Source organism: Chironomus tepperi, unplaced genomic scaffold, assembly GCF_022539635.2.
Source record: "Chironomus tepperi strain 1889 unplaced genomic scaffold, CSIRO-AGI_Ctep_v1 contig_217, whole genome shotgun sequence".
NCBI lineage: Eukaryota > Metazoa > Arthropoda > Insecta > Diptera > Chironomidae > Chironomus > Chironomus tepperi.
Window position 1 is genome coordinate 68,556 of NW_027226339.1, and position 72,089 is coordinate 140,644.

A 72,089-nucleotide genomic window follows, 5' to 3' on the forward strand; every position below is an offset into this window, starting at 1 on the left:
AATTTTGAAATTTTTGACAAATTTTGAAATTTTTGACAAATTTTGAAATTTTTGACAAATTTTGGAAATTTTGACAAATTTTGAAATTTTAAGGTACCATAGTGGTATTTTCGTACCATGAAAGCATTCAATTTGCCTGTTATGGTATGTGAAGTTGTCCACTAGAGGACATTTGGTTTCTGTCCATTTTATACGACGAAAATGTGGAATTTGGAGCATCTTGCTGCTCGGACATGTCTTTTATTTAATGCAGTAAGTTAGTAGGCTTTTAAATTAATTTATATAAATTTTATTAGAGAACTCGTGGTAGATCGAAGAACTCTTGAAAGGAAGCTGTCGATAGAGACAGCATTGCATTTAATATTAGCAATTGGCAGGCGGAAGCCGGCGATAGAACCAGTTATAGGCGACATCTGAGGGATACCATGAATCACAGTTGATCTGTACGTCCAGCGAAGTAAGGAAGAAGTAAATATAAATTTTATTAGAATTGTAAATGTTTTAAGTACTGGATTCTAAAGACTAGGTGTCATGTCATCAATCCTCATTGGAACAGTATCATAGTAGCCTTGGTGACAAGATTCATGGATATAATATGAAGAATCTCTAAAAAATTAAGGAATACCCCTAAAAAATCTTGCAAAATTCTTAAAAATTCTCAAGATCAGCCTTAGCATTTTAGCGATCTTTCCTTCCAATTCCTCCACATATCCACTCCTGTCTAAACAAATTTACATCCACAAACCCAAATAACAGTTCATTCATAAGGAAATCGTATTTCCTACTGAGAATGTTGAGTATTTCACATCGGCAACATTTAAAACTAAATATATATATATTTATATATATCTGCAGATTATTGTGCTACAGAATTTGTTTGTTGAGTAGAAGTCAAGTGTTGATGATGAAAGCTTGATTCAGTTGTAAACATACAGCCAGCCGTGCTAGTCGCTTAGAATCAAAACTTAAATAATTTTGATTTTTTTTTTCTTTTCTGTGCAAAATGATTTTTAGAATAATTTATTTAACTGGTAATAAATAAATTAAGTTTTTTAAAAAACGGAAGTAAATTAATTAAAGAATAATGTTGAACTTGAAATTTGAAGTTGTTGATGGACTGTTTGAATTTGAAAATAAGAGTTTTGAAAAGTGAAACATGGTTTAATTAGAAATTAAATTTGATTGAGAATAATTGGTGTCAATTTAAAAAAATTTAAATTAATTTTTGAATTTAAAAACAAATGTTTTAAAGATGATTTTGAAATAATCAAGTTTTCAAATAAAATTTCAAATTTTATAAAAATAATGAAAATTCAAATTTTATAAAAACAATAAAATTTAATTTCTAAAAATTTTAAATTTAAATTCTTTAAAAATTATAAATTTAAATTTAATTTCTTTAAAAATTTTAAAATTTAATTTAAAATTTAAATAAATCTTTAAAAATTTGAAAATTTAATCATTAAAAATTTTTGAAATTACCTCTAAAACTAATATTTTTTTCTTCAAAAATTATAAAATTTAAATTTTTTTTGAAATATAAATTTTTTAATTTTTCAAAAAATTGTAAAATTCAAATTTAAAAATAATGAAGTTACAATTTTATGAACAAAATAAAACAACAAAAGTTTTAAAAATTTAATAAAATTAAAGTTTTTTGAAAAATTTGAAAGTTTATAATCTAAAAAAATTTAAATTTTATGATTTTTGAAGAAAAAAAATTTATAATCATAATTTTAAAGATTTATAATTAAATTTTAATTTTTTTAAAGAAATTAAATTTGAAAAAAAGGCAGCAAAATTTAAACAAAAAAAATTCAAAATCAATTTTTAAAGTTTTCAGTTTAAAATAAAAAAAAAATAACTTTTTTTCATTCAATTAAAAAATGAAAAAAGTGTTAAATTTAAAATTGACAAATCTAAAACTTTTTAATAGAAAAAAATTAATATAAAATTTAAAAAATATTAAAAATTAAAATAAACAAATAATTCACAGTGTTCTTTGGCGCTACCGGTGCTGTATTCAATTTTAACAATTTTGACAGATTAAATGTCAAATTTTATCATGGGTATGTATTGTTAAGCAACTGTTAGTGAACATGTAGACCATTACAATGCGACAAATCTATATCAACTTATTTCACTAAAGTGAATTGCGAATTTACTTCAATTTAAGATTATCAACTTCCGGTTTCAACAGAATTTGAAGTCGTTTCAAATTTTGTGTTGAGTTCAGGAAGGTTTCCTCAAGTTTTGGTCTGGACAAATTCTCGAGATCGAGGCTGAGACCAAGACTAAGACCGAGACTGAGACTGAGCCTAGCCTGAGACTGTGACTGTGACTGTGACTGTGACTGTGACTGTGACTGTAACTGTGACTGTGACTGTGACTGTGACCGAGACTGAGACTGAGACCAAGAAAAAAACCAAGACCAAGACCAAGACCAAGACCAAGACCAAGACCAAAACCAAGACCAAGACCAAGACCAAGATCAAGACCAAGACCAAGACAAAGACCGAAACAGACTGAGACCGAGACTGAGACTGAGACTGAGACTGAGACTTCCCTGAAAGTCTCGGACCGAGAATTTCCGAGTAGTCTCAGTCTCAGTCATAGTCTCGGCATCGGGAACCCTTAGAGTTCGCCAGACTTGAATCGACTTCGAGTCCTGTTTAAAACTAACCTGGATAATCCGAACATGATGAGTTCTAAAATATATGACAAAAAATTAAAAAATTACTTAATTAAAAGATTTGTCTGCAAAATGTGCTTCACACTTATTAAAAATTAGTTGATACTTTAGTGTGATACAGTCCATCAAAGGTGATAAATAATTTCCAAAATTAAATTAAATTTTTCAGAACCGACTCAAGAATATTCACACAATATCACTTATCAAACATCACACAACTATTGACGAACAAATATTTCGATCATAGCCGTCCAACGACTTTATACATTTTTGGATGGCTACAAAATCCATTAGGAGATAGTACAAGGCAGTTGATAGATGCTTACGTGCAACGTGGAGATTACAACTTCTTAGTGCTTGATTGGAGTAACTATAATGTTGATTTATATACAATTGTGATGTTCAGGATGTCGAAAATGTCACGTGTAGTTGGTAGAAGTATGACAAAATTATTCAATAAAGGTTTGAGTACTCAAACGTTTCATTGTGTTGGACATAGTTTTGGTAAGTTTTGGAATTGAAATGATTTAATAGCTGAATGTCAATTTTTTGAGAGCAGAGCTTTAGGTTGACTCGGAATTTGTATGGAATGGTCGACTATAGTCGGCTAGTGTTCGTATAAAATTCGGGTCGACTTCGGATTGACTTCGAGTCGACTTTGGATCGACTTCAGGTTGACTTCGGGTCGACTTCAGGTTGACTTTGGGTCGACTTCAAGTTAACTTTGGGTTGACTTCAAGTTGACTTTGGGTCGACTTCAAGTTGACTTCTGGTCGACTTTTGATTGACTTCAAGACGACTTCAGGACGGCTCCGGGTTGACTTCGTGTTGACTTCGGGTTTACTCAAGGTTGACTTCGGGTCGACTCCAGGTTGACTTCGGGTTGACATCGGGTCGACATAAGGTCGACTTCAGGTCAACATCGGGTCGACTTCGGGTTGATTTCGGGTCGACTTCGGGTTGACTTCGGGTTCTGGTTGAAAGTTACTAATGAAATTATGTGCAGGTGCTCATTCGTGTGGAATTATTGGAAGAGAAGTACAAGAATCATCAAAAGGCAGATATAAGATGGCTAGGTATGTAGATTAAGGATGTTGGTGGTGTGCCTCGACCAAAACCGTATATTTTATATGGTTCATGGAAATTCAAAAAATTTTTTGGCGGCACTCAGGATGCCCACCATTGCTCAAGCTTATTACTAACATTTTTGCTTAATTTCTATTCCAGAATCACCGGCCTCGACCCAGCCAAATGGAAGTTCTTCCCAGCCGTCTACGAAAATCCACTCGGACGTAATGACGCAACATTTGTCGACACAATTCAAACAGACAATTTCTTCGTCGGTGCAATTGTTCCACTTGGTCATGCAAGTTTCTATCCAAATAATGCGGAAGTTCAGCCAGGATGTCCACCATTAAGGACAAATTCATTCTACAATTTTCTCAGCTGTAAGTAGCAAATTTAAATTATATACTTTTTTTTGCATGCCTGACCTATCCCAAGAAAGCACAAGCAAAGAGATTAAAACAAAGTAAATTGGCAATAACAGTGAGTAATTACTGTGGATTAATATTTCTCTTTCAATTAAGCACAAAACGATGAGTGAATATTTGAGTTATTACCGATGATGGTATTTTTTTTGTGAATCTGCAGACAGAATAATTTATTGGATATAATTCGATCTTCTTGAAAAGTTTAATTGTCGTGTTCTTGAAACTGTTAAATCCATCTAGTCTGTTTCCTTAAATGATCTTGCTGAAATGCAGGAAGCCTCTTAGCAAGCTCATTAACCCGTTTGGTAAAAATAATGGAAATAATTAGAAATTAATTTGATTTTTTTTGTTCAGATTTGGTTTGAACATTTGAATTAAGCACGTGCATGCGTGAATTGCCAATGCTGTTCCAAAATTAGAGATTTCTTGAAACTCACTCAAGTGCAGAAAATGCAAATGAAAGAATTATTGGCAATGCAATTTGGGGGCTGTTCACTTATTACGGAATAGGATTAGGAGGGAGGGTAGGGGGAGGGGTAAGGGTTGAGTTTTGTTAAGTTTCCAGCCTTAAACATCAAGGAATGAATTTTTGTTGTTACTAAGAAGAGTGTATGGGTGTCAAAAAATGAGAGGGATCCATTTTTGACGTTACTTAATAAGCGAACGGCCTAAAAGAAAAAGTGCATGCTTGAGCCTACGGTACCTAAAAGCGCTCTCATTGCCTGTTAGGAACGGCTCCTTATAAAAAAATACACTTTAAGCTATTCAGATCAAAAAGATCCAGACCTTCACATAACATGCATCTCGGGGCTAACGGCAGTTTAACGAATGAAGGCTCTCCAAGCCGTGCTGCACTTAAAACAGCCGAAAACTGAATTTTATTTTTCTTTATTTCCTAGAATCGCTTTAAATTGCGAATAGAATAGCTTTCATGATCACTGCTTTATATATATATATATTAACATCCAAATTATTCTTAGTTATATTATGAGGTCATTTGCATATAGAATAAGTGCTTGTACAGAATCGTAATCAGGAACAAATTTGAAATTGAATCCTTGAACACAGGTATAGTCAGGAATAACTCTGAACCCCATTTTGACCCCTCAAAAATGATTATTTATGACTATGACATTTTGGGGTCAAAAATGGCTAAACATATATTTTTGGGGATTCTCCCCTCCTTGGAGCTTCTTGACAATTTACTTAAATCCATTATTTGCAACCAGAAGTCAATAATTTCTGTTTAATGACTGAATTATTTGAGAATAATAAATTCCTTATATATTTATTTAAATTTCAATAAGATTCTAATTAGATGAAAAATAAAAACTTGAGAATCGCAATTTAAATATTTATAGTTAAGTCCATCAAATAAAAAAAATTTTTATGTCTAACTCATCAAAAAATAAACTTAAAATTAAAAGGCACATCTTAAATCAATATCAAATCACCAAAACTAACATATACAAAAAACTGGTTTTGTGGTGTAATGGTTAGCACTCTGGACTTTGAATCCAGCGATCCGAGTTCAAATCTCGGCAGAACCTTAAATTCTTTTTTGCTCTTTTTTTGAAGATATTTTAAGGTTTTCAAGGTCAGATTAAAAATTGCTGATTAAAATTGATAAAAAAAAATATTTTTATTTTGAGCTTACCGCTCAGTGCCAACAGACACGTTTCGTGATGATGCGTATTAAGATTTTCGTTTAAATATACAATCTCATACATAAACTTATCAAAAGAAAATGAAACTTTGTACTTAGTTTCTTACAAAGTATTTCATATACACTATGTGTGTAGTTTGTTTTACTTTGATGTTCCAAGACGGAAATACTAATCGTTCTATATCTTTAATTGCCACAATTGATGTGTTTCTTGTTATTTAAAAGAATAAAAAAAAGTAACAACAAAATTCAAGTCAACTATAAAATAAGTCAAATAAAATTAAGTTTTGTGGCATTTTTTACAAACCAATTTTTAATCAATGACAGTCACATGGGGAAGATCTAATAGTTCCACTTTTATTAATGTCCCAAAAGCATATAACCGTCTTAACTACAGACAAGTGATTGACAAACTTTCATTTTACGCGGCAAATTTTGGTGGTAAGCCTCGATAAAAACCATACACGTTATACGGTTCACGGCAATTCCAAAAATTTGTTTTGGTGAGACACTAGTTAGCCATGGAACACAACTTGCCCACCACCATTATAGACCTTAATTCAGTGTTTCCTAAAATATGCTCATCCACAAATTTATTAAATTTTCAAGCCGTGCAGATCAATTGTGATTCATGGTCTAACTCAGATGAAACCTTAAGATGGTTCTATCGCTTGCTTTCGTGTTCCAATTTCTAATACCATATACCTTTATCAACAGCCTCCTTTCAAGAGTTATTTGGCCATCGACCCGATATTTTGTCATTAAAAATAAGGCAATCCAAACTGTTTTGAGACATAGCACATTTAATCTAGGTATGCAAATTTTCAAGATAGATCTAAGCTTGTTCTGTGGCACGCTAGTAACACCAGAGCTCGATGTCGACTCTAATTTTGTGTGGATTCAAGTCGACTTGAGTTGATTTTTTCATACAAAATCCGAGTCGTCTTCAAGCTCTTAGTAAGACTACAGCTTAACTTACTCAAAATATTCATTAACAAGACCTTAAGACTTGATGTTTGTCAAGACTATGTATATGCCACTAGCATATCAACAATTTCTCAGTACTTGCATTAACAATGCTTTAAAGTATTTTAATATTTCTAAAGAATTAAATGCACCTAATCAGCAACGTCTTGAATACAATTAAATTTAATCTTGTCAACCTTCAAAAAAATATATTCTTTAATTGCAATTGAATTATAGTTAAAAGTCATGCAATAGACTAATTAGATAAGTGCAATTTGAATAATTTTTATTGCAATTTAAAACGGAGAAAAATATTAATTAAGCAACTAGTAAATGAGGGGTTGTTCAACTGTTGCATAATGTAGATGAATATGAGTTTTGAGAGCATTTTAGTTGCGGATAAAGCAGTGGTGGGCAACCTTTGATTTTTTGGGGCACACTTTAGTGGTCAGTCAGTAAGAACATGACATACATTCATGGCATTTCCAAAAAATTTTGGCTTCACTCTAGTGGGTCGCATCACATAAGTTGCTCACCACTGAGTTAAAGCATGAAATTTAATAGTTTGAACTACATTGCACCCAAGCATTCAAGATGTAGAGAGCAGCACGCGATGTAGAATAGGTGGAGAATCTTAGCTCAGACTGGTGTGACTGTAGAAGTAACTGGATTTTGAGGAATCTTCCCTGAATACAGAGTCACGCTTACCTGGAACTAAATGATTAGTCATTTCTAAGTTGGGTGCTATTTGGGCGAAGTCATGCGGTTTTTGGGCCTAAACTGTACAATTTGTAATGAGTTTTTAATACCCAAGTTCTAATCCTTTCAAAACAACCGCTCCAACTTCCTCATCGACATTCAAATCGGACCATTCTTTTGGTTGTGTTATTTTTTCGTGGTAAGCCTCGGTTTGGCCTCGATAAACCTTGGTGATAGGCTACGTCCAAAACCGTATCCAACATGCACCAGCGCAGTGATGGACAACCTGTGTTCCGCAGCACATTATTTTATTCCCAGAAATGCCCTAAAACTTCACTAATTTCAATTTACTTCCTTTTATCATTTTAGCATGGTGTAGTCACTTCAACGCCAACCGTTACTGGACCGAGTCATTAAAACGAAGCCATACATATCCAGCTGTTAAGTGTTCAAACTGGAAAGATTACAAAAATGGACAATGTAATCACAATCCAGTTAATTTTATGGGATTAGGTGCAAGTGCCAATATTACAGGAGTATTTTATATAGAATTAAAAACAAATACGATCTTTAATCATGACGAGTTCTATTACTATATATTAAGTAGAATTGGTGAAAGAGTTATTGATGTGATTGTAAATGAGCTTGGAATCAGGCTTTAAATGTTTTGTGAGTATTATTTATAAGATGTATAAAATGTATAAAAGTTTAGCCATTTAATTAGAGTTAAGCAGAGTTGCAAAACAGGCAACTGAAACAGACAAAAACCGTACAATTTCTTGATAATTTGTAAGGTTTTTCTTACAAAACCGGTTTTTGCCTGTCACAGGTGCCTGTTTTGCAACTCTGGAGTAAAGTAACGTTTAGTGGAAGTAGATTTTCATGACAAAATTGAGATATTTATAAAAAGCCATGGACGTTCGCTTATTTTGGTCACTTAATAGGCATTTTTGGTCCCTAATTGTAAATAAAATTAAATCAGATAATAAAAATAATTAAAATAAAATTATATTTTGGATTATGGAACGTCCGGAAATTACGGAACACAATGTAAAATTTGGTTATTATTAGACCAACTTGCAGAGGCGTAGCCATTGAAGGCACGGCCCTCTTTTTCGAGAATTTTAAAAAAATTTATTTAGTAACGGTTTTTTTTATTTTTGAATTTTTTGTTTACTTTTTAAAAAAATTCGAAAAAATCGAAAATTTGTTCCCTTGAGTAACCCCACATTTTCAGACGCACCCCTTCCTCCTTTATAACCGTTACGTAATTTCCAAACACTCCCTTACGTCAATAGTGTACAACTTCTGTGCCGCCACTGCTTTACATAAAAATAGATCAACAAGTTTTAAATTTAGTGACAAGTGCAGATTATTGATCTATACCTTGAATAAGTTGTAGTCAACCCTAACCATTAAACTTGTTTATTATGTAACAAAAAAAGACTAAAATTAAGAATCATGTTAAGAAACGGAACTAGGAAAAGGATATGAGTCCATATGACCTTTCTGACATGTAATTAAATTTTTTGTGCAGTTGAAGACTAGAAAATCGAGTCAAATTTAGGAACATTAGAATTTGTTTAAAGCTCTAGGCCTTCAGCCTTCTATGAATTTTAATGTACAGCCGATACAGCCAAGAACTGCTAGATCAGCGAATCTAAAATGTAGGAAATACTATGTTGCAATTTTGGCCGAACTCTAAATTTTATATAATGTTGAAAATTGCCATTCCCGACCGACACAAATGAACTAGGTTCAACAATGGTGCTTATAAGCTTATAAGGCTCCATTTGGCAGGCATAATGACGCTATTTTGCCTCCATATTGAGACTTCTTCCATTTAGTACTAATTACCTAGAACCAGAACTAAAATGTAAAATAAAAAAAAATTCTTGATTCAAATGAAAAAAAAAAAAAATAGTTAAACTAGTTTAATTAAGTAAAGGATCATAAAAAATTTGAGGAGCATAGGATTTAGCTGAGCCATTTGGACCCTTAACAAGAGATCAGACACTAAAAATTGCAATTTTTTACAATTTTTACATTATACATTTTACAATTTTAAAGATAGTTTGTTATCCAGTTGTGGACAACCTGTGTGCAGCGGTACACTCGGTACACTGAAAAACTTTTGCAAATCCCATGTTTACGGTACAGGCTTACCATCTAGTTGTGCTGCAAATAAACAAAAGGTTGTCCATCACTGATCTAACCAACCTGATACACACTTGATTAAACCTGATTATCTAAGAGCATTCGCACATTTATATCCCTAGTCTAACAAGTGTTTTAATTCTAAACAACTTGTTAACTTCCAAAATAAAATGCCAATGTCATGTAAAATTAAACCAGAAGCAGTCAAAACTAATAATAAGAACTATTAGATAAATATAATCAGGAAAACAGTAATGTGCTGCCTGCCTACTTCAGCAATTTATAAAAACATTAATTCGCTAGAAAAAAAACTACGAATTTAGAATAAGAAGAACTATAAAGCCTGTCTGGTCAAATTCAATTCACGTATAACATTTTAACACGCAAATTCAAAGTGCTTCCTTTAGTGATCATAAGCATAACATGATTACTCAATATGAATACCTCACAAATGTGTTTTTAAGTACGCAAATTAGATAATTAGCAATAATTCATGAAATAAAGAATAATTAATGCCGTTAAGTTCTTTTGTGTCAATCGTCAATTACAGTAACAAGAACAAGAATTCCATTCCTGATATACAGTTAGAATTAGGATTTGTAAGCAAATACCTCAAGGCTGCTCATTTTTAATTGTGGACTAATTATCGACAAAGAATTCTATCAAGTGCTTTAAGCCTCACAGCTGACTGTAATTATCCGTTATACAGCCTAAAAATTTTCGATTTCATTCATCCAAACAGCACATGACTTCATGGTTCTATACAAGAATTAAAAGTACGGCAAACTGATGTAAAGACAACAATACCTCAATATCGTGTCATTGAACTTGATTTTGAATGTTTTTTTGCTCTTTTGTTGAACTATACAAAAGCTAGTATGACGTATAACATGCAGAGATTTATGTTATGCTGGTCGAGGAAGCGAATGTGGAATGAAGCAAAAAGTAAAAGTGTTGTAAGCTGTTTTTATTTGCAATTATTTATGTCAATCATAAGGTTTAAGTGGATAATTGGTTGGATTTTGTTGTAAGTTTGGTCAATTCATCATTAAAAGCTGGTCATAACATTAAATGATGATTTTTAGGTTTCTTGCAGTGTATTTAAGTGGATTAGGTTATGTTATGGTTCAATTGGGTCCATCGACGATCAGAATCTAAGCGGTATGACTTTTGAATCATCTATCACATCTCTCATCGACTGGAATCCTATCCCGAGCGCTACATTGTGGCTAACCGAATTTTTTAACCACAGCTTTATGTCTTAACGTTAATTCGTAAACGTAGTGGTGCTCTAGCGAATACGATGTGCTGTACGGGTATCCTTTTATTATTTTGATGCCTGAATAGTACCTTGTAGTTGTTTTAACACTGCTACGTCGCTGTGCTGTCGATAATATTTGGATTAGACGCTAAAGTGTCCTAATGGAACCATAATGGTTGTTTTCGGCTCATTTTTATAGCGAAACTTGAAATTTGTCGCATTGTGCTGTTTGGAATGGAATACAAACTCTTCTGCTGACATGAATTGTTGCATTTGACCCCATGAGATCCTCAAAAATTCTAATTGAGACTCTAACTTGATCTAACATCAAAGATATACAATTCAGAGGTAAATTGAACAAATATCAGAATTCAGGCCGGTGTGACTCTGATCTGCTGCTTTAATCATTAGATTCTGTTGGATATTTGATCAATTCAGCGATTTGTGTCATTCGGGTTACTTACTTCGCTGGTCGTACCGAACTCAATTAATTTTAAAATATAAATTTACGTTACGAAGAAAAAGAAAAATAAAGGCCAAAAAAATTTGAAATTTAACGACAAAGAATCAGAATCAGAGTGTCAGAATCAAAGACACACTTTGATCCACACAAACCCCAAAACAATCTGTAAACGGTAAACATTGTGAAATAAATGGACCATATTTTGTTACACTTAACTATATTTAATTTATTATTAATTTAATTTACAGACATCAAGTAAATAATTTATTGAATTACATCGATTTTTAATATTATTTTGTATTAATTGATTTTCACATAATTATTATTTATTTATTTATTTTTCATTCCTTAAGTTCCTATAGCTTAACTCATTAATTTCACGTTTCCGTCGTCAACGCATCGATGACTTTGGAAGGGTGCTTTAAAGAGCCTCACATTTGTGATAAATGTGATGAGTTTTTGTTATTTCTTGGTTCTCTCTTCTTTTTTTGGTGTGCGGCTGTACGTTTAAATGCTTCTTGTGAAGTTCTGTAAGTAAATAAATAAATTAAAAATGTTATTCAAAGATTTTTGAGGGGATTAATTGAGTTTGAAGATTATTAAGCTATAAAAAATAACGTTTAGAAATATTAATCGGTCGATTGAGGATCGGCTAATCTTTGATATTGTAGATCAAATAGTTCCGACGGCTATTTTGTGGTAGAATTGACAATTGACATCATTTGAATGATACAAGGCGGTTAGTTGATATAAAATCGGACATTAGGCTGTTGTAGAGTTATGTCAGCTTAGAAACCGACCGTGGCTAACCGAATCCGACACCAAGTCAGGGTGTTGCTGGCTTGGTGTCAGAATTAGGATTAATTAACCGACTTATGCTATTCAGGAGCTGATTTCTAATGTGGTGGTATGAAACGATACAACTCAGTACTGTAAGGTAAATCACTGGTAGGATTGGGAACCCCACTAGTAGGGCATGGTCTCCCACTCGGTTCTGTACGGTACAACTCAGTACTGTGCGGTACACTATTGGTAGGATAGTGTACCCCACTGGGAGGGCTCGGTCTCCCACTCGGTACTGTACAATATCTCTCTGGTATGGCTCATTGGTACACCTGGTATGCCAAAGTGCTATACCTACCCCGGCATATTATTGAAATATCATCAAAATCTGATTTTTTGAGGATATTTAAGAGCATATAGCATAGAGTTTAGCATAGAGCATATTGCATTTTGTCATACATAGAATTTAGACCAGTAATGTCCAAACCCTACCCCACGGCACTCTAGTAAACCACCGAAATTTCTAGAAAATGCCATAAACCGTACACTGTTTGTGGTATTGATCATAGCTTCCCGCCAAGGTCCAAACCAGTTCCGACAACACTGTTTTAGACACAAAACAACAATATTTTTTGCCGGTAATTCAATTCGCAGACTTAAGTACAAATAATTAGCATTTACATTCACCCATCAACTTATTTTGATTGATTTTAAAGGATAAAAGTCAATGACTTATATAGCAAAACTATATTTGTTAATTAATTAATATTAATTTATACAGTTTGCTTCCTTAAAGGTTAGTTAACGGGAAATTAAGGCCTTAGTGATCACTCAAGTGTGGTTTAGTGCTGAAATATTCTTTAAAATTGTGCGAAAATCAACAGTCAAGACTGAACTTGATCCATATCTTATTTCAACATCTACTACCGACGACTATAACTGTCAATTTTATTAATTAAGTCTTGAGCGTTATTTTCATTCATTAAAATCCGCAAAAAAATAAATAAACAAGTTCAATTCAATGAACTCTAGATTCATGCCAGTCTAGAGTCTAGACCGAGAGTCTAATTTAAAAATTGAATAAATTAATTCAAGGATTAGTGTAATTTGTTGTCTATGAAATGCTCTTTTGAAATGCAATTTGGAATAAGAATCTTGGAGATCAGATTTCAGTTACAAAATTTAATTCTGTGGATTAATTTAAAAAGCGGACAATTTAAAAAATGTGAAATTTAATTGGAAATTTTCGGAACTCTTATTGGAAAAATTGAAATTTTAATTGAATTTTTTGAATGTTTTTTTTTTGTAATATACAATTCACGTGGGAATTTAAAACATATTTTGGAAAATAATTTTTTGTTCTTGAATTTTAAAAATACATTTATTTAATTTTGCAAATTTAAATCATTTTATTGCCGAATTTTAATTAAATTTGATAATTTTAATTAAAGTATTTAACTTTTTATGATTTTCAAAATCTTTTAAATTTTTAATATCTTTATCATTTTTGAAATTTTTAGGATTTTTAAAATTATTAGAATCTTTAAAATTTTTGAAATTTTTGGAATTTTTAAAATTATTAGAATTTTTAAAATTTTTAGAATTTTTAAAATTTTTTTAAATTTTCAAAACTTAATTTTAAATGTTTTAAATTTTTTGTTTGAAAATTTTAGCATTTTGAAGACTTTTTTTTACAAATTTAATTTAATTTCTAATTTTTTAAAACATTTCAAATTAAATTTCAACTGTTTTTATTTATTTTCAAGGATTTTTTAGAAGATTTTGACATTTAAAGATTTTTTACATTTTCTAAACTTTTTCTAAAGGATTTTTTGAAATTGAAAACATTTTAAAGTCTTTATTTACAATTTTAATTCAATTTCTGAATTTTTTAAAAAGAATCTAAATTTAAGTTCAACTGGTTTTGTTGTTTTTTCACAATTTTGGAATATTTAAGATTTTTTACAATTTCAATTGAATATTTAATATTTTTTATAACTTTTTCAAATTTAATTTGAATTGTTTTTATTATTTTTAAAGAATTATTTGAAATTGTTGTTATTTTAATTTTTTTTTATAATTTTTAAAATTTGATGATTTATAATTCTTTTAAAAAAATTGTTTTTTAAAATCTAAATAAAATTTTAATTTTTTAAATTTAATTAAAAATTTAAATATTTTTTTAAACTCTTTAAAAATTTTAAAAAAATCTTAAAAAATTCCAATTCCTTTATTTATTTCAAAAAATTTGTTTCTTTTTTTCAAATTCCAAAAATATTCCATTTTTCACCTTATTTCACTTATTCACAAAGAATCATCCACAATTCCAATGACTAATTCCACAAAACTTAATTAATTCAACAAAATAAAGGTAAAGGTAAATAAATCAACTTACATGACTTTCATGACGATGTAAATTTCTAGCACAACACCTTCTTGTACACTGATTTCTTCTTCTTAGCAACGATATAAGTGTCGCAATCAGTATGTCGACAAGTTCAGAATTTCCGACGGAATTATTCATGTTTTGTGTTTGCGGCGGTATATAAAATGCACGAGACATGATGAACTTTTTTTCTTTGTTTGATTTTTTCGGTTAGTTCCAATAACTTTTTTTAATAATTTTTTCACTTCTTCTTTTTTTGAAAGTTTTTCTTTGTGAGTCACAAAAAAATAATAATTTTTTTATTACACAATAATGTCGAGCGAGCGCAGTAAAAACGCTTCCTTCTTCTCCCTATCCTAACAAAGGAATGAAATGCTGATGTAAACATATAAATTCAATTCCGGTGTTACAAAATCGGAAAACAATGTTCCGAATGCTTCACGAAATTATGTCACTGCACTAATACATTAACAAGAATAAAGAGCGGGAAAAAGCAAGTTAAGGGAATATTGACTAGGGTAGCAATGCTATTAAGTATCTAGGAAATAGAAATGAAAATAATAAAAATAAGGGAAGGGTGATGCTTTACGTATTCAATTGAATAGTTGTGGATGTAGATGAAAAAAGGGCAAGGAACGCTGTTGCTGCAATGTTTTTGCTTCTTCTTCTTCTTTGTTATATCCAGTACAATTATTTAATAGAAAACAACAGTAATTAAGAGAAATTTTTCATAGGTAGGCAGCACTGCGGTGTGCTGGACAACAAAAAACAAAAATATTGACTTTTTTTACATGCTGTTCAGGAAATTAAATTTCAAATGTAAAATCTGGTGACTTTCTCTTCCTTAAAAATTATTAAAAATAAAAGTTCTAAAACTTCTGATCAACCTACTAATTAGCCTGTCACGACAGGGGTACGAAAATAATTTTTTTGCATAGTTTTTTGCGGTATATTCGTCAAATTCAAGTCACTTTGGGTCAGTCTAGATAGTTTATGGTAAATTATTGACTGAACAACACTAATGCATCAATAAGTCAAGGGGAAATGAAGAAAAGATGCATATCAGTATGAGTATTTGACATTTACTTAATCATCAGTAAGCGACAATCTAGGAAAGTATCTATAAATGCTTATAAATGCTGATAAATGCGGTTTATATGCTAATTGTAGGATAGACACTGATTGTAAGATGATTTCTTAGCAGACAAAGAGCATGTGCTGTCAAGAGCAGAGTAAGCTAAGGACAACGCTCACGATCATGCTCAGGTAGTATATCTAAGGTGAGCAATCTCTCGAGACCATGTTCTTTGTCTGTTACGGATTAACATATTATCAGGGGGTAGTTAGAAATTTAGCAAAAATTTAGAGAGATTTGAAGATTTTTTACTTCAAACACATAGAAAATTGAGGAATGATTTCAAAAGAAGGAATGGGGGTTGTTGATCCCCAAATCCTCTCTTCTAAACACGCTTCTTCTGGATCTTATTAAGCATTTTAGATAGTTTTTGGTGTTTCAAAAATGAGTAAAGGGTGGTAGTATGTAAGGATTAATGAAAATTTTGAATCAGTAAAGTGACAAGCATCATCAATTATTTTTGGATACGACTCTGACTGTGCCATTTTGATTAAGCTTGAGCAGTACATGAGACTGTTAGGCACTTAAATTCGTTTGACATCAACATTTGGGGTGTTAATTGATCAGAGATCTCGAAGAATTTCAAAGAATTTCTGGATTGGATATGTAGAAAATTGTACTAAAGTCCTTAACATTTCGAATTGGCGGAAGTCTTAAGGGATTAGAAGTTCTATTCGCTCGGCATTGGATGATATGTATTCCTTAGCCAAGAAAGTACATTCCTGCAAATAATCTCATTATTTCCTCCAAAATAGACCAAGAGGGCCGTAATTAGCACTGTTTTACTTAATCTAGAAGATTAACAGTCAAAGTTATGGTGCCTTTGTGGCTATGCCGTGGACTTTAAACATGTATTCCGTGGCGCACGCTGTAGAAACGTCAAAAATCTGCCTCAAGACAGCATTAAACTGTCTTCCCTCACTCATTAGATGAAATCCGACCTCATACAAGAGTCAAGTTGACTTTAGGCTAGATTTTTGGTCACTTTTATGACATGTGCTTTCGTTGCATGTTCAAAAAAAGGGACACAAACTTTTCACGATTGGCACAAATGAAGAAGACTCTGCAACAGAACTTTATAGGCATAGTTCATACTCTTTTAATAACACCAAATAGAAGCTGCATGAATCTGTCTGAACTTGTCGACATTCTGATTGCAACATTTATGTCATTCCTAAGAAGAACAAGGCTAAGAAGAAGATCACTTGAAGATGTGTGGATATGTGTGAAAATGTGTGGATATATGTGGATATTCACACATTTTCCACATATATCCACACATTTTTACATGTGACATATTTTTAAAACACACCAGATTCTGCTTTTAACAACCCTGTCGGCATCCATATGACTACCAAATTCCGGCAAAGAATCTCCTTGGAATCTCCTATACAACCATGAATATGAACTACTTATTAAAACTACCAAAATGCGCTCAAATCTTCCATCCTAATACTTATTTTCACCACAAATTTTCGCACTACCGCAAATTATCCATGTCCTAGGGCAACAAAACAAGTTTTCAACAATACTGACAGATTTTGATGAACTAAATTTTGTTTATAAACAATCCACAAAAACATAATAATTTGAATGATATTCATTAAAATAAATTAGAATAGAAAACCAGAATAAAAAAACATCGACAAGTGTTAGAACAGAACTAGATCCGATGGATTTATTAACGCCCTATTTTAAATTTTTATTATACACAAAAAAAATCTCATCTCGGAAAAGGTAAATAGGAATCAAAAGAACTGCCGACATTGAAATTAAAAATTTAATTTACACCGCGCTTAATTTGATGTTTGGAAAAGACACATTTCATGGGGAACATCCAGAAAAATGTTTAACGTCATTTTAATGATATGTTAAGCTACTTGAAAATTATTGGAATAAGAAGAAATAAATGCGTATCGAATTGGCTTTCAGTTTCGATTTCTTGTCTACGCTCGTCTCTTAATTTTTTGATGCCGACAAGTCAGTGGTGCACAACCTTTTGTTTTTTTGGGGCACACCTTGGTGGTTGGTCTGAATTGAAGCCATACATGGTGCACAAATGAAGGCATCTCCAGGAATTTTTGGTACCGCGACACACAGGTTGCACATCCTGAATTTAGAGTAAGTCTGGACCGACATCGCACATGAAACTAGGTTCATGACAGTTCCAAGAATTTTCTAGTGGACCGCGACACACAGGTTGCACACCCCTCCTGATTTTGAGTAAATTTGGATCGAAACCGCACATTGCTCACGATTCAAGGAAATTCCAAGAATTTTCTAATGGACCGCGACACAAAGGTTGTACACCCCTGATTTTAGAACCAAAAAATAACAGATTTTCAGGTTAATTTCAGTCTAATTTCTGAGATTTCTTTCTTAATATTCTTTAATTCCTTTTCTATTAGTATGCTGTTAATTTATTACATACTAGATATATATCGTGATGTAGGAAATAATGACGAATGACTTATGACTCTAATGAATATATTATTTATAGACATTTACTTTGTCTATTTTTTTCGGTCTTTTGATCATTTTCTTGTTATTTAATTAAATAAATTTTTAAATTAGTTTTTTTTATGCTGAATTAAACTGACTTTTGTGAATGACTTTTGATTACTTTTTAAAGTTTGACAAAATTAGTTCCTTAAATATCTTGATTTTCTGTCATTAAAGTCGTTTCATGGAGATTTTCAAGGAAAATTGAGACAAAAAAAGTTTGATTTAAATTGACTTGGAATTAACTAAAGTTATAGAAAGGCAAGTGGGAACTTAAGTCATGGCTTATGAGTTTGTTAGGATTTTGTTGCAATTTTACAGTCATTTTATGTCAATAAACTTTAATTTGTATTTAAATTATAGTAAAAAGTTTCGGAAAAAGGAACAAATTACTCAATAGGAGGAGTATATATGTAGATAGAATTAAGTTTTTCGCCCGGTGAAGATGAAATGGAACTGCAATCTGTTGTACAATCCATCATCTTCATTAAAATAATTCCAATATTCTTCCTACCTGGCAGAATGAAAATTATTTGGCGTACAACAGTAGAGAAGGAGGCAGAACAACAACAAAAGAAGTTAGCAGAAGGGCGGACTATATTTTTTTGGAAAATATTTTTTTGGCTCGGAATTTTTTGGAATTTATTTTTTTGGAACATAATTATTTGGAAAATAAAATTTTGGAATAGAATTATTTGGAAAATAATTTTTTGGATTTGTTATTTTTTGGAACGGATTTTTTTGGCATTATTTTTTTGGAAAAATTTTTTTTGGAAAAACCTTTTTTGGAAAATATTTTCTTGGAAATTTTTATTTGGAAAATATTTATTTGGAAAAATTTTTTTTGGAAGAGAAATTTTGGAAAGTTCAAATCTAATAAATTTTAGCTTGTATTTTAATTTGTGAATTATTTGTTCGGCGGATTTTTTGCAATTCAACAGTTCTAAATTAATGTATTACTAGATTTTGGTTTTGGATAGAGTATTTGACTGCGATATTACTGGATCTTTTGTATTAAGTTTGAAAATAACTCGGATTTAACTGGATGTTAATTTTTTGGTCTATAAGTGATCAGTATCTTACTGGATTTTGTTTTATGGTAGGAAAACTGATATATATTAATCAATTACGGATCGCTGGTTCAAAAATGTGCATAAGTCCCTCGATCGACGACTTTTGCAATTTTTACAAAAGTTTCATCTATAATAAAAATAGCCAAAAAGATATTATGTCTCGGTAGCGTATTTGTTATTCTGCTTGGTTGAAAACTCTTAAATTTCTGTGTTCAAACATAGGCATGAACCTAACTGACTTTTTATTTTCCAATCTTTATTGTTTTATCCTTTTTTAAATGATATAGATCGTCCTTAAACTTAAACACAAGATCTACTAAGTCACTTGTCAAATACTCTGCCAAAAACCAAATCCAGGAATGTATAAGTCACTATTGTTCTCTTGACTGAAAGTTAGAGAACTTTTTATATAAAATACATTAATTTAGTACTGTTGAATTGCAAAAAATCCGCCGAACAAATATTTCACAAATTAAAATACAAGCTAAAATTTATTAGATTTGAACTTTCCAAAAATTTCTCTTCCAAAAAAAGTTTTTCCAAATAAATATTTTCCAAATAAAAATTTCCAAGAAAATATTTTCCAAAAAAGGTTTTTCCAAAAAATTATTTTCCAAAAAAATAATGCCAAAAAAATCCGTTCCAAAAAATAACAAATCCAAAAAATTATTTTCCAAATAAATATATTCCAAAATTTTATGTTCCAAATAATTAAATTCCAAAAAAATATGTTCCAAAAAATTCCAAGCCAAAAAAATAGTTTCCAAAAAAATAAACTTCCCCTAGCAGAAGTAGCCGTTATAGCCCGGAACAGAGACCTGTTCAATCGCTTTATTAACACCCTACGATTTACAGTGGATCAATCACCATCAATATCACCATCAATATCCTTGACAAATTTGACAATGTCCATCTATGGATGCTTGAAGGATGCTTCCTTATATTCTTAATTCTGACAATATCATCTATGCATATTTTGTATCATTCACAATGACTGACCGTTGGACAAAATGTAGACCATGATTTTGGTTCAATTCATTCATTCGTTACATCCATTTATTGGCAACTTGTTGGCAACCTTACATAATGTCTAGTCATTATCTAGTCCTTGGCCAGACATTAGGTCTAGTTATTATATCAAATCGTCAAGTAGTCATGTCGTGTTCAAAAATATAGATAACGTCCACAATTTTACGTTTGTTTAACTAGCAGTTTACCCGAGTGACAAAAATACGTTATGACTAGTTAATGTCCAATTAATATCTAGTTCTAACTTATTTTTGCCCAATTGAGTTAGAAGCTGTTAAGCTTAAACCTGTCAATTTTAAAATTGATTTTTTCAAACAAATTCTGTCTGCAAATCTGCTTCAAACTCTATTGCATACCCAAATATAGCAAGCTAATAAGAAGTCAATCAGTAAGTACAATTTGCTAGCAGCAGACATGCTGCAATTTATTAACCAGTCCACTCGTGATGAATTTCAATTTGTCATATACTTAGTTTCAACTTCTAACTTACCATTACTATCTCAATCCTTAATATTTATTATGCTATAAACTTTACACAATAGCATGAAAAATAGATTCAACCGATTTCAGCGTGCATATGTTTCTTGCTAATTTTTCATACCTTTTGTGATCTAATCCGCAAAGTCACTGCTTAGTCTGGCTTGCAAAAAAATTTATTCATATCACTTTAAGGCAGGGATGGGCAACCTGTGTGCTGCGATCAGAGTTGGAAAACAGGCACCTGTGACAGGCAAAAACTGTACAAATTCTTGGTAATTTGTAAGGTTTTTTAGGGAGACATATAAATTATCAAGAATTTGTATGGTTTTAGTCTGCCAGAGGTGCCTGTTGTGCAGCTCTGGCTGCGATAATGACCCTAAAACTTAAAAATAGATGATTTTTTTGGAATTTTGATGAGATTTTGTAAGAAAATGTTCGAAATAGGAGTAAAATGTCAAGCCTATAGCTAAGGTGTGCCACAACACAATAAAGGTTGCCCACCACTGCCTTAAGCACTCACGTTTTATTTCTAATAAGGTTAATTCACATCCAGATGTTATCCATTAATGACTGATTTTTGTGTAACATGAACTATGCAAAAACTACAGAAATTAATGAAAAAAAAGTCAGAACAGACTAGCATGACTATTGAGAATTTTGCAAAGGAACTAACTAATGAATATTCATAACATTAATTTTTTATTTTCAATCCTTTCAATTTTTTCATACAAAAAAACTTCAAGTCATTCTAATCCTTTGTTGCAGTTTTTCTGGATATGATATATTAACCCTGGGTGTGCATCCTCTAATGATTGACATTTTTTCGTTCATTAAACTTCAATATATTATTTCTGAAAAATAACGATTGAACCTCAACGGTCACAAATTATTGGAAATTGAAGTCACTCTGACTTTTATCTTTGATCCATTAAAAAAATATGAACTAAGTTTAATATGTGCACACGCACACGTATGTGGACCAGTAAATAAACAAACAAAACCATAAAATCTCATATTTCCCAATTTAAAATAATATTAAAAAAATACATATCGGATTTATAGAAAGCCGGTGGTCGAGGACACACTTTTTTACTCGATTTTGATTGAATAAAAAAAATATTGAGAGGATTTCAATAATTGATTGGGAATTCCTTTGATGCACAATGTCAGATAAAAATTGAATGTTGACAGTTCTTGAGTTATTGATCGAGGGAATAAAGCGCATTTTTGTCTAGTGATCAGTATTTGGTTAGCATCAGAGCTTGATGTCGATACGATTGAAATCGACTTGAGTCAAGTTGATTCGACTTCGATCTCTGGGAGGCATAAAATTTACACAAAATCAGCAATGTGATTTACTGCAGTTCCAAATTACAGAGTTCACGTCGGAATCACCATGAAGCGACCGGAGTTCTCGACTAATTCTTGAAACCGAGACTTTCCTGCAATTCCTTTTCAAAGTGTGTATCCTTAGGGCTATCGATGCTGAGACCAATACCGAGTCCGATGTTCCAACCGAGACCTAGACCGAGACCACCTCTCCGAAGAGTGTGACCTAATACTTTCCGATGACGAGACCGAGTCCGATGACAAGATTGAAACTAATTCGGAGACTTCCAGGGTAATCTCGTTTTCGGTCTCGATCTCAGAATCGGACACCTTTAGGTCACACACTTCGGAAATTAATTGACATTGAAGAAAGTGTAGTAAATGGAATTTAATCACAAACTTTAGGAACTTCTCGATCGAATACGCACAAGGCAAGCAATTGATGACTTTTCCAAGAATTTTTGACGGAACCTTAGTGAACTGCGACACACAGGTTGTCCTTCACTGTTTTAGACGAAGTGATAAATCAGTAAATCTATAGTATTAAGTGTATGCTTCAAACTAGAGCTCTCGACGATGTCTGGTTGTTGAGATTTTGAGCCTCACCCAATCAGCCAGATAGCTAGTCAGTTAATCATATAGCCAGCCATTTTGCAAGCCAGCAAGCCAGCAAGCCAGCAAGCCAGCAAGCCAGCAAGCCAGCAAGCCAGCAAGCCAGCAAGCCAGCAAGCCAGCAAGCCAGCAAGCCAGCAAGCCAGCAAGCCAGCAAGCCAGCAAGCCAGCAAGCCAGCAAGCCAGCAAGCCAGCAAGCCAGCAAGCCAGCAAGCCAGCAAGCCAGCAAACCAGCAAACCAGCAAGCTAGCAAGCCAACAAGCCAGCAAGCCATCCAACTAGTCAGTCAGCTAGCAAATCAACCAAAGTGAATCAACAAGCGGCTTTCTTCCCAGAAAATTGCATTAAAAAATCATTTTTCAAGCAAATAAAATCAATAAAAAGGAATTTGCGAATTAAAAAATGTGTGTCGACACTTCAGGGCATTTTAAAAATCGAGAGTAGGTAGAAGGGTTGCTTCCACATCTCAACAAAAGCTAGAAATTGCCACAAATTCAGAGTACGTGACAACAATAGGACATAAAAGTACATTTTTCCAATCAATTCTATAGGAAAGGATGAAAGGGATAAATGTCTGCAGGATTTAATGGCAAATTTTTAGGAAAATTCAGCACTAAATGCGGTCAAAATTAGCAAAATCACAATAAAAAACCGCACAATCGTAAAATTCAATTTTCATATCCATTAAGTCTTGTCAATACATAGTTGCCGATTACTGATTTTGGACAATAGTTTTGCTTCCATTTTCCACGAAATGCAATTTTTATTTATGGACATAAAAAATTCTGGCACTGCATTTAAAAATATTTTTTTTATGCATATATACTTTTTATTTGAATATTATTCAAATATGTCACGATTTTGCATTTAACGATTAGCAATAAAAAGTATATATATCTATGGATATTACAACAATTTGATAGGTGCAAATGGCAGTTTGTGTGCGGTTAACGATAATGGAATGTAGCTTTTATTGCTGACAGAATTAATGTGAGTAAAAAATTGAATTTTTTTGAAATTGATTGAAAATTTTACTTTTTTGATTAACTAAATTGTATGCAAAATTTTGGTGTTATTAATGGTTTATGACTGCATGTTGTATATTAGAGTAATTTTCTCTTCATGCTGGTGACGTGAAATATGAGTTATGTTCTTAGTTCCATTATATCAGTGCTGTTCATACTTTGTTGTGTCCCGATACACCTTGGATGTAAACCACAACCGAAACTGCGCATGGTTTGCGGTTCATGATATTTCCAAAATATCCAGCAGTACACCAGCGTGCAGCGGAACATAGAATGCCCACAACTGCATTTTACTATTGTTAAAACTCGAGCAGCAAGTCAGTCAATTTTTGTTTTTAAAAGACAGTGGTGAACAACCTGTGTGCCGCGGTACATGTTCAAAGTGTGGTGCCAAAAATTGTTTGAAATGCCGTCAACCATGTGTCGTGTGTGGTTTCGGTTGAGGCTTTACTGAAGTCTATAAAAGTGTGATACGCTTTACAGACAAGTGAATGTACTCGTGGTTGCCTGTCTCCAATGTCACTTCATGCTTTCTTAAATTGTCCAATAAATCATCAAAAATTCCTGGAAGGCCATTTACCATATGCATTGTGCTGTTTTGATCGAGACTTACTACCAAGGTGTACCGTAGCACACAGGTTGCCCACTACTGTTCTAATTCATAAAAATACATCAAAATCAGCCATCACATTACCCTCACGCATACTGCAGTGCTCGGTAAACTCACTGCAAGTGCCGACGATTTTGCAAAAAGCCACGACCAGCAGCACATTTTTCTGGCTATTCCTAATTTTACCCGGAAGCGCAAAGAACACAGAAAAATTGTCAGCATGTCATCACAATCAGTATGCTAACAAAACAGCATGTAAATAATTTCTTTTAGAAAGCGGAACTTCAATAATGTCATTATTTTGGTGTGCATTTTAAAGAATGGGAAGGACAACTTTTTGTCCGCAATTTAGTTCAATGTTTACGCCTCCTTATTGCTGTATTTATGGCATTGAACTAATTAGTAAGGGCTTCTTTGTGACTACCCATGATGTGTAATAAACATGGATTGATGATCTACCGTAGACCTACCTGAAGCTAGAGATATTAGCTTGAATAATTGCTTGTTCTAGAGTGTATAAGGAACCAGAACTAACAACTTTATTTGCACTAAATATTTTACTGCTTTCATAAAAACATTAAATTGTTTAAACCTTTTTTGCAGTCTTAAAAGTCATTGTTAATGATATTTAGCATTGATCGTGGGTGGTTTTAAGCTTCTTGTGCAGTTTTGCTATGCCAAAAGATATGCTCGAGGTATTAGGTTGGACTTTATACTGTTGAACTGATGGATAATATATTCTAATTCTGTAAGCACTCGGTTTTTAAAAGATCAAAAATCCAGATTCACTCCGACTTGACTCTGACCTGAGGCTGAATTCCATTGAATATGGACTAGAACTTGAGTCGGATTTTCGCCAATTCTACGCCGTGCAACATTAGAACATATAAAATTTAGACGTTGATTCAGTGCGTCTCAAATCAGCCATCAGGGCACCATCAGATCTTGCCGTAAACAAGACAAAATTGCAACGCCCATGTAACTATATTGTGCTGCTCGGGGTAACTTGATCAATGTGACATAACTTGATGGCATTCTCACTATCGACATCAAATTGAACTAAAAGAAGACATTACCATTCAAGCAAGGAACATCCACGTCTTTTTAAAACGATGTCGTCAATAAGACGTTACAGTGATATCATATTGACTGTTTCGTGCTCTTCGGGTATTATCTGTTGGTTACTTCAAAGCTGTTTTGATCAAATTCTCCCAAAGTTAAATTTCAAATGACTAGTTCTATTGCTAGCTACCGTTAGAGCTCATAATCAAACAATATCCAAAATATTCAACATTTCATTCCATAACTACAAAATGTTAATATAACGCCACTCTAACCAGCGAAAAATTCCTCAAATATTTATCATACTTAATAAACTCTAACCAAATATGCAAACATATTTCACACTATGATTCTAAGTTGATAATTTTAAGAAGAACACGATCAGTGTGTAATTGTGTAAAAACGATATCATCAAATAACAATCCTCGGTAGTATAGTGGTGAGTATCTCCGCCTGTCACGTGGAAGACCCGGGTTCGATTCCCGGCCGGGGAGGTTTCTTTTTTGCAAACTTTTTTTTAATAATTTTCTATGGTCAGATTAATCGTGATACATTTAGTGCTACTAATTCGGACATTATGATTGATATGCTGACATGATTACCTATATACTGTCTATAGCAATCAGAAATGTATATAAGTAAGTTAATCCGTGCTGTACAGATTTCAAACATTTCCTAACAAAAGATTTATAAAAACCGTTAGCAATTTGCGTAGATAATTCAATATTCTATGCCTTACTATATCCATCGATAGTTTTATATTTTCAACATCGTGCATAACAATGAAGCTTCTTGCAACTAGATTGTATTGTTATGCATATTAATCATGTCAGATAATTAAAATTCTAACCAATATCTTATATCCATAAGTAAGTAATGGAACTAGTGTATAATATGCTAGTTTACTCCCCTTAAATAGACTTTAAAGATTTTCTAAGAAATCAGTCAATGCCACAAGTTTTAATAATTAATTACCAATTTGACGAGATGTGACAATCTACAATGCGTGTCGTCAAGTAAATTAAATAAGTAATTTCCTTCATGTTACAATGAAATTGTCTGTGGCATTAAAGGGATTGAAGTCATGTGTGCTGTCATCTAATGAACAAGTTAGCGACTTATGCTTCATTAAGAAATGGAAAATTGGGGAGAGAAGGATGATTGAGATTTGTTGGATATTCACACCGTGGATTGCTATTACTATTCCACTCTACCATGGAACTGACTGGAACTAGTCTCATTCCATTTTACTTGACTTGAACTAGTCTCAAGAAGCTTATCAATGCGTCATATCAAAGATCAAAAAGTTGCAAAAAAGAAACCTCCCCGGCCGGGAATCGAACCCGGGTCTTCCACGTGACAGGCGGAGATACTCACCACTATACTACCGAGGATTGTTATTTGATGATTTAATTTTGGCAAGATGACCACGCCGACTTGGTGATCACTTGAATATTCTTAATTACTAATATTGTACTCATGGAAAGAAGAAGCTGTCGATCGAGATAGTTTTGCATGTGGAATAGGAAATTGGCAAACGGTAATCAGTGATAGAGATGATTTTAGGCGACATCTGAGGAAGATCATGGATTAGAATTGATCTGTTTGGCCAGCGAAATAGACTCAATTCATCCTGCTTGATCTGAATTAGATTCATTTCATTGTATTATTCTTGTATTGCAGTCTAATTTGACTATACTTTACATGAATTATTGTAGTATTATTTGACTCTACTTGACTTAAATTAGTGTCATTTCATTCTACTTGACTTAAACTAGTCTCATTTCATTCTACTTGACTTGAACTAGACTCATCCCACTCTACTTGACTTGAACTACTTTCATGTGATTCTACTTGACTCGAACTAGTCTCACTTGATTCTACTTGACTTGAACTAGTATTTTTTCATTCTACTTGACCTTAACTAGTCTCATTACATTCTACTTGACTTAAACAAGTCTCATTACATTCTACTTGACTTAAACAAGTCTCATTCCATTCTACTTGACTTAAACTAGTCTCATTTGATTCTACTTGACTTAAACTAGTCTCATTTCAATCTACTTGACTTAAACTAGTCTCATTCCATTCTACTTGACTTAACCTAGTCTCATCCCATTCTACTTGACTTAAGCTAGTCTCATTGCATTCTACTTGACTTAAACTAGTCTCATTTCATTCTACTTGACTTAAACTAGTCTCATTGCATTCTACTTGACTTAACCTAGTCTCATCCCATTCTACTTGACTTAAGCTAGTCTCATTGCATTCCACTTGACTTAAACTAGTCTCATTTCATTCTACTTGACTTAAACTAGTCTCATTGCATTCTACTTGACTTAAACTAGTCTCATTCCATTCTACTTGACTTAACCTAGTCTCATTTCATTCTACTTGACTTGAACTAGTCTCATTTCATTCTACTTGACTTAACCTAGTCTAACTTCATTCTACTTGACTTAAATTAGTCTCATTTGATTCTACTTGACTTAAACTAGTTTCATTTGAGTCTACTTGACTTAAACTAGTCTCATTTCGTTCTACTTGACTTGAACTAGTTTTCTTTCATTCTATTTGACTTTACCTAGTCTCTTTTCACTCAACTTGACATAAACGAATCTCATTCTATACTACTTGACTAGAATCATTAGTCACGGTGTGAATACAACCAAAGTGTGCTCCGATGAAAGTTAGTTTAAAAAATTACAATTGCTTTTCATTTTCAAGCGAGCTAACAAGGAGACAGTAGACTAATTAAATTATATCCATTTTTTGAGAAAATCCAGATATGTAAAATGTTTCAATATTTAATCCATAAGACAAGAGAACGTATTCGAGGGGTTGAATGTGACTAAAATGATTTTTTATACTTTATAACGTCGAGTCTCTTAAAAAATTCATAAGATGCTCTATACAATTAGATATACACACATTTAATGTATTCATAACTGCATTTGAATTTAAAATATTTTTGATATTTTTTCACTCAAGGAAAAGGTCAAAAAGGTAACGAAAAAAAGACTTAAATTGAATAAATTTATTCAAGATCACGAAATTGAATATCTTGTTACTTGTTACATCAATAAATCATTCTGCTGGATGTCTATCAATTTTGTGCATAAGTAAGCGTATATCGTTGAAAGAGAAATCTTTCCAATTGACACAATGATTGAGATGTATTTTATGAAGGAACTTCCAAGAATAAAAAAAAATATTTAAATTTAAGTTGAGGGAAGTGACTTGAGATGATTGTGGCATTACTCAGGAGGCGTGTCGATGTGTCATTCAAGATCATTATAGGGGGCAGCCAAAAAAGAAACCTCCCCGGCCGGGAATCGAACCCGGGTCTTCCACGTGACAGGCGGAGATACTCACCACTATACTACCGAGGATTGTTATTTGATGGTTCCATTTTGGCATGATGAACTACGCCGACTTGGTGATCGACTTGAATATTCTTAATTACCAATATTCTGACATCAATCCACATCTCATAAATTCTTCATCTGCTCATGAACTCGTCAATTTTTGTCATTACCAGGGGGGGTTGCCGTCATATGAGCACCGTCAACTGATATACATGCATATCATTACATACATGTCAATTTGACAAATCGTTTGCATATTGACATTTCTAAGATTCACCTCGAGGCATTAAAGTAATGTTTTATTTAAGGGCGGTGTCGTATAAATACTCATGCTCTCAATTTTATGATAGATTGAAGTGAATTACGAGTTTGTGAACATGTCAATCCTTTAATGATAATTTTGGGAGATGTAGATGGTGAAAATTTTTGGATTGATTGAATGTCATCGAGGAACTAAGAAATTGTGTGTTATACTGTATTTGAGAGGTTGGATGGGGTGTGATGAGATACGGAGGAATAAAATATGAATTTTAATTTACCTGCCGTAGGTAAGAGGAATTAAAGACATATTAAGTGTATTTTAGATTTAGAGGTATAAGAAAGTTACCCAGAAATCATACGACGAAAAAATAGCTCAAGATCCAGCCCTAAGTCGACTTGTGTCTGGTCTGAAGACGGATTTCATTGAATCTGGCCAAGAATCTAAGTCATGCTTGCCGTGTGTTGAATTTTCGGTCAGTTTACATTTTATACTGAGTCATGATCACATGTTAGGGCTTCTTGAAGCATCTTGGGAATCTTGGGCATCTTGGGCATCTTGGACATCTTGGGCATATTGGGCATCTTGGGCATCTTGGGCATCTTGGGTATCTTGGGAATCTTGGGCATCTTGGGCATCTTGGGCATCTTGGGCATATTCGACATCTTGGTCATCTTGGGCATCTTGGCCACCTTGAGACTCAGTATCATTACACATTAACTGGGAAAAAAAAAAAATGAAGCACATGATTAAATTACTTTAACATGAATTTACGCCTTCAACTCTAAAACTTCCGAAAATTCAAAAAATTCCCCCAAAACCCACCAGATGCAAAAAGAAACCTCCCCGGCCGGGAATCGAACCCGGGTCTTCCACGTGACAGGCGGAGATACTCACCACTATACTACCGAGGATTGTTAATTGATAGATTGATTATTACATCATGCGATTCCGCAGCTGCGATCGTTCTAACAGAGAACAAAAAAAAATCGTGAAGAAAAACACAACCAAAATATGAAAATGCGGGCAACACGCGACGCTACGAAGCGTAAATGTGGAGAAGAAGAAGAATAATAGAAGATGCGAGTAAATAGTTTTCATTTGTTTTTTGGCCACGATCGCCTCAACTAATAAAAATCCTCGGTAGTATAGTGGTGAGTATCTCCGCCTGTCACGTGGAAGACCCGGGTTCGATTCCCGGCCGGGGAGGTTTCTTTTTTGCAACTTTTTCAAATATTTTCTGTTTGCTTAGCAACAGCAAGAGCTATTTTTAGCTCTATAAATTTTTTATCAGCATACTTCTTGACATCATCATCAAAAGAGTATGAAAACTTGTTCCTAAACATCACAGATAGATTTATTTGTACAAATGTCCATAAAATGAACTACATGCTAATTAAATGAGCAGCATTTACCTTCGAGCAATTAAAAAAGGAAAAGTTGAGTGAAATTCTGAGTCGGAAAAATTAAACAAATGGACAAGTACAGCACAGTCAACATCTAATATCCAAAAAACCTGAATTTTCTAAATGCTAATGCTTTATTTACTTACCAAAATATATCAAATATTCATATCAACCCGAGCATTTATGGCTTTTTATTTATTTCGGGGGATTAGTAATTATGAAATGAGACATCATGCATGATATGAGTTACTGCATGTTAGGGAAGAGTTGAAGGAACTCGGCATGAAAAGTGTATTTTGATAATCTTATTTTGCATTTATGATGCGTACATATCATGTCTGAATTTATGAATCTAACATAAGAACTGCATGTACATTATCCTATGCAAACAACAATATCAAGCGTCAGGTGTGGGGTCCATCCATAAATGATGTCTAGGGGGTTTTAGGAGTGGGTGACATTAATTTGAAGACTTTTGTGGATGAATAAAGAGTAATTGAGTAAGGAAAGGGTTCAAATCCCAAACATCATAGCTGAATGACCCCTAACATCTATCTAGTACAATCCTATGCATTGGAAGTGGCAACATTAATGGAAAATGTTAATTAAATATTTACTTTTCATCATCCTCATTGTGGCTTAATATGGATAGCATAACTCACATGACTGTGGATGTAAATTAAATGCCCTAAAAGGTTGATAATGAGAATCAGACATTAAAATGTCATGAAAATCTATTCCTTAATATTCTCATTTATTAATCAAAATGATGAGCATAAAAATGCATTTAATTAGACATGAATTATGTCCAATAAATGAAATTTATGCAGTCTCGTGGATGCTTAAAGATGATTTTATGGCTTTTCATTCAATAAATATAAAAATTTATCAAATTTGAGATGAATTTAATTTTTATGGTATATCCAGCAGCTAATAATGCCAGTCAGTCAGAGAATTTTTATGGTTCCATTCTTCTCATTTCCAAATATTTGACTTTGATTTCTTTTGAATCCAGGGGTGAGAAACCTTTTATGTTTTGTGGCACATCTTGCTTGAGCGACTACATTCCAGTGTAGTAGTGGGTAATCTGTGTGCTGCGGTATTCTAGTGTACTGCTAAATGCCATGTACTGTAAGTCATATTGAGGCTTACCACCAATCCAAGCGACACAAATTAAGAAGGTTCCACAAAGGAGCTTTTTAGGTTCCGCCAGGGAACTTTTTAGGTTCCACCACGGAATATTTCAGGTTCCGCAACGGAACTTTTTAGGTTCCGCAACGGAACTTTTTAGGTTCCGCCAAGGAAATTTTTAGGTTCCACCACGGAATTTTTTAGGTTCCGCCATGGAACTTTTTAGGTTCCGCAAAGGAGCTTTTTAAGTTCCGCCAAGGAACTTTTTAGGTTCCACCACGGAATTTTTCAGGTTCCGCCATGGAACTTTTTAGGTTCCGCCACGGAACTTTTTAGGTTCCGACAAGGAACTTTTTAGGTTCCACCACGGAATTTTTCAGGTTCCGCAAAGGAACTTTTTAGGTTCCGCCAAGGAACTTTTTAGGTTCCACCACGGAACTTTTTAAGATTCCGCGATTGAACTCTAACCAAAAATGTGTACCGCAGCACACAGATTACCCACCACTGCTTCATATGTAATGCGGATGCAGTAGTAGCTGCAAAACTTATTTGTTAAAATGCATGTGGATGTCATAAAAATCTTTACGACTTTTTTGCTTCTTTTTGTGTGTTCATCTCTAGAATTTTTGGATTTTATCCGAAAAACTAATAACCCTCATTCAACATGAGGTTGTAAAAATGCGACAAAAATCAGCTTCCATAAATCGATCACATGATGACGATGATGTGGGTTATCATTTCATTAATTTTACAATATTTTTCTCATCCTTTTGTTATTAAAAGCATTTTTATTTTTCTCTTTTTTTTCGATGTAATCAACTGTTCTGTCATGTAAATCCCAATTGGGATGCATAAAAATTAAACGTGCAACTCATGAATATTCATAAAATGATTTTTAATCGATTTTTTTCACTTTTTTTGTGCTTTGTCATTGTAAAAATTGTTAAAATTTTTATATTTTTTTTCGCTCTTTGATTAAAAATCGCTTGCAATTTGCATTGAAAATTGTTTTTATAATGAAAATTGTTCATGTCATTCTCGTTGCAAGCCACTGTTGTTGTTGTTGTTCTGTGTATGGAGTTACGGGTAAGCTTCTCACTTTAAATATTTTATTATTTTTCATGTTTTATTCGCATACTGCAGTTGTGAATTAATGTTGACGAGTATTTTAGCGAAATTTTTACCAAGAATTACTGTTGGGTTGGTGCTTTGTTGACAGTTTGCTGGACATAACGGCAATTATGGTAGGTATTGTGTGCGCTTCGTTAAATTGTGGTTAAATTGAGATCAATGTGGCTGCATTGTGATCATTTTGAGGTGAATGTGGCTGAATTGTTGTAACTTTGAGGTAAATTTTGCTGAGTTGTGGTGATTTTGAGGTGAATTCCCCTTAATTGTGATAACTTTGCGCTGAATTTTGCAAAACTATTGGAAATATAAGGTCAATATTGCTGAATTGTAGTGATTTTCCAATGAAAAGTTAAACTTTGGTAAATTTTGCTGAATTGCGACAATTTTGATGTAAATTTAGCTGATTTGTAATTAACTTTACTAAATTTTGATGACTTTGAGGGCAACATTGCTGAATTGCGGCGAATTATTGGTGAATATTGCTGAATTACGGTAAATTTGTGGTGAAAATTGGTTAAGTTGTTCTTACTTTTAGGTGAATATTGCTGAATTGTGGCAATTTTTAGTTTTTTTGGTTGATTTTTTGTGAATTTAAACTGAATTTCGATGGATTTCAATTAAATAAAGCTGATTTGTGGGTACATTGAGATGAATATGACTGAATTTTGTGGTGTAAATAGCTGAATTATGATGACTTTTAAGTAAATTTATCTTTTGTGTGCTATATTTTGTCAAATTGTGATGACTTTGAGATAATTTTAACTGAATTATGATGAACTTTTATTGAAAATTGCTAAATTTCTGTCATTTTGAACTAAATAAACTTGAAAAAACCTAAATTTAGCTGAATTGTGGTGACTTGGAAATAAATTTGTGTTTAATTACACGCTTTTTTGAGGTTAATGTTGCTAAATGATGGTGACGTTGAGGTGAATTCAACTAAAATGTGATGACTTTACAGTGAATTCAGCTGAATTGTTAAATAAATGAGTGATGATTTTGAAATAAATGTTGTTGAATTTTGATGACTTTGAGGTGAATATTGCTGAATTGTGATTGATTTGAGTTGAATTCAGTTAAATTGTGATAAAATTTGCTGAATTCTGGTGAAGTTTCATGTATAATTCTCTAAATTATATTCTGAAATTCAAATTTAATTTCTCTGCATTATTTACAAAATTTTAATCAGTATTAAACAGTTTTCAACATTAATCCAAGGAAATCGTGTCCAACTTGACCATAAAAAATTAATTCCTCCTCAAATATTTCCATTTCTTTTACAAATACATCAAATTAAAGAATTCTGATACCACACGCACGTGTTCAATGTTTCCAAAACCTCATAATCAATGCAAATGATATCCTTTAACATTAAAACAAATACCACAGGAAATGCGCTTCGATACCTCACCATCAATTATCCCAAAAAATTGTAATCCAGTCGAACTTCCAACGTCATTTTTTTGTTATTTTTAATCTCCTCCAAATAATGTCATTTACCTTTTATCAGGCAGTTCCAAATATATCTGCAAAATAATTTTTTATTGTATGTTACATGCTGTGTGGACGTGAAAAATTATTTTAAAATTTCCTTATCACGTAAATTGCATTAATTGATGATAACCTGATGATGGTCATTAATTACTGCTGTATATGCACACACACGATGAGGCTTTAAAATTATCTCAAAATTTCAAGGTGAATTTTTTACTTTATTTTTAAATATTTTGTTGGATTTCCCCCGACACGGCACACAATTTTTCTAGCATTTTCATTTCTTTGCGGGAGACCTTACAGCATGTGCGAAAATAAACATTTGAGTTTATTATTAGAAAAAAATATTATTTGCGAAAAATTTTTTTCTGACATTTTGAAGTTAATTTATGTGATGCAGATAGATGCAGTTATAGATTCTATCCCCATCCACACACCAGTGTCGCCAATGTCGGAAAAAAGAGGCAATAAATTTACTTTTAAGCAAAACTTTTTCATCTTCTTATTCAAATAAAGTCTCTCCATCTCTCTCTCTTTTTTACAGTCTTCGTGAAAAGTTCATGAAAAGTTTTTTGTCACCATCTTTCCGTTTTAATTAGTTTGACTTGTGCCTGGTGAAAAAAAACATAATAATATCTACAATGTAAGTAAGGGAAGTAATTTTTCTGTGACTCTTTATTGACTTGACAATTTGAGGCAGTGTCACTTGGATGGTAGATAGTGGATAAATAGAGTTTTGGAGGGAATTTTTCGTTCTAGATTGAGATTATTGACACTTATCTTGTTTGTTTTACATTTTGGACATTAATATGTGTCAGTGGCATTCAACTGGCTAGGGACTTATATAAGATACTTTCTTTGTCTAAGTTGAATTTGAAAATGGTCGGTTATAAGCCTTCCCATCCTTAGCCTGACTGTGGGGCTGTTACCCTTTAGACAAGGTGGTTTCGATAGGCTTTTTCTCTATCCTTTAATGTACTTATCCTGGGACATAGCTCGATCGCTAGCGATGTATTTATAAGCTATCTCGAAATTCCAGTCCCGATAAATTCTCGAGATTGGGATCGGGATTGCAATTTTCGAGATTTCCTTGGATTTTTCGGGATCGGGAAATTCCGAAATATCCAGATCCCAATCTCAGCTCGTTCGCCACTGATGTATTTAGCGATATTAGCAAATACCACGAGAAGGTATACACTTGACATTTGGTCAACTTCTGAGTCAGACTTTGGCTTCCCCAATTCACCTTGCCAGGTTTCCGAGCGAAAGAAATAAAGAAGGCTCCGCCAGAACTTTAAACGATCCACTAAACCTCCTTTATTAAGACCAATTGTTAGCCGTTTCCGTTTAGCGACCAAATGGCTGCCTAACCTTCTTCATAATCTGAATGATCCTTTTTCATATGTATCGCTCGAGGTATGGACTCTTAAGAATTGATTCCGAACTTCTTATTTAATATCGTCTAACTTATGACAACCATTGTATCTATCTCTTGAACCATACTCCGACTTAAAGACAAGGTTATCACAAAAAGATCTTTATTGCTAGCCACATCACAAAGCTTGTACAAATTCTCCGTTATGACATCTAATTATCAAGCCATATGAATAGATCCAACCAATAACACAGCTACACTTCCATACATTTGACCCTCATTGCCGCCAAATGATTTAATCTAGTCAGCAGTTGATTTACAATCAAACTTAGAATGTCATACGATTACCAAACTCAAAATTTATACTTATATCCTTCACACTCGATTAAATCGACTCAATTCCACCCAAAATCATTTCCATTTCCTCTGATAAATTCAAAAATTTAATTCAATCTATAATTCAGATCCATGGATTTTTGCCAAGGATAATCCCCGATTATCTCACTCGATATAAACAGTCTCTATATTAGTTGAAATATTTTATACTAAACAATGAATATACTAAACGACTATAAGTCGCACATTTTTAGAATTTATGCTGCATATAAAGTATATTCAAAAGGATATTATCCTTAGATTGCATAAAGCTATTTGTTACAAAGACCATTTAAATTTAAAATAGTTGAAATTTGTATAGTTTCACTGCCAATGAAAAACAACTAAATAAATCAGGATGTCGACTCAGTCGGTGACTTTGGCTATTCATCATTGGATGTAGATTTGAAAAATTGGTATTTTTGTGTGTTTGGTGGATTTAATTTAGTAACACATTTATTGAAAATTTGGTTCAAAAATAAACATATTCTGGATGAATCGGTTCAAAATAAATGCAATCTGGCTGAATCGGTCCAGAAATAAATATAATCTGGCTGAATCGGTTCATAATAAATATAATCTGGCTAAATCGGTTCGTAATAAATATAATCTGGCTGAATCGGCTCATAATAAATATAATCTGGCTGAATCGGTTCAAAATAAATACAATCTGGCTGAATCGGTTCAAAATAAATATAATCTGGCTGAACCGGTTCACAATAAATATAATATGGCTGAATCGGTTTAATATGAATATAATCTGGATGTATCGGTTCAAAACAAATAAAATCTGGCTGAATCGGTTTAATATGAATATAATCTGGATGAATTGGTTCGACAAAAATAAAATATGGCTGAATCGGTTCATAATCTGGCTAAATCGGTTCAAATCAAATAAAATCTGACTGAATCGGTTCAAAATAATTATTATCTGGCTGAATCGGTGCAAAATAAATATTTTCAGGTTTTTAATGAATTGATATTCACCATAATGCCATAGAGTAGCATCCTTAATAGCCCCATCCATCCATATTTCATCGCATCTTACAATGTTTCAAAAATTATTCTTGCCTCACTTCCGCCTGTCAATTTTCACGCACCAAAAAACTTTCTCCTTGCAAATTCTCCATTCTTCATCATTTTATTATTGCCTTTTTATTGTAAATTTACAGAATATAGTAAAAATATTTTTAAAAGAGATTTTTTTAATAATTTACGATTAAACGCCCTAAATGGCTGGATAAATGCAAAGAACTAGCAATAAATGAGCGAACCCTCGAGAAAATCATAATTAAACTTTTACGCTGTGTTTTTTCAATGGAATTAAAATAAATAAACAATATTTTTTTTGTGTTTGCATTATATTTGACATAAAAAAAATGACAATGACAATGTTGCAGATGAAAATAACAATTTTTTTGATGTATCAGGTGGACGAAATGAAAATTCTCATAATGCCGCTTTATTGCCGATAATATTTTTTTATTGTCTCTATCCGATTTTCGTTTCAACTCATTATCATCATTTATATTTTTTTAAATCCTTAATAATGTTTATGTTGAAAATTGCACAGCAACAAAAACACAATGAGTGAATGACAGGATTGTATAATGTGAGGATGGATTTTGTTACTTGTTAGGGACTGTGACGCATTTCTAATTTTCTATTTGTAGGAAATTGATGCAATTTAGATGATCTAGCTTGAAACTAGTCATAAAAATTAGTTTAATCTGGCTGAATCGGTTCAAAATTAATTTAATCTGGCTTTATCGGTTCATAATTAGTTCAATCTGGCCGAATCGGTCAAAAATTAATTTATTCTGACTGAATCGGTTCAAAACTAATTTAATCTGGCTGAATCGGTTTAAAGCTATGTTTTTCTGGCTAAATCGGTTAAAAATTAGTATAAGTTGGCCTAATCGGTTCAAAGCTAGTTTAATATGGCTGAATCGGTTCAAAAATAGTCCAATCTGACTGAATTTGTTGAAAGCAAGTGCAATCGGGCTGAATCGGTTCAAAAATTAATTTAATCTGACTGAATCAGTTCATAACTAGTTTAATCTGGCTGAATCGGTTTAACCTTAGTTCTTATCTAGCTGAATCGGTTCAAAGCTAGTTTAATCTGGCTGAATCTGTTCAAAGCTAGTTTAATCTGGCTGAATCGGTTCAAATCTAGTTTAATCTGGCTGAATCGGTTCAAAAAATAATTTAATATGGCTGAATCGGTTCACAATTACTTCAATCTGCCTATATTGCTTCAGTGGTAGTTCAATCTAGCTTCTAATGCATTAGAACGCCAATACTGCAAAGTGTAAACATCAACACATTATATTAAAATAAAGGTGCACCAAAATTTGAAAGGACAAGCATCAAAAAGTCCTTTTTCATTCATAAAATGCAAATTTATTCACGCAACTAGTGAAAATGTCTTTGCTTCTTCTTTTTTTCCTTTCCATTGTTCCATGTCAGTATCCTACTGTGCCCTTGAAGACGATAAATGCACGTGTTCAAAGCGTCATTACGTGACACTCAATAATATCAATTCTACTTATTATTACCATGCAACAGTAAAGTACAATTTTTTGTTCAGCTACGTACAGAGGGGTGACTTGCTATGTCATAAAATGTTCTCATGCAATCCCGACTCTGCACACATTCAAAAAAATAATCGCGCGCTCTTTTTTATTTCATAACAGATGGTCAAAAAGAGGGGTCGTGAAAGGATATGACATATATGTAGGGTGAGGATAGACACATACATGAAGAATAAGGAACAGTACTGGAAGAGTTCAATGAAATGAATTATGCCGCGTATAATTTTTTAATTCCACAGAAATAACTTAAAATTCATAACAAAAAATTATTTTTTATTTATTCATTGACCTGTGACTACATAATGTGATGTATGCAGCACAATATAGACAAAAATTGATCCATATTTCCAAAAAAATTTTAGTATCACTTTGCGATTAGAGTTGTATTTGGTTCAGCGAGCAATGTGATTTGACATGACGCAAGTCAAAATCAATGCTATGCTGTATATTGACATTGACTGACACTTTTAAGCTATCGTTTACCATCTGTTGAGTTTAAGGTATTATCATTATTTTATTATTAGGTCATGATGATATAGATTTAATTAATTCACTTATGAGATTATCGAGAAATATTCAGTAGCTTGGTCCGGTCCTCCTGATGATGTTCATCATATGTGTGATTATTATTGAGAAAGTGGAATGGAAATGGGATTTATTACTGTGAATCTTCTCTCTTTTTTTTGTGAATGACTACAGCTGAATTATGTCGTAGAGGTTCTGATAGTCTGGTTAGGGAAGACTTTTTGAGAGTGACAAGTGAATTAAACATATGGAGGGAAATTGAGAAGATCCACTTACAGACCAAGACAGGTATTATTGGGATAGAAATGGCTAGGGATAATTTGAACCATAAATGGCAAAGAGACCGCTTTTGGGTATCGTGTTGGTCTTTCTGTAATATGAAAGCATACTCTTTGCCTGCTACGGGAAGTGAGAAAAAATTTGTAATGCACAAAAATTGAATTTTTATTAGAAATAGAAATTTGAGCTCATATTTTACTCGGCATTGTGAGATGGTACAAGATTATAGAGTCGATTTTCAATTATGTTGACTTGATGCCATCTTCAAAACAAACTATGCATTAACAACAATTTACGGACTCATTTTAAATCCGGTACCCGTGTTGGGAGTAGGAACTTCAATATAATCGAGGCGACTCCACTTTTTTTGTAGTCCAGAAGAAACGCCTTCACATTGAAGTCCTACCAACTCAGTCCAGCATAATTTCAGAGTCATGACTATGAGAAACGTGACCATGTCAGAGGCGTGGTGTCAGATTTTAAAACAATTAACCGAATTGTTACAATTGGAAGAGCTGATTTCAAGCTGATATATAACGAAGACATATCCTCAGTAAGGCCACTTCGGATGGCCCAAAATACTTTAGAATAAGACATTAACTGGGCATCAACTTGGCTTCAACATAATTAAGACATATCTTAGTCCATTCGAACTAGACAAACACCTAAATCTGGCCTAATTCTGGAAGCATGAACCTGTTCAATCTGTGTGCTGATCAACCTGTAAGAACTGATTGATCTGTTAGGAAGGTTCGTTTAAAACTGCATGTCTGTAGACTAAAAAATAGCAATAAATTAAGGCCTTGAACGCTATAAGATACAGTCGAAAAACTGCAGGCCTACGCATCTAAAATGCAGAAAATGCAGGTTTTCGGTCAACACGTAGTAGTCACGTAATATGGCATACCATACATTCTGTCCGACTATATCGATCTCGATTTCTATCAAAATTAAATTTCATCAAAATATTGACATATCTTCGACAAATTGAATCAATTTCTAATTCACAGCCAATAATCTCCATATCATATTACGGTCATCGGAACTGACTACATTTTTACAGATCTAAATTCCCCCTTCCCAACTCAGAATCCCTAAATCTCATCTTATATTTGTATTATGTAAAAAAAAATCTTTTTATGGCACATAATAATATGATTATTGTTTACACCAGTAACTAAGCTACAGACACACACATATCGCCTGGACCATCCATATTGTTGCAATAAATAATGAAAAGCACTTGGGACATAAAACAGATTTTTAAAATAATCATCATCATCGAGTGATGAACATGAAGAAATAACACATTTATATCCAATATTACCATAGAGATGTGCTGTAAAAATTTTTAATTTTATGTCTCACATGAATATGAGGAAATTTATGGACGTAGGCAATGCGCAATAAACAAACAAAACTAAATAACATTTGATGATTTTGACACACGTTTTCATTACTGACTACTTTTAATGCTGTATCAATATTCATAAATTTTGATTATCAATTCAAATTCATTGACATTTATGCATCAATCACATAATAGCCCGAGACAGCGAGAGGTCACATGGACGAACAATCACGGGGACTATATTATTGGATATATGCATAAAATTTTATTGTTTCTTATTCCTATATTGTTCACATTCTGCATATATCTGTTTATGTCAGGGGTGCACAACCTTTTGTTCTTTGCGGTCCACTATAGCAGCAAGCCTGGATCGAATCCCTGCACATGGCACACGATTCATAGCATTTTTAATCATTTTTAGTGTACCGCGGCCCTCAGGTTGCCCACCCCTGCCCCATGCTCTACTATACTGCAAATGAATACTGCATTTAGAGAGTAATTATCGTAAGAGTCACTGAAATGTGAAGCATAAAGCCCATTTTATCATTATTAGCTACTCACTATTCAAATATCGATGTAATTATTGACGACGTGATGGGATTTATGCATTAAATTAAATGTAATTAACGATTCTGTTCCTCGATTTTTATTTTTTATTTGTTTTCGATTTGTGCCTTCTTATGACGGCTTATGACATGAACACACGCATGAGATTTTGAGATATCGATGCGGATTTTATGGACAAATTTCTTTAAGTGCGTGAGACTTGTTTGTAGTTTAAATTGGTTGGAAACACGAGATTGTGAGCTGTTCCGTTTTCAGGTCTGTTTCAGATTTTTTACGCAGCACAGTCCATTGTTCATGGAGTTTTTCTGTGTGATTAAACGAAGAACAAATTCAAAATTCTGAAAATAACTGCCTACTTTAATCAAAATTCCAAAAATTCCAAAATAATCTCAAAAATGCCAAAAAAGGAATAAAAATCCATCAAAAAAACTAAAAAAGCAGCAAAAAAAATCTCAACTGTTTCCGCCCGGTCTCGAACCGGGGACCTCGAGTGTGTTAGACTCGCGTGATAACCCCTACACTACGGAAACATCGTGTTTTACTTGGTTGTGTCTCCGCTGGCAGAAAATGGTATATAAAGTTGTAATCCATGGATTTCTTATATAACATTGAATTTTTTTTTGGCTGAGGAACTGAATAATAAGAAGAAATGGAATAAGAAGAAGAATTTTGCTCTATATTTTAAAGTGATGTTGCGGATATTTATAATTTTAGTGTTGGCACATATTTGGTTTTTTGGGGAAATTTGGTTAAGCATAGTAATATTTAAATAAGTTTTGATAAATAAGTCAGTTGCTGACTAATAAGTGACACGCATCCAAAGTCAAATGTTATTGTATAAATCATAAAAATGGCAATTTTTTACAATTTTTAAAGCATCATTCTATTCCCCTTTTCCCCAATTATTTGTCAAATTGCAGCCTGTATCCGTCTCATACATGTTTGCTGAGGACTCTTTGAAAATGTCATATGATGTATATTCCGATAAATTGCAACCTATGAGCCGTTACAATAAGCCCTTGTAATTGAGATTCGGACTCTTACATTAATTTTTGGTTCTATTTTACTACAAACTGTACTCCTCCGCTGGCGTTGGATCTTTGTTGTTACTCCAGTCCCCTAACAGGCATAAAGACCACTTTTAGATACCTGAGGAGTCTTTCTACATCATTACAGCATGCTTTTTGCCTGTAAGTGGTCCTGTTTTTCTTCAGTTGCTTTCTTTGTACAAGATGATTTAGGAAATGGTCGGTTATTAGCCTTTTCATCACTAGTATGATTGTGGAGCTGCCATTCTTGATACAAGATGATTTAGATAGAATGGTCATCGTATCCAAAATGAAGGAAATGCAAACCTATGGTTCTTGATTAAGTCCTATCGATCTGACAACTGACACATCTCAGCTAGACACATCTCAGCTCGGTCGCCAGTGGTGTATATAGCAATATTATGGAATACCACGAAAAGGCATACACTTGACATTTGGTCAGCTTTAGAGTCACATTTCGGCTTCCTCAATTCCACTAATCCGATTCAGGTCATCCAGTTCAATTGCAATAAATGACCTCCTTCTGATGATGACTATCGTTGATTGGCATCCGTAAACTTCCTATAACAAGTACAATACTGTCCTTAAGTAATGCAACATTTATCATCAAGAAAAAGTCATAAACTTTGCACTTAAATGACATTTCCTTATTTCCAATTTTTAGGGACCAGCAATAAAGTACAATAGTAAAATTTTCAATACATTTTCCAATTCAAAAATTGACTTTAATTTAACACTCGACTGGTCACAAAAGTGAAATTCGTATAAAAATCAATCATTTCAGTCAACGATACTCACAATAAAATATTGACATTCCTCATGTCCTCACTACTCTCATGTTGATGATGATGATTAGAATCGATGTCAATAAAGACTCGTAGATGATTTGCAAGTTCCACATGTGACCAAATAGTAACTTATCATCATTATTTCAATTCAAGGATGATGTTGGATATGGATACAATAAGATTGGTAAAAAAGTGTCTGGTCATCATTGTTGATAGTGATGAATTGAGGATGTTTGTACATATGTTATTGGGATATTTTCAGAACAAAGAATCATCAAGGCAGTGATGATGTTCATGTCGATGAATATTCCCTTAAAATACATCAATGACAAGCACAAAATATTTTAAGTCCATAAAGCATGCAAATGTCTTAGAAAGCATCAATTCAGAGCATTATAGAGATGAGTGAGCAGTTTGAAATGAAATCTATCCACTAATTCAATTGTCATTCCTGATTTCCTTTACAGCACGTGTCGTTGCGTGAAAAAAAAATCCTTAGGAATTGCTACAGCTCATCATTTCCATTCGACGTCCCTTGGCATTAACATTAAAATTATAATTTTATTTATCGCCCTCGCCTTTACCTAATTTTTTTCATCTCCAGCCACAATTTATTTATATTTTTAAAAGTGGATAAATAAAGGAAGGAATGTCGCAGCAAACAAACCACAGTTTGTAGACATAATATAGCGTATCAATCAATGTCTTTTTATCTAAATTAAAATACTTCATGTTCAAATTCAATTCCATTCCAACCCCTCACACGACTGTTGTGTTCTGTGTCTTTTTGGGATTCATTGAGGTACGATGAATTGAGTGAATAAGGCGAGAAGGAGAGAGTCAGTGAAGTTAAGATAAATAACAAATAATTTGAAATTGAGACAAAAACACCCCGAGTAATTACTGCTATTGATATTTCTTTTTTCTGTTATGTTGTGGATTGTTATAAGACTTAAAGTGTGTAATGAAGAAAACTAAAGATGTAACGAGGAAGTTGGGAATTTTTGGAAATTAAGAAGCGCATTTTGGGTTGAAATTGGTGATGTTAAACCTAACAAGCAAATAGCATGCTTACTTACTTACTTCTGTGGCCGTTCAGATCAATTGTGGTAAATGGCCTCTCTCAGATGCTGCCTGCAGTTTATTCACCAAAAAGACATACTTATTCATCTTTAGTTTTTTAGGTGAGCATGTTCGTGAGCGTTAATCACATGAAAGAGTAAACTATAGTCAAGTTGACTTTGAGCTCTGATTCCAGCAAATGATCCTAAAACAAATTAAAGCATCCTTCTCTGAATGAATTGACTCGTTGTAATCAATGACCTATCACGAATTATGCCTGAAGCTGGTCCTATTGCTCGGTATCGCTCCCAGAATCCTCAAAAAGTACACAACGTGAAACAGTCCAGGCAGGAATATAGTAGGTTTCGTCCAAAATTGCAGAATTCCAGACAAAAAACGCAACCTAGTAGCCTTGGATGATCTTTAAACTACAGCTCAAAACTACAAACTTGCAGATCTTAAATGCAAGAACGCGGACGTTCGAATATTGACCGAACCCTAGAAATTGGTCCTAAATCCACATGACTCTAACATGCAGCCGGATTTTGAAAAATTCGACTTAATTCCAGAGTCATACTGATTACGGAACACTAGTGTGTGTCTTTCATGATCCATAATGTGCGTTGAAAACGGATACACTATAGTTATGAGATGTTAACATGTCCATAAAGCCAAGAACTGGTTTTTTGATTAACTATTTGAGTTTATCCTAGCATTATCAATTCGCATGAATAGAGTAAGTCCTAATCTAAAGTTGTCTTGAGAGGCACAAATGCAATTTGATTTTTAAGCTCTAATTTTCTAAAGCCGACTTTATTTGACTCCATTCCCTATAAAATCCGATTCGACTTTTAGCTCTATTGCAATCTTGACCCAATTTCGACAATTTTCCAGGACCAGGATTTCGAGAATTCGCATCCTATGAATTTACATCCTGATTAACATCCTATGAACAACATCCTCACATGGTTCATGATCACAAAGGCCTTAAATATCAACAGTATTCTTCCACAACTGACAAAGTGCCTGACAATCATAAAGCATCCATCATTCATCCAGCTGATCTTAATGAAAAATTCAAAGAATTTTCAGACCGTCAATTTCATTACAACTGTCACTGATTTTTCTCCGTTTCTCTTTGATTTTTTGTCTTGTCGTAATTTTCGGGAAGAAATAAAAAGAGAAAAAATTAATGATGAAAAATTTTTTATTTCTTCTTCTTATTCCGTGTTGTGGAAAATTAAAGCATAAACAAGTGAAATGATTTTAATGAATAACAAACTGCATTTAATATACATGCGAGAGTGATATTATTAGAGAGTAGCGTGAACAGCCAAAAAAAAAAGGGTCTCCTGCAGAGATTGAAAATTATATGCTGTAGAATGTACGGGCATTGCGCTACTCTATAAATAGATACATACAACAAAAAAAGACATGAAATATATGTTTCAATGAGGTTGAATAACTTACATGTGGCTTTCTCAATTTTCATTCAACAAATTTTTTTTTCTATTTTGACATGAACAGATTAGTCAAATTTTTTAACACTTGCATGTGCAGTTGCTTCTGCTATGGTCATTAAAAAATTAGAAAATTAATTGCTGTGCAGTGATGGAGTAAGGAAGTGATGATGTTCGAAGCTGATTGTGGAATTTGCATATTTTCTTAGCAATTCATCATTTTTTTTGGAGAAGTTTATTGGAAGTTGGTTATGGAATTTTTGGGATAGTTTTCCTCATCGTGGTCTTGATCGAATTTATAGAAGGCACGCAAACACGCCGGTTGCCGAAGAATTGAAGCAAAGAAGCTGTCGATAGGGAATGTAATGCACATGACATAGGTAATTGACAGGCAGTAGCCAGTGAAAGAGCCAGCTTCAGAAGCAAACTAAGTGAGACCATTGACCAGAAAATTACCTCAAGTACAAAATTAGAACCATCGGGTACTAGGTCGAAATAAAGACTATTTATAACCAATCATATGTAGTGGAAACGCGGCTCACAGCCTCTCTTTGAAGGTTACAGGCAGTAATGTCATCAAATGAGTGGTTCTGATCCCATTATAAACTGTAGGTCTATTGAGTGCAGTGGTCTGGCGCACCCTCACTCGTTAAACCATCATTAGTAGCGTATCGCCCTAGCGCAGCTCTGGATCTTAAAGATCTGAATAGCTAAAGGTTTTTTTTTTTTTATAACCAATCAGCCGTAAGAGACAAAGTCAAAGCTTTTAGGTACCATCGTGCTCTTTCTGTACCATGAAAGCAGAACTCGAAATCGAATCGAAATTTACTTGAAGTCAAGCCGACTTGAGTCCCCCATTCAAAATCCGAGTCAACTTCGAGCTCTACATGAAATGATGCTCCTTGCCTGTTAGGATATGAGTTTCTATCTAGGCAAAAAGTTGGCATGACGCTTTGAACTATCATATATTCTTCTGTCCTTTTTAGGGGGTTAGATATGCAAATATGTATTTGGCTCTTGTTTTGACTGACCTAAAAAATCATTAACTCTAATTCCGACAAAATCTTGATTTAATGTTGCCATTTTGAGGTATCCAAAGTGGACAATAATAATTTAGAACTAAATATCAGCTTTACATTGACTTTGTACTAACTAGTTATTACGTATTGTTGTCAACTCGGGTAGAATCTAAATAGTTGTTTATTATCGACGTTTCTTTGTGATCCATCACATGACCTTTATCAATCCATAGCGAGAAATCACATCAATGAATGTGACGCAGCACATGACGTCAAATGACCATGATATGATGATGGTATGATAAAAAGTCATCATAATATTATCAATATGTCATCAAGGCTTCATGATGAATGCAGTTACTACGTCATCCTCTATCATAAAACAACATGCTCTTATTCTTTGTATGTTAGGGATTGTCCTGACGTGTCACTCGTGAGCAGATACCTGGCATTGATTCTTAGAATCTCTGACTACGATTTAGCCTTCATCATCACATTCTCAATCATACCAAACAAAAGATGTTTAAGACATCCAAAAATATAAGTATTAAGAACCCTTACCTCCATCCTAACTCCACCTCTGCTTCCCAAACGTCTTAAATTTCTTAACGAATTGCTCCAATTTTCTTTTATTTTCTTCATTTTAAAAAAATTATTAATTTGTTGCCATTATGGAAGAAAATTAATTTCATGCCAGAAGCTAGAAAGCTAGAAATGTAAGAGATTCATAAGAGAGTGACTTGAGAATGATTAACGGACCTTCCCATGCATTACACTAATGAGTTTTTATTGTTTGCAAAAATATTGCGAATTGTGAAAAATACTTTGATTAATGATTGTCGTCAAAGCATTCCAGCTATTTCCAGTGCTAGACATCCTTTTTGGGCATGTAAAATTATTGCAATGTGGATTTACGTTTTGAATTCAATGCAATTAATCATCATTGATTTGAGAGATAAAAATTTAATATTTTCAAGTAGTTTTGTACAGCATGTGACATGGCAATAGTAAATGGATATAAAATCCTTTATTCATCTTAACAAACCAGAACGAATTGAAAAACGTAAAGCAAGTAAATAAATTGAAGAGATAAAATAATTTTTGAAAATTCACGTACGTGCTTTATGGGAGTTAAGTACTTTATAGCATAATTTTGGATGAATATTTGGGGCAGATTGGTGCTGGAAAGTTAAATAGTTTTTCTTGTCATTCAAGTGACGTCATCTTATCTTTGGGTTTAAGAAATGCTGAGTAATTGATGTATTATAAAGTTAGAGAAATCAGTATTAAGATGAGATTAAATCTTTGTTGTACAAACAAGAAGGGTCCATGTTCTACTTTTATTAAAAATAGCTTTATTGTCTGCATTGTCATCTTTAAACTGGATTTTTGGAAGTGTTGTTTAGAGTTCTTATTTTAGAAGCAATGTAATGTCCTTTTAGGTATATAATATTCAATGGTGCGGGTTTCTAGAATGCTTCTCGAGCGACAACTTACTTACTTACTTCGATGGCCGTACAGATCAAATGTGATCCATGGTCTCTTGAGCGGCAAGGTGTCATAAATTTCATTTTTCAGCCATTTTCGTGACATAGGAGTCCTTTAGAGTAATTTGGATGTTCTGACACTAACAAGACGCCTTAGCGATTCTCTAGTGATTATGTGGTTCGGTTGATTTTTTTATAACCTTCCCGAGTAGCACAAAATAGTCACTAAAGCACTTTTACATCACTGTGATAGCGACAAGACAAACAGTGTCCTGGCGGCATCGTAAATGCTGTTTTTGAACCATTTTAAAAGAGAGAAGTAAAATTTTTTCTGACTTTTTCACCCTGTGTGTGTTCCCGACTTTTTTTCGGGTATAGGAAGTGTCGACACAATGTGCCAAAAACTGTTTTTCACAGTAAAAAGGGTCGGTATCAGCATTCACAGTGCCGTCAAGGCAAGTTCACATCTAACCGTATATTTCGCAACGTAGTATTGTCTTAGCGAATACGTTGTGTTGTTAGGGTATTAAGTACCATATGAAGGCAGGAGTGGTCAAAAAAAAGTTAGAATTAGTCGCCTTTGGACATTAACTGTCCATTTTTAGCATATTTTTGTTCATTCGGGAAACTTTTAGCATTTTACTCGGAATAAAATCAATGAAGCTTTAAAATGATAAATTTTAAGGAAGAAAAGATTGGCCAATAGATGTAGTTAATGTTTAAATACTCTTCGATAACCCTAACAGGCAAATATCAAGCTTTCATGGTACAGAATTACCACAACAGTACTTAAAAGCGGTGTCTTTGCCTCTAAGAGTCATGGACTCATATCCTCATATTTTACAAAATGTAATACATTCTTTCGGATTCCTTCAAAGTCATTAACATCAACTTACAATCATATTTGTCAAAAATCATTTGGATCAAGCAAATCTGCAGCATAAAAACTCATCAACAACTTTTTACAACATTTTCATCCAATTTTCACAAATATTCCACTAATTCACATAAATTTTCATAACAATCTCAAGTTAATGCTCATCCCTTAAAATTGTCAGCACATAAAAACTTTATGCATCACAAACACCATCAACCTTGAACAACTTTCTAACTTTTGAATCAAAATATTTGTCAACATACTCTTTATTTATCCATGCAATACTATTTAGTTTTCATCTATCTAATACCTCTTTCTCATGTCCTTATCGTGAATGACTGTAAAGCTTGTTAGTACAAGGGTTAACCATGATTTTATTATTTTACTTCCATCTAATCGCATTCAATTTTGCTCCAATCGACACATGTCAAGGGGTTGGAACTCCCGAAAACTTGCAAGTTTTTACAAGTTTCATATAAACTCACAAGTTTCTGTGTAAAACTTGTAGTTTCACAAGTTTGTTCCCAAAAATTTGTAAAACCACAAGTTTTTGAAAATTGAAGAAATAAAATTTTTTTAAAATTTTAAAATTTAAAGTTGAAAACTGTTTAAACCAATATTATGTTGGTTTGAGATCTTAATTTATGGTTTTCCGTGTTATATTTTTACTATAATTTAGCCATATATAAGCTTTTTTAGCAACGATTGTTTAAAAAAAACTAAAATTTTGTCTAAGCTTTGGAATATTTTGATTATAAACTATTTTTGGGTAGGAATCTCTAAAAGTTTTGGATTTTAAGATTTCTGTTATGTATTGTTAAACAATACATATTTGCTAAAAGTAGTCAAAATTCTTTAATTTTGAACTTTTCAGTAATTTCACAAAATTATGAAAATTTAAGCGCATTTAATGCAATAATTTAAAAAATTCAATTAATATCTTAATAATTAGGTTTTAGTACATTGGAATGTGGTCGTTCACTTTCTAAGGTTTTTGATGGCAAAAAATCAATTTTATCGTAATGCACTAAGTATAAAATCCTTAATACAATCCATATCTAAGCATAAAACCGCTTTCGAAGTATATTGTTAAAAATTTAAATCTTTTAAAACCCACATTCAAGTTTATGTTCAGTTGTCGCTCTCCTATAATATTTCCGGGAATAAAACTAGTGTTTCATATCAAAAATCTCCAAAATTTTAGGAAAAACCACTTCCGATTCTTTAGATACTTTCTGTAAGCAATACAGTCCAAAATTTGCTTCATTTTAATTTATTTTATCATAAAAATCATTCTGTTTTTGTCGAAAAATATCGCCAAGTCTTCACTAAAATCATCAAAATTACAAAAAATTCAAATAACAATTTATAACGGTTTAACATATTTTATTCATTTCCAAAAATTATATTCAAAAAAACTTGTAAACTTGCAAGTTTACAAGTTCGCTTGAAAAAAACTGGTAAACTTGTGAAACCGCAAGTTTGTATGGAAAAAACTTGTCAGACCACAAGTTCACGGGAGTTCCAACCCCTTGACACATGTCTTTTCTTTACGGAATCTTATTGAATGTTTTGTTAGACATTAAGACAAGCTTCACCCCTTTTACTTACTTACTACAAATAATAAATGAAAATGAACTAATGTGATGGAGGTGCGATATGAATAAAACTGTTTTTGAAAAGAGACGTCTTACAAGAAAATCTCTCATGTGTGATAAAAAATTATTGAAAATGTCTCATGGGGGTTGTTTAAGGATGATGTCAGTTGGAATTGGGATGGTTGAGTCTTCTTTCTTTGATTGGGAATTTGAAATGAGTTGGTATTGTGAAATAATCTGATCTTGTACTGTCCTTTTGTGTCGTAAAATTGACATGCTAACTGAAAATATAGAGTTCGAATCTCGATAGTGAATTTGAGCGTTATATGCGTTATAAGGCCAAACCTAGCTTTAATCCAAAGTTTATATAGAATTTTAACAGACTTCAAGCTCTGTCTAGTCTCCTGGCTTATTGGTGATACCAAATCACTCTTTGTCTAGAGCTGGACACAATCATAAGTATGATATACGATACTGTCCGGTCCTGGCTCATTGTTAAAATGAAGTTCACAGCTTCTGTACTGTAGACTGTAAACCCTCTCAGGTAAAAGCATATATAATGATTCCCTTAATTTTCAAGGCTTAGACATCCTTTTACTTACTTGCTTCGCTGATCGTACAGATCGAGTATGAGCCATGGCCTCCGTCAATCGGCTCCTGAAGCTTGCTCTAACACTGGCTTCGTTCCATGACATTCTTTGGCCTAACGTGCAATCTCTTGCCATCTAAAACGTCGGATTTAAATACCTTTAACAATGGAGCATCCACAGGCCTTCTGATAACATGTCCAGCCCATCTAAGTCTATTCACTTGACAAACCCAAGTGGTATTAATATGACTCCTACGGACACTTCCTATTTATTAACCAGCTCGTGTCTTGCCACACGTATTAATTTATAGAACAGTGGTGTTCCAGTGCTGCGGTACATAAGTTTCCCAAAACATTGTTATTGACCTACTCCAAATAGCCTCAAACAGTCCCTTTCCTCTCTTAATTATAAAACATCATCCATGAATAAATCCTTACCAATTTACTTACAAAACCATACATAAAAAAAGGAAAAGCATGAAATGGCAAATGAAATTTAATTTCGAGACGAAGGAGCTCACACAAAGCCACAAAACAGATTTGATTTAATGGAAAAATTTGTTTCATTTGCCATCATCATTAGATATGAGATTTCTGCTGAATACTACACCGTACCATGAAATCTTGATGATGAAAAGCACTGCTAGTTGGTTATTAAGTAAATTAAATTTCCCTGCAGTGAAATTTACCATTCATATTTTTTCATGATTTCGTCCTCAATGCTTCTTTCTCTTCTCGGTGACTCTTACTGGATGGAGTAACACAAAAAAAAATTGTATCAAAAACATTTTCATTTTCTATTCCAATTTCTGTGATTGCGGTAAAGCGATAAAATCATCAATCATCGTCATGGCTCTTTCTGTTTATGCTGAATAGCAGCAAGCAGTGAGTCTGTGTATATGGATTCATATATATGATGGCATATCAATAAAGAAAATATAAAAAATTTTAATTTCTTGTCATGAAAATAAGTGAAATGATGTAGAAGATGGGAGAGATTGGGATGGTGTTTAGGGTGTGTGACTTGAGCGCAGTTCTCACTAGCAGGTAAATGGTTTGCAGTTAATAGCAGAGCAAGCTAAACAGAACTGAGAATACTGATAGCAAGTCATGCTTAACTATTGTATTTAAGTAAAACAAACCCTTTAGAGCATGATCTTTGTCTATTAGAGTCTAGTTGAATTTGGAGGGTTTTGGAACAATCTTGTGGATAGTTTCGTGAAATTCGAGTCTAACCTAGGGTCATGCTGGTCTAGAAACATCTTTTGTTATGTTTTACGTCTTTATGTCCTTCGAGTGAAGTAAGTTTACAAAAATGAGTAAAAGTGCACTTTTAATAGAACTTGAAGTGGACTATTGCCGACCTTAGCATGTAAAATCACATATACTTCAAATTGTTCTTAATAATAACCATTCACTGTCTCCTAAGAAGTTTTCCGAACAGAGTGAAATCTGGGGTATCGAGCCATATTATGGCGAATTTGCCTGGGCGAGAGTAAGACCTCTGTGGTCGAGTAGTTAGGCGACAAACTGAATATCTGTATTACTTTTTTATGAGTACGTGAGTTCAATTCTCAATCATTATTTTAGAGTGTATTCTTTATGGCAAAGATACTCACAGTGCTCATGATATTAAGTTTACCTAAGAAACACATGCAGTTGTAATGCTGTGCTTATAACGTAGCTTCACTTTATACCTGTTCCTATCACTCGAATGACATCGCATAGACACTACGTCACCATGTTAGTGCGAAGCTACAAAAACACTTTAAGATGCACTGATATAGCCATGATGGTCAATTGTAAACCATATTACAGTCAAAAATGAGATTTGCTACTGCATGCTGCTCAGAATCACATCATGGCAGATGATAGACCAGAAAAAGTGTCACAAAAAATCACACACTCTTCTTAAATTGCAGAGGAGTTCACCAACAAAATTACTATGCTCATTTTTTTCCTCCATTCACCAAAATTCACATTCTCTCCTGGGAGATGTTCCACAAAAAAAAAACCGACACAACAAATACATTAAACTTTGCTGATAGCGGAGATTGAAAAATTGAGAGATGTCAAAAAATTTATAGATTTTTAATCAAATTAACAAGCATAAATGCACAGCGAATATTAATGAAAGTTCATTAGTTGCTGCTGTGTCGATATCATTTAATATTCATTACATTCTCTTCTGATGCTTCCTTACTTCCCAAAAAGAAGAAATAATTGACACAGACAAATGCCATCGACTTTCCGTCTTGCATAATCTCAAATAAAATCATTTCCGTCGGCATTTAAAATGGAATAAAAAGAAAAAATTGTGCACAAGCACATCCGAGATGGAAAAAATAAAATTAATGATTTTCTGTCAGAGCTCATTACAATTTGAGATTGAAACAATACAAAATATCAGGAGGTAACTGCTATGTGTCATTTTGTGACTTAATTTTCAATCTTTAGATGAATTTTCCGCGCCCACATTTTTCCTTCCGTTTTTTTTGCAATTTGATTAATGAATGTCCTCGACACTTATCTTGAAAATGAAAATGGAAATGGAAATAAAGGAGCGACATCGCTTTCAACGAGCCAAACTATTAATTAACTAAAATAACAATTGAAAAATGTATTAAAATTGAAATGATAATTAATGAATTTCCAAAGAATCATTTAAGTATGTCTTTATTATTATTATAGTCAATAGTAGATGAATAATGTCAAGACATTCCGCCTGCCTTTTTAACCACGAGACAAATGAAGTGTCAAATGTCGCCTTTTTTCGAGTGTAAAACTCATTTACGACTTGTAAAAGATATTTTTGTTAGATGACATGTTATGCGTTGAGGCACAGATATGTTTATTTAAGTCTATATTCTTCATGAAAAAGGATTTCTTATTTTCAATTCAGAAATGTGAATCTTCAAGTGCCAGTGAAGAAGGATTCGGTAAATTGGAGTTTTAGGCAACAAAACAATTTTTTAAAAAATTGACATGTCAAATAATATTTTTTGGTAATTTGATACGTTTTGTGATGAATTGTTGGATTTGAGTTGTGCATTTAAATTCAACAATGGTGAATTTACGTCTTTTTTAAAATGATTTTTGAGATTTTTTGTGAATTTTTGGGGGTGTAGGATGGACTGTCAATTTTTCATTGTATTTTGATTAAGGAATCATGTTTAGAGTTGAAATTTGAATCGAAATTTATGCTCGATAAACTGGTTTTATTCTGTGATTTTAAGCTGGTCTCATTCTTGAGTCAATAAATTAATCGAATCCCAAACTAGTCCCATTTAGAATTCATTAAACAAGTCTCACCCTCGAATTGTCCTCAAATTACTCAACTGATCTTGTCTTCGAGTAACTAAATTAATCACATCGCTGAGTCACAGAACTGGTCTTGTCCTCGATCCCCTCAACTAATCTCCCTAAACTAGTCTCATCCTTAAGTCTTTAAACTGGTCTTGTCCACAAGTCGCTAACCTAGTCGCATCCATGAGTCACTAAACTGAACTTGTCCTCGAGTCCCTAAACCAGTTTCATCCTCGAATCCCTAAACCTGTCTTTTCCTTGAATGATTGAACTGGTCTTGTCCTTGAGTTCCTGAACTAGTCTCATCCTCAAGTCACTAAACTGGTCTTATCCTTGAGTCTCTAAACTAGTTTCTTCCTCGAGTCACTCAATTGATATTGTCTTATAGTCTCTAAACTATTCAAATCCTCAAGTCACTCATCAGATTTTATCGTCAAGTCACGAACTAGTGTCATCCTCAATTCATTAAACTGAATTTGTCTCAGAGTACCTAAACTGGTCTCATCCACAAGTCATTAATATGGTCTTATCATCGTGTCTCTAAACTATCCACATCATCGGGTCACTAAACTGGTCTTGTCCTCGAGTCCCTAATTTAATCTTATCTTCGAGTCTCTAAACTAGTCTTATCCTCGAATCTTCCTCAAATTACTCATCCTAGAATCATTTAACTGATCTTGTTCTTGAGTGTCTTAATAGATATTGTCATTGAGTCTCTAAACTAGTTTCATCCTCCAGTCACTGATCTCATCCTCAAGTTTCTGAACTAATCTCATCCTTGAGTCTCATTCAATTGATCTTGTCTTTGAGTTCCTAAATTAGTCTAATCCTCGAGTCACTAAACTGGTCTTGTCTATGAGTCCCTAAGCTAGTCTCATTCTCGAGTCCTTTAACTAGTCTCATCCTCAAATAAAAACTTATCTAATCCTCAAGTCACTTTATCGATCTTATTGTGAGTTCCTAGACCAGTTAGACCAACACATAGTCACTAAACTGAAGGTGTTCTAAGTTTCAACCTTTGGTTTCTCGTCTTGCTTCCTAAATGACCCTTTAAGTGGCCCTTCTGCTGTACCCTTTAAGTGACCATTCATCTGACCCTCATTCCATAATAGAAACTCAACCAAACCCAAAAATCATCAAAAATTACAGAAAATTCACCAAAATTCCTCCAAATCAAATTCAAAACCCAAATGCACACCACCACAAAGCCATACTCATAGTCTCACAACACTACATTAATGAATAATTATTAACAACAATATCAAGTTCCCAAAAATAATTCCTCAGAGTATAATGTTGTTTACTCCATAACGCCTCAAAAAATATTTACCCAACATTACAATTAATTTACAAATTATTATTTGGCAATTGGATATAAAACAAATTACAATTCAAGGATGCTGCCTTTTGTCTTGTGCATTTAATAAAAATCATTGAAATCAATAGATGTAAAGCACGTGTTTGCTGAATGTTTCATGTTGAAATAGCCACGTGTGACAATCGATGAATTTTCTCGTTTGAATTCACACGAATGGAATGGATTTTTTTTTGGTGAATATGCAGGAATAAAAATTCAATATTGATATTTTTATGAAATCATTCCGTTCAGTTACTAAATGGATAAAAATGATTTTTTTTTTTATTCGACGTGCAGACATAACGCACATACCTATTGTTTCACTTGAAAACATCTACAATGCAAATTTTGAGGGTGATTGTGAGCTGCAGGATATTTCTCATCAAAGTATGTACAATTTGATGCAGGGGTGCACAACCTTTTATATTTCAATACACCCCTTGGTGGTAAGTCTCGATTAAAACCTTACAAAACGTACGGTTCATGCCATAACCAAGAATTTTCGACAAACCACTCCAGTGTACCGCATCTCACAGGTTACAGCACAACCTTTTATATTTCAAGACACACCATAGTGATAAGCCTCGACCTAAACCTTACAAAACATACGGTTCATGTCATATCCTAGAATTTCCGACAGCACACTAGTGTGTCTTGACACACAGGTTGCCCACCACTGCCTTAATGCATCAATAACCTTACAACCCCCCAACAAAATATATTTTTCTATAATAGAAATGAATTAAGGAGAATAAAGGAAAGAAAAATGCCACTTGTAATAGTTGAACGTCAATCAAAATAGAATTTTTTTCGCCGTAAGTATGAACGTGCCACGATGATTGTTCAAGTTCAAATGGATGTAAAAATATGAAAGAATACAAGAATCATTAGGAAAAAAGTTTTATTTTATTATTTTTTGTGTTATTTGTTTAACTTTAACAACAAACAGTTTTTGTGTTTAGTTCTTTTTTGTAAAGAAATGAGTTAGACGGGAGGTTGTTGAAGGTGGTAGTCGTTGAAGCGCATTTTCGGAAGTGCTATGAATTTCAGGACAGGGAGCATGATTGAAATGAATCAATTAGAAGACATACTCTCTTCCTTGATTGGGGCGCACGAGGGCTCTTAGCTGAAGCGCACGAGTGCCTTAATTGGAGCGCATGAGGGGCCATTGCCACGAATAGGTAATGTCTTAAGACAGCTCTATCCTTTGGAACCTTCTGCCGATTTGGGATAATAAGGACTCTGGCGTCCTTTTCCTACATATCCAATCCAGGAATTCTAATTAGATGACAACCTTCGGAAAAATTTGATCTAAAATTACATTAAATAGAATTCAATTTATATGACATACTAAAGAGTAACCTAACTAATGACACTGATGTAAGGTTTATCATTAAATAGGTTATGAGAAGGCTAGGTACCTCCTAAATAAGAGGTTTTCCTAATATATCGTGACATTTTTGGAAAAAATATTGAGACAATTTGAAGCATTGTAGGGACACAGCAGCAAGGGAGAAAAGTACAGCAGTCTCTTTGCAAAAATACAGCAGATGGCCGCCCTAGGGAAAGCTCAGACCTGGTGTCAACCCGATTCCTCTCCTTTTTTGGAGAAATTCTTCAATTTTCAAGAGTTCCACATTGGGGCCAAAAGTGGAAAAGATGGCAATAATTCATCTGATATGCCTATATTATAGACACTAGTGAGTACTATATAGGAAAAATAAAATTTCTCCCCATGAGTGCACTGTGCGCGTAATACGGGGGAAAACGTTTTTTGGGTAGAGGGGACTTTCAAATCGTTCTAACTTTTCACTGCCTTAGCAGAATTTTTGAAGTTTTTTTCATTTGGTAGATATAAGTAGGATCTTTCAGAAAAATATTCATATGTTACACTCAGGGTCAAGTCGAGCGTGAAAACCTCAAAAAAGTTCAAAAAAATGCATGTTTTTAGTATTTTCACTTCTTGTCACTGTATACCGAGCTATAACTGTTGACAAGTTACTACATATGAAAGATCTTATTTATATCTACAATACCTACATACATCATAAAACAAAAAAATTCTGTACAGATAGTCAAAATTAGCTTTGAAGTTAAAAACACGTGGTTCTTCTGCCTTCTAGGGTCAATATGACCCCTCGGACATGACCAGCGGTTTTTTGAACCTAGTTATATTTTTACCTAACACATTTATCTATCTAATAAAAACAAAAAAATATCAATTTTTCTGCCAGCGCGATATCGAAAAATTGACTTGAAGGGGTCTAGGGGGTACCCCAAAATTCAAAAATTTCTAGTAATTACCAAACTTGATGAAAATTTTTGAAACTTACAGATCTTATTTAAATACTAATATTCTTTATATTCATATCAATAAAAATTGTTACGCAGTGTAATTTTCCCAAAAATATTGAAAAAACTGGTTTTTATGTTTTTGAATCCACTAAATGACCTTTGAACGTACTATAACCAAATATTTTCTATATTTCTCATTAATTTATACAAAGTGCATTAAAATAGCTTTCTAATGATATATAATATGTTACATAATCTGCTTTTAATATCGAAAAAACTAAAAAGTTGTCAAAATTTTTCAAATCTGAAAATCTATGAGTTGGTAATTTGCTCATAATTATTGTAAATTTCAACAATATTTGACAAATTTGGTATTGTTGGAAAGTTAAAAACAGTATCTATGAGATAATAATAAAATTATAGCTTGAGAGGTACCCGGTGCACAGATATGCTAAGTCAAAAATGTCATATTTTAGCTATCCGTCCTAGGTGCAACGACTATCCAAATTTTAGTTTTGAAAGTGATTTCCATATTTTTACTCTAAAACTGTCTAAAAACAGGAAATAATCGCATTTTACATCATCAAAACCTGTAAATAAGTAAACGGAAAAAACTAGAAATTCGAAAATTTTCGAAAAATTTGATTGAATCATTTTTTGTCCTTTACAGGTTTTAATGATGAAAAATGGGATTATTTCCTGTTTATAGACAGTTCTAGAGCAAAACTATGGAAATCACTTTCAAAACTAAAATTTGGATAGTCGTTGCACCTAGGACGGATAGCTAAAATATGACATTTTTGACTTAGCATATCTGTGCACCGGGTACCTCTCAAGCTATAATTTTATTATTATCTCATAGATACTGTTTTTAACTTTCCAACAATACCAAATTTGTCAAATATTGTTGAAATTTACAATAATTATGAGCAAATTACCAACTCATAGATTTTCAGATTTGAAAAATTTTGACAACTTTTTAGTTTTTTCGATATTAAAAGCAGATTATGTAACATATTATATATCATTAGAAAGCTATTTTAATGCACTTTGTATAAATTAATAAGAAATATAGAAAATATTTGGTTATAGTACGTTCAAAGGTCATTTAGTGGATTCAAAAACATAAAAACCAGTTTTTTCAATATTTTTGGGAAAATTACACTGCGTAACAATTTTTATTGATATGAATATAAAGAATATTAGTATTTAAATATGATCTGTAAGTTTCAAAATTTTTTATCAAGTTTGGTAATTACTAGAAATTTTTGAATTTTGGGGTACCCCCCCTAGACCCCCTTCTAGTCAATTTTTCGATATCGCGCTGGCAGAAAAATTGATATTTTTTTGTTTTTATTAGATAGATAAGTGTGTTAGGTAAAAATATAACTAGGTTCAAAAAACCGCTGGTCATGTCCGAGGGATCATATTGACCCTAGAAGGCAGAAGAACCACGTGTTTTTAACTTCAAAGCTAATTTTGACTATCTGTACAGAATTTTTTTGTTTTATGATGTATGTAGGTATTGTAGATATAAATAAGATCTTTCATATGTAGTAACTTGTCAACAGTTATAGCTCGGTATACAGTGACAAGAAGTGAAAAATACTAAAAACATGCATTTTTTTGAACTTTTTTGAGGTTTTCACGCTCGACTTGACCCTGAGTGTAACATATGAATATTTTTCTGAAAGACCCTACTTATATCTACCAAATGAAAAAAACTTCGAAAAATTCTGCTAAGGCAGTGAAAAGTTAGAACGATTTGAAAGTCCCCTCTACCCAAAAAACGTTTTCCCCCGTATTACGCGCACAGTGCACTCATGGGGAGAAATTTTATTTTTCCTATATAGTACTCACTAGTGTCTATAATATAGGCATATCAGATGAATTATTGCCATCTTTTCCACTTTTGGCCCCAATGTGGCCTACTGGAGAATGCTCATACTCATCTAAATAAGCGTCCTCATGAGTATAGTTAATCAGTATAATTGAGCATCGTCAATTTTGTCTGCATGTTCATCATGCTTCTTGTTTATTCGAGAAAACCTATGTAATGAGATATAATTAAATTTAAGTTCCGATGAAATTCAAAAGAAATTTGATCAATTGTACCGTGTACCTAAGTGTGAATAGGATTTCAACTTCAAAGACCACAAAGTCGATTCGAGTCGTCTCTAATCAGTTGATATCGAGCTCTGATTTACAAAATTTCACTATGTTCTAGAACAGATCCCTAAAGCCAAATTTATTTCAATTTCCTTAATATCCCCATAAATTCTGACATAACAATTTAATGCAATTCCATCCACTAAATCATTGTGTCAAACAGACAAAATACGTACAACAAAAGCCATAAATTCTACAATAAAAAGTCACATGAAAGAGCAAAAACCTCAAACAAAAAAGAGAAAAAGTAGAGAACAATAGTCGTGGGAGTGATTTGTTTTTCTGGGTGGAAATGAACTTGCATCTAGCACTAATTTCAAAAGTGTGTCATATCCACAAAAATATGCTAATGCTACAACATGATGATTATCGTATTTTGCACTCTATTAAAAGTTCAACTAATGCATATCAAATTGCTGATTTTTTTTTTGTGTATTGAATGATCGCGCTTGACTGACTTGAATTGGAAATCATACAAAAAACCGCACAAAAACATACACTCGATTGAGCATAAAAATTTGTTGTTTTTTTTTTAGATGCTTATGCAAATTTGTTTTTATTTTGTGCATGTGAATGTATGTGCTCGGTATGACATCACTGTTGTTGACTAAATGCGATAATGCTGATTAAATTACCACAAAGAGCATATACATGCCATGGCTTTTAAGTACTTAAACTCATTATATCACGCTGATATGTATATTTAGATAGTTAACCAGCTAAGGATAATGACATTTCGAATGAATATCTAGTCAGGGTCAGGGGGACAAAATGGGTGGTTTTTTGGAATTGATTTTTTAAATTTAAATTTGAATTTTTGATTTTAATTGAATTTTTGAATTTTTAAAATCTTGTTTTTTGAATTTTTAAACTTTTATTTTAATTTTTATATACATTCAATTTAATTTTTTGATTAATTTTTAAATTTTTTGAATTTTTAGAATTTTTTGTTTTGAGATTTTTAAATTCATTTTAGAATTTTTAAATTAATTTTTAAAAATTTTAAAGTTATTTTTGAATTTGAAATTCTTTTTTGAATTTACAATTTCTTTTTAAATTTTCAAACTATATTTTGAACTAATTTTTAACTTGAATTTTTAAATTCTTTTTTTAAATTTTTGAATAATTTTTTGAATTTTTAAATTCTTTTTTGAAAATCTTAAATTCACTTTTGAAATTTTAAAATTAAGTTTTTAGTTTTTAAATTCATTTTTGAAAGTTTTAAATTCATTTTAGAATTTTTTACATTCATTTTTGAACTTCCTTTAGATTTTTTAAAATCTTTTTTCAATTTTAAACTTTTTTAAATTTTCAAATTATTTCTTAAATTTTAAAAATTCAATGAATTTTTAAATTTATTATATTTTTAAATTCACTTTTGACTCTTAAATTAATTTCTGAATTTTTAAAAATTGAATTTTAGAATTTTTAAATCCATTTCTGAAATTTCAAGTTGATTTTTCTTTTTTTAAAATTCTTAATTAAATTTTCAAATTTATTTTTGGAATTTTATATTCATTTATTGAGTTTTTAAAATCAATTTTAAATTTTTAAATTCATTTTTGAATTTTTTAAATTTCTTTTTGAGCTTTAAATTGACTGCTGAAATTTTTGAAATTTGTTTTTGAATTTTTAAAATCATTTTTGAATTTTTAAATTTACTTTTGAATTTTTAAGTTCATTTTTGAAATTTTTTTTTTGAATTTTTTAATGTTAATTTTGAATTTTTAGATTTACTTTTGATATTTGGTGTTGAATTTTTAAAATTTATTTTTGAATTTTCTAACATTTTAAATTTTTCAAATTTTTTAACATTTTTCAAAAATTTTTAACAATCAAATTAAGTTTTTTTTATCAAATCAACAATCCCCCTATAGCTTACAAAAAAAAGAAGAAAAAAAAATATTTACGATTGTTCGATGATTAGAATTTAATATACAACCCTCTAATTAAACTATCATATACTCACAATCACATCGCATGCATGTACATTCATTCTGCAAATATACCATTCATAGATCACAGGTGCACCGACCGCGTATTTGATTGAAAAGCTGAATTCTTCCTTTTTTCCATGACATTATGAAAATAATTTCGAGAAAATTTCGAATTTATTCATGTCCACTTTTGTGTCCTGTGTATATGAATGGAATGAGACAAGCTAGTCCGAGCCACTTTCATGTCATGATAATGATTCAGTTATATTGTCATTGCGTGATATAATTAAATTAAAATACTATTAGTAGTTTTTGTTGCTGGGATTTTCCGCGACGTTCAACAATATGCAGCTATAGAGGAACTATTTTTTGAATTTAGAATGGATATTGGAATGGACAGTATAAGAGATATGTGGACATCATTATGTATAAGTGTTTTTAAATTAGATGTATTTCTGAATATTGGTAATGGATAAATATCTTTATAAATTGTAATATTAATACGGAAATGCGCAAAAATTGAATATCATTATCGTCATGTGCGGTTTTGATGGACATGCATTGTGAATTTTCAATCTGCTTGCATTAATTATAAAATTTTGCTGATTATGTTGAAAGAGTTTGAGGTAATCCACTGGGTAAGATATAATTGATATGGAAACTAAGCTTAGATTTTGTAGTTTTTTAGTTTTTAATAAATTTATATGCAAAAAAATTAAGCAAAATAGATTTTTATGCGATCCATCAATATTCAATAAATAAGAATTAATTAGGAAATTAAATTTTTAAAATTTTTTTTTTAACTTAATTTTTTAAGATTATTATTATTTTTCAAAATTATAAATTTTTTTAAAGCTTCAAATAAAACTTTTAGAGTTTTAAAAATTCAAATTTAATTTTCTAAAATTTAAAATTTCAAATTTAAATTTCTAAAGTTTCAAATTTAAATTTCGAAAATTTCAAATTTAATATGCTAAAATTTCAGTTTAAATTTTTTCATCTTCACACCAAATTTTCAATTTAGGTGAATTAGTTATATCTAATTTTTTAATTTTCAAAATAAATTTTTAAAAATTTTAATTTTAATATTTCAAAATTTGACTTCAATTTTATTTTACAAAAATTTTAAATTTATTTTCTCAAAATTTCCAAAAATTATCTTCCTAAATTTCCCAATTATAAAAAAGTGTTAAACATTTCAAAACTGCTGGTTCACACTTCACAATTTGTCTTGGCACACGAATATAAAGTGATACTTAAATGACGGTGCTAGTCGTCACAGTACCAAAAAATAAAAAATGCAGCATAAACCCAGCCACACTCCTTAAATGCATTTTAAAGTAAGCGAAAATAATTAATTCATAATTTACCCCTTTTTGAATAAAATAAAAAAAAATACAAAAAATGATTAACGCGCTTTTAATTGAGTTTATATGTAAATTTTAACTCGCGTCATGACACCGTGAATGAAGACCCGCATCAAAAAAAAATTATTAAAAAAATGAAGCAATAATAAAAACAAATTTAGGTAACAGAATAATCTAATTAATAGATGTCGTTTTAAAGATTGTTATCTCAATTTAAATTTCATTGCTGGAAACAAATTATTTTTCACTTAGAATAATAGAAAGAAATAAAAAACAGATGTCAACGATCATCATCATCATCCATCCATCGGACATGAATATGAGATGATCACAAAACCATAATTATTATGCATTAAAAATTATTTATCATGTGCCATATGGCTATTATTCATAAAATAAAATTGTTTTTCTGGTATGTCTGCAGCAATATCGATTACAGTAATAATTTTGATTTGTTTCTATTGCCAATAAGAGGAGCTGGTAGGCATGTAAGAACTCAAGACTGATATTAGCGCATTTTCTTATTTGCAACGTCTTACGGACTAGAAGACAGACTAACAGACGGACAAAGAGTCGGACTAAGAGGCGGACTAATATACGGACTAAGACTCGGACAAAAAGACGGACTAAGAGACGGACTAAGAATCGGACTGATAGGCGGACTAAGAGGAGGACTAAGAATCGGACTGAGAGGCGGACTAAGAGGCGGACTAAGAAACGGACTAAAAGACGGACAAGCAGACGGACTAAGAAATAGACTAACAGACGGACTAAGAGACGGACAAAGAGGCGGACAAAGAGACGGACTAAGAGACGGACTAAGAGGTGGATTAAGAGGCGGACTAAGAAGGCGGACTAAGAGACGGACTAAGAGACGGACTAAGAGTCGGACTAAGAGGCGGACTAAGAGACGGACTAAGAGACGGACTAAGAGACGGACTAAGAGACGGACTAAGAGGCGGACTAATAGACGGACTAAGAGACGGACTAAGAGACAGACTAAGAGACGGACTAAGAGACGGACTAAGAGACGGACTAAGAGACGGACTAAGAGACGGACAAAGAGACGGACTAAGAGACGGACTAAGAGACGGACAAAGAGACGGACTAAGAGTCGGACAAAGAGACGGACTAAGAGACGGACTAAGAGGCGGACTAAGAGACGGACTAAGAGACGGACTAAGAGACGGACTAAGAGACGGACTAAGAGACGGACTAAGAGACGGACTAAGAGACGGACTAAGAGACGGACTAAGAGACGGACAAAGAGGCGGACTAAGAGACAGACTAAGAGACGGAAAAAGAGACGGACAAAGAGGCGGACTAATAGACGGACTAAGAGGCGGACTAAGAGACAGACTAAGAGACGGACTAAGAGACGGACTAAGAGACGGACTAAGAGACAGACTAAGAGACCTACAGACTGTCGGACAGACTGACGGATAGATTGATGGACAGACTGACGGACAGTCAGACAAACGACCACTCATATTTATTAAAAATGAGCTCGAATGTGTTTAAACAATTACCAAATAGATCAATGTAAGTGCCAACAATAAATCACAGTACAAAATCCCTACAAGACTTTCTTTATCAGAATAAAATTTTAGCCACAGGCGACTACTTTGTTATTTCTATGTTGTCGTGCATCCATAAAACATTCACCTGAATCAACTGAATATGTCTGATGATTTATTACCAGCATAAGGACTCTGTCTCGATTTCTTCGGTATGTTTACAATTTATTTATAAATCCTTACTATGTGTTTTTCTTTCTTGAATTCTTGAGCATTACTATGTGTGGTGGCAATGCACATACAATTTTATATCATGATAATCCCACATAAATAACTGCAGCCTGACAATCATTAAATGGATAACATACAACTCTCATATTTACACAACATTAAATTGCAAAAAGCGAGGATTTTTCTCCTTTTTTTGTTGTGTGCTGCGGATGAAAAATACAAAAAACTTTAAAGTCATTCAATTATATCCGAGAAACCCTTTTTTTCTGGTATCAATAACTTGTAGCATCATTAGAGTGCATTAAAAATGCCTCAAAAATCATTTTTCAAAATCACAAAAAAGGATTTCAGTTTTTGATTTTAAATCAATTTTTCAAAATAAAAATTTAAGTTCTGTTATTTTCAACAAATTTGATGAGAAGGCAGTTAAGGGATGGATGGTTTATTCACATCTGTTACTTAAAGTTTTTATTCGTTGAAATGTTGTGTGGTAAATAAAATTATTATATCCGCACAACAGTTGCGTGCCATATTATCTCGATGTGACAGTTGTGGTCCATATATATTTGCAACACATGCAAAAATATTCATTCCTCCATTTGAAAAATTTTCCATAATTTATTTTCGGCAAAATGGTTTTGCGCACATTTTATCTGCGCAACAGTTGTGTGCTATGTTATTTATAAGTCACAGTTGCATGCCACATCAAAAAATAAACGATATCTAAATTATTCTTGCCACTTATTCTATATATTTACACAACCATAAATATTCATAATTTCATATGAAAATTCCCGGCAAAACGGTTTTGCTCTATGCAAAAATTTTTCCTGCTACATATTTACTGTGCAACAGTTGCGTGCCATACACTCGCCACACAGTTAAAAGGAATTATTCCCATCAAAATGGTTTTGCGCTATATAAAAGTTAGTTTTGCCACATAATCTCCATGTCACAGTTGCATGCTGTATCAAAACACGATTGCGTCATATACAAAGGAATTATTGCCACACATTCTCTATGCAACAGTTGCGTACCACATAATCTTCGTAACACAGTTATGTGCCACATCAAAAAACAATACAATTTTGTACTTTTCTCGCCATATATTCTCTGTACAACAGTTGCATGGCATATATTACCCATGTCACAGTTGCTCGCCAAAAGTATTCATTGCAATATTCAAAATTTATTCAAAGCAAAACGGTTATGCCCCATATAAAATATACATTCTCTGGGCGACAGTTGCATGCCAAATTATCTCCATGTCACAGTTGCATTCCACATCAAAAAAAAAAAAAAAAACAATTTTGTAGTAAATTCGAACTATTCTCTGAGCAACAGTTGCGTACCTCATAACACAGTTGCGTGCCATATAAAAATTCCCAGCAAAACGGTTTTGTTCTATATAAAAATAGTTCATCCTCTCCCAGGTGTGAATATAACCTAAATTAAATATTTTATTCGATTCTTTTTTTTTCTGTTGATCATCATTGATTGAACAGATGAGAGGAGATAAAAGTAGTTTCAGAAAATAAAATAAAAAAAAAAATTACTGAAAGGATTCACTAAATGTAGCACATTTTGACTTTAATCCATTAGCTGAAGTAGATGAAGATTAATTAAATTTTGATTGATCGCAAGTCCTGTACCATCAGCAAGCATTTCTCATTAGCTAAATTGAATGACAGCATTTTATCACCATAGTAAATTGGAGATAGTTTTTCAGCTTTTACATCCAACAAAAGACGGGCATAGACAACAAAAAAGGATTTAATTTTCATCGAGATTATAAAATTGATGGCAGTCTTTAATCATGTGTGTGCGTCTCTATGTGCTGAATATATATAGTGTTATCTCATTTGTAATTATTCAATATATGTGTTCCTATATATATCTCGTATGCACTTATTTAAATGACTATCATTTATTAATGAGACTTATGCTCCCTCAGGAATGAATTTCTCTATTTATTATTGTGTAATTTAATGAAAATTGCCTTAAAGATTTTCAACTCAACAGCTCGTAATGATTTATGCTTGGGCTTCAACTTAAAGACCTTCTTTTTTGTATATCCAGCATAACATTATTCATATGTGTGATTAAAATTAGTGTGAATAGAGGAGATTAAGGTTGGAAAGAAAAATTAAGGAAAATTTTTCATTAAAAAATAAAAGACAAAAATTTTCATTGTTCCTGATTTTGGTGAGATAATGAGGAGGTAATTATGTGAAAATGAGTCTTTTTGGAGCTGATTAATGGGATGATTTAGATGATTTTTTGAATAACTTCAAGTTTTGAAGCAGAACAGTTAATGAAAATTGGAAATACTGGAAAATACATCAAACAAGCGGAACATCATAGTCATTGGATCATCGATATATTGCTGACTTGATGACTTACTTCCTTACTCAATGGACTCCCTCAGATGGCGCCTCAAATTTGCTCTGTTTGTCTACCAATTGCCAATACCAAATGCAATACTTTTTCTATCGACAGCTTTACTTCAGTAGTTGTGTTGACGACAAAACCAGCCAAATGACATAAAAATGCTCTAACCTTACAGATGGTTTTTGTAAGGTGTGCGAATTCGGAATATATGTAGTCAAGTACTGCACTTAGCCTATTCACACCAAGTACTAAACTCACCTTCTTGCGATGGAGACCATCAATCCAAGCCAATCATGGAGATCCAGCAAGAGAGTTGTTGGACTCTCTGGAACTAACAACGACTATCAAGGTTAAACGGACGACGGTCATTGGTGTGACAGAGTCAAATGAGGCTCCGAATACATGGTGATTTTGGCCTATCAAGACGTAATCTTTAAATCAAATGCTTAGAGACCCAACAAGTAAGCCGGATGGGAACTAACAATGACTATAAAGACGTAACGTCACAGAAACGACTGAATTTGAATAATTTTGGATACAATATTAAGTGAATGGCTCTTTTATTGTGTAGCGATATTAAGGTCCATGCAGAGTTGCGATGGCCGATGTCCGCGACCGAGAGAATCGGCCAGTCGTTCATTGATTTTTATTGTTCGTTGGTTTTTATCTGCCACCGTTTTTGGACGACCGATAAAATCAGGCCGTTTCACAACTCTAGGTAGTATTCTTTCTTTATTTACCATAAAGGTATTTTGATTTACAAATGAGATTGATACAGTTGAATTTTTTGGTACACAGTATTTTAAGACACATTGATATGTAGGATCAAGTTAACAATTTTTCAAATCTAGGTTTCAAATAAATTTAGGCTCTCGTTTCGGCGGCTATCTAGTATATTACGTGATACTTTTCAGGTTCGTTCTATCCAATTCCAATCATTAGGTAATCTAGTAGCTCTCGTCCCTTTGTCTCTCGCTACACTTCAAGTTTATGACCCGTTCCTTAATCCAACGTTGCCCAGAATTTTAAATTAGGCTTGATCTCGTACATTAAGCAGTCGAAGTATCTAAACTTCCGAAAAAGAACAAATTTGGAAATGGCTGGATTCGAACCGACGACCTTCGAGACCATCCCAAATTTGAGCCAAGCGCCTTACCTATTTGACCAGCAAGGCACTTAACTGCTTGACTGCTAGGTCCATGTCTTTTGCGCTTTGGTTGTGGTTTACCACCAAGGTATGCCGTGAACAACATTGGAGAAAGCTTGAACTTACTTACTTACTGGAATCATGACCTCCGACTTGGAGCCTAGGATATTATAAAATGTCTTCCACCTGACTCTATTGCTGGCCACATCACAAAGTTTGTTCAGAACAACATTGAAATAATCATACTTACCAGAATTCTGCAGAATATCAATTCCAAGGCTGCATGATAAGTTAAACATTGCATTATAAACTAAGAATCTTAATTGAATCAACAAGAAGTTCCCCACACAAAAGCAATGATTCCATTGAGACCCAAAGAACAACTCATACAAAGTATCATCGACTACCAACAATTTCCCATTGCTTAAAAAGTCTCATATAAAAGCAACATAATAGCAGAACATGTGCACAATAATAATGTACCATAATTCCAAATATATTTTATACTTTTTGCTTGTTTTAATTATGCAAGTCTAATGGATTAAAATCTCACATTGCATAAACTTAAAACCCCTTTTACAGTTTTCTAAATTCCTTTTTGTGTACAAATCAGTGACAGAGAAATTGAGAAAGAAGTAGAATAAAGATTAAGTGGAATTAGAGTGACTCATTTCAAATGTGAGAACATTGAGTAGCAGGATGAATGAGACACAATGCATACAACCCGAAAAATCTGGACATCTCGATAATAAAAAAAAAAGAAGTAAATGAATAAATATTCTTCATTGTATAGTCTCTCTCTTGCCTTATTTGCAGCTTTCGAATTTGAAATGAATAATAAGAAACTTAATGTGTATGGATGTACATCTATAGACGAGAGGAGAGATAACGTCAAGCTGTAAAATGTATATGGATTAAATTGGTGATACAAACAAGTGAAGCAAGTACATCCATACCAAACCAAACCCCCACATTTTAACTATTGTATCAACAATATTATTGGGATTCTGTCGTCAACAGAAAATGGGTCTTTATAGCTTAAAAAAAAAACATTTTTGCATTTTTCGCTCAGGAATAAAGAAGAAATTCAGGAATGGAATGGTCATGTGGATATGAGGTGATGAAAGCGCATTTTGCTTGGTTCAGGGTCTTCCATGCTGATTGGGTGATCTACCTTACTCTTATTCCTCTTGTCACAAGCCACAAGAAAAATTGACCCCACGGAAAAATGTGGAAATTTTGATATTCAGGCCTTTGACTTTGAAGGAATTTACTTACTTATTTGTTTTCCGTTTAGCTTAGGTCATCGTTATAAGTTCCATTCCGGCTTTCTCTTTGGGTCTCTTAGCATTTGACTTAAGAATGGCGGCTTGCTAGGCCAACGCATCCTGGATAAACTAGAGCCTCGTTTGACTTCGCTCCACTATGTGGCTTAGATTGACGGTATCCACTGCGAGAAAATGAGGCTGGTAGTCGGTGTGGTTATGCTAAGTACAGTCCGTGACTAAGTACGTTCCGCATTCGCACACCTTACGGAGACCCCAGTAGTATGATTTCTCGCTATCGGGATCGGGATCGGGATTTCCCGGGATATCCCGATCCCGAAAAATCCCGGGATCCCGAAAATTTCAAAAGTCGGGATCGGGATTGAAAATTCCAATTTTTAGGTAATTTTTGTATTTCAGGGATCCCGGGATTTCCCGGGAAATCGATCCTGATCCCGATCCCGAAAATTTATCGGGATCGGGATTTCGAGAAAGCATACCCAGAAGGGTTTGAGTATTGAATTAAATTTTAATAATTCTTGTATGAAATTCCTATACTTCACAAGACGAAGATTCTAATTAATTTGAGAGTTGAGTGCTGAAGTTACTATCTATATTGACACCAGAACACGATTTTTTTATCTTAAAGACAGGTTTTTGATCAAGGCATGCAAATTCAATAGACATATTCTGAAGGTAATCGCCACATATCTAAGGATTTACCAGAATTTCTTAAAAAATCATATTGTTTTGCTCAGTTCTATTTAGGATTAACCTTAACTAGATATGTCTTAGTCCAGTGATGGGCAACCTTTTTTTTTCAGGGCACATCTTGTTGGTTAGTCGACGGAAACCACATACGGCATACGGTTCATGCCATTTCCAATAAAATTTGACGAAACACTAGGGTGCTTATACACTGGCTGCGCACTACTACCGTTGTCTAGGGTGGCTGCCCAGACTTTCGAAAAATTCCAACAATTGTATGGATTTTTCGACTTGTTGAAAAATCGGGACATTTTTAGGATTTGTCGGGATACAGCAGCTTCCCAGCAAAAATACCGCAGATGGCCGCCCTACCTTAGTCTGATTAGACAAGTGGGTAAACTGACAAACTGAGCCAGACAGTCAGACAAATTACAATTTTATCATACCGATTAAAATCAATTCCCATCACAAAAACGCACCCAAAAAAAAGAAAAATATTCATTTATTCAACACAACACATAACATACCCAGACACAAAAACGGTGAGTATATGTAAAAAGGATCTGAAATCTGATATGAATGGTATTTTAAAATGTAAATATTTTTGCACAATGCCATAGCATTATTTTCACCAATGTGATGTGACGTGTAAAATCTTTATGTTTGTTGATGCTGGCTGAAAGTAATTGTCTTCATTTGCGTTAAAATATTTTTTCACTCCGATACAGTATCTGACTTTTATGTGTCGACTTTGTCGTCATCGTCTCTTGTTGCTGTTGTTGTGTAGAAATTGTTGGATAAATATTTTCAAAAGAGACTAGAAATAACAATAGTTTAGGTTCTTAATTGCAAAAATTTCTTTCCTCCGTTAATGTTTAATATTTAAGGTACGGTTTGGGATGGATGTATGAGGGTGGATGTAATTGCATTTTGTCTTGCTGGCTTAAGCATTTTTTTTATATATTATATTGTATTTTTGTATTTTTGCTATTTTATGTAGACTAAAATGGCAAAAAAAAACTTTTCACTCTCTTATGATCAATAATTGAAGTATATATCTTCATGAGATTCGAACTCACAACTTTAAGAGTTTTAAGAAGTTTTAATATTTTCCAATTCAGATAATAAATGGCTAAAATGTATTGATATTCGACATTTGATCAGCTACAGGATTTGATTCAAAAAGCCTTCT

The 72,089-nt window shown here is 32.9% G+C and overlaps 1 protein-coding gene and 7 non-coding genes across 8 annotated transcripts; 4 read left to right on the top strand and 4 right to left on the bottom strand.

Moving 5' to 3' along the window:
• Positions 1 to 928: 928 nt before the first annotated feature.
• Positions 929 to 8,281, top strand: LOC139090234 (phospholipase A1 member A-like). Its single transcript, XM_070639977.1, has 6 exons — positions 929 to 1,031; positions 1,997 to 2,069; positions 2,862 to 3,196; positions 3,699 to 3,768; positions 3,920 to 4,140; positions 7,886 to 8,281. The coding sequence occupies exons 1-6, from the start codon at positions 1,004 to 1,006 to the stop codon at positions 8,176 to 8,178; spliced, it is 1,020 nt and encodes a 339-aa protein (XP_070496078.1). The 5' UTR covers positions 929 to 1,003; the 3' UTR covers positions 8,179 to 8,281.
• Positions 5,664 to 5,735, top strand: TRNAQ-UUG (transfer RNA glutamine (anticodon UUG)). The gene has a single exon. It is a non-coding gene; the product is annotated as a tRNA-Gln (tRNA).
• Positions 8,282 to 25,845: 17,564 nt separating the features above from the next.
• On the top strand, positions 25,846 to 25,917 carry TRNAD-GUC (transfer RNA aspartic acid (anticodon GUC)). The gene has a single exon. It is a non-coding gene; the product is annotated as a tRNA-Asp (tRNA).
• An 828-nt stretch (positions 25,918 to 26,745) lies between these two features.
• TRNAD-GUC (transfer RNA aspartic acid (anticodon GUC)) lies at positions 26,746 to 26,817 on the bottom strand. Its single transcript has one exon. It is a non-coding gene; the product is annotated as a tRNA-Asp (tRNA).
• Positions 26,818 to 28,743: 1,926 nt separating this feature from the next.
• Positions 28,744 to 28,815, bottom strand: TRNAD-GUC (transfer RNA aspartic acid (anticodon GUC)). Its single transcript has one exon. It is a non-coding gene; the product is annotated as a tRNA-Asp (tRNA).
• Positions 28,816 to 29,892: 1,077 nt separating this feature from the next.
• On the bottom strand, positions 29,893 to 29,964 carry TRNAD-GUC (transfer RNA aspartic acid (anticodon GUC)). Its single transcript has one exon. It is a non-coding gene; the product is annotated as a tRNA-Asp (tRNA).
• Positions 29,965 to 30,187: 223 nt separating this feature from the next.
• Positions 30,188 to 30,259, top strand: TRNAD-GUC (transfer RNA aspartic acid (anticodon GUC)). The gene has a single exon. It is a non-coding gene; the product is annotated as a tRNA-Asp (tRNA).
• Positions 30,260 to 41,735: 11,476 nt separating this feature from the next.
• Positions 41,736 to 41,808, bottom strand: TRNAV-AAC (transfer RNA valine (anticodon AAC)). Its single transcript has one exon. It is a non-coding gene; the product is annotated as a tRNA-Val (tRNA).
• Between the last annotated feature and the right edge of the window lie 30,281 nt (positions 41,809 to 72,089).

What these genes read in the sequence shown, in the direction of transcription:
- LOC139090234 (XM_070639977.1), top strand. Translation starts at nt 1,004, where the DNA reads ATGATTTTTAGAATAATTTATTTAACTG. An exon ending in TTGTGTTGGACATAGTTTTG is followed by an intron (nt 3,197 to 3,698) that starts GTAAGTTTTGGA and finishes AATTATGTGCAG; the next exon opens with GTGCTCATTCGTGTGGAATT. An exon ending in GGCAGATATAAGATGGCTAG is followed by an intron (nt 3,769 to 3,919) that starts GTATGTAGATTA and finishes TTTCTATTCCAG; the next exon opens with AATCACCGGCCTCGACCCAG.